General features: G+C 37.1%; 1 long non-coding RNA gene and 1 other non-coding gene across 3 annotated transcripts; one reads left to right on the forward strand and one right to left on the reverse strand.

Annotated features, from left to right (window-relative positions):
* Positions 1-21479: 21479 nt before the first annotated feature.
* LOC128284513 (small nucleolar RNA R71) lies at positions 21480-21585 on the forward strand. The gene has a single exon (XR_008274938.1). It is a non-coding gene; the product is annotated as a small nucleolar RNA R71 (small nucleolar RNA).
* Positions 21586-22986: 1401 nt separating this feature from the next.
* On the reverse strand, positions 22987-39728 carry LOC128284211 (uncharacterized). Of its 2 annotated transcripts, none has more exons than XR_008274581.1 (2): positions 39358-39728; positions 22987-23570 (listed from the first exon to the last, which is right to left on the reverse strand). It is a non-coding gene; the product is annotated as an uncharacterized LOC128284211 (long non-coding RNA). The 2 variants fall into 2 exon arrangements; XR_008274582.1 differs by lacking the exon at positions 22987-23570 and adding an exon at positions 36281-38343.
* Positions 39729-72089: the final 32361 nt, after the last annotated feature.

The following is a 72089-nucleotide window of genomic DNA, read 5'->3' on the forward strand; positions in this document are numbered from 1 at the left end:
AATAACACATTTACAAATCATTTCGACCATCATGGTATAAATACATATTTATACAACATAAGCATGGCCATAATCACAAGGTCATCACAAAATCATTCTCATAGGCATGACTTACTTATTTACTTTGTTACAAAGATGCATCAAAAACCGAAATCATTTCTTATGAGTTTTGCATACATACCTCCACCGATCCTTACCATTTCATACATACACGTAATGTTGTTGCATCTTCGATGTCACACACACTAAGTTCATTCTAATCGCATGATTTCGTGATAGGTTTTAAATATTTATAATTAATCGTTCTTGAAACTAACTATTATCGCGATGTAGGCAAGTGTACCTATCGAACAGTAGTATAGTTTTAGCAAGACAGGATTGTCGAACCCAAAGGAACTAAAAGTACTAGTAATGACTGTCTTTTTATTATCTAACCTAAGAATAATAAGGTTTTCTTTTAACTAACTAATTATCTAAACTAAGAACTCACAGAGAATAGAATTGGGGAATTACTTTTGGGAAAATCGATTGAATTAAGACAATACCTAAGGAAAAATCCATCTAGACTTCACTTGTTATTCTGGCTCTGAATCAAATGATTTATTCATTTAACTTATTCCGTAGAGATCCCTAAGTTATGTTATTATCCCTATTCAAGACTAAGAACATCTAATCCCTAGGTTGAATAATTGAGACCTTTTTCTAATTAACACTCTAGGGATGCATTAACTCAATCTATAGATCCCTTTATTAGGTTTCACCCTAATCCGGCAACATCTTGTCACCCTATCTCTAGGCGCGCAATCAACTCCGCTTAATTATGATAAATGTACTCTTAGACAGGGTATATTCCTCCTCTGAATAAGAGCTTATCTTGTAGCAGTATCCTGGGATATCAAAACAAGAATTAAGAACACATAATTAAGAGCAAGTTAAATATTTATCATACAATTTAGAAAATAATAACAAAATTCGTCTTATGTTTCACTCCCCATAGGTATTTAGGGGATTTAGTTCATAACTAGAAAGGAAAACATCTCAGAAGAATAATGAATACAAAACATAAAGAAAACCCAAAACTGTAACACCCCAAACCCGGCCCAGACGTTATGGTCGAATCTGGCGTGCCACATTGGAGTTGAAAACCCACGTTCCATTTTAGTGTTTTAAAAACCATATATTTTATTGAGTTAACAAGGTGTATGGAAGCTGGGCACCAGGTAGGTATCCGAGACAGAGGAGGTGAGCCATGAAGGCTACTTAAGTACCAAGCTCTTTGATTGGATCCAATCCTAGACATGCCCACAACCATAACCACACTTTGTTATATCGAGTTTTAAATTTGTTTAAGTGGACGTCCTCGATAAATCGATTAATTATAGTGTTGAGATATTTTGAAAACAAGTATCGCTTTGCAAACACGTCCTAAGTCTAGCCCATTAGAATAATTATCAACCAGGTTTAAAGTTATTAAAAGTAAACTAATCCCGAAAAGAAATAAAACAAAAGTTAAAATTGGCCTTATTACAACCCACAAATAAATAATAATTAAAGGAAATTAAATGAAAACCAACACTTATTTAAAAGCCCAAAGACGATCACCGTGGCCACTCTGAATCCCCTCCGGCCCAAGTCCCCACATCAAAGCTCACCTGCAAGGTTAAGGAAAGGGGGTGAGTTTGGAAACTCAGTGTGCAACAAGCCCCCTTCAGAGCCCAAAACAATAGCAGCCTGTTGGGTCTAAGCCCAAAACCAATCTCAAACATGTACTGGACCATAGCCCTTTTCATATTTCATAATTCATAACATCGGGTCAAGCCTTTTCATATTTCATATTCTCGGGCGAAGCCTTTATCAGAAACGGTATGGCCCGTAGGCCCATTTCAATATCACATGTAATGTCAAATGAAAGAATGCAACCCATTTGGGGAGACTACTCAACCCACCATCCGATACTCGCCACCCGTACCAACCAACACACCATGTGGGGATTAACTCAACCCACCCCGCCATAACTCTCCACTGGCAGCATAGCTGCTTTATCATATAACTGGAGGCCTAGCCTCTTTTAATAACTGGGGCAAAGCCCTTTTGATAACTAGGGCATAAGCCCTTTTGATAACTAGGGCAAAAGCCCTTTTAATAACTGGGGCAAAAGCCCTTTTAATAACTGGGGCATAAGCCCTTTTGATAACTAGGGCATAAGCCCTTTTGCTAACTGGGGCATAAGCCCTTTAATAACTGGGGCATAAGCCCTTTAATAACTGGGGCATAAGCCCTTTTGCACTTCCTCCATCCATATAAAAACCCAACCCAATGCATTTATGAACATCTCATGTGCATATCATACATATCATGTGCATATCATACATGTCATGTGCATATCATACATATCATGTTTATCAAAATCCCATGCATTAAGTTCATATATAAACCCTAGGGGTATAATGGTCACTTTTACCTAGGGGCAAAACGGTCATTTTCATGTTATAAGGGTAATCTTGTAATTCTACCAAAAATTAGGGTTTCCATGTTCATTAACGATTACTAACAATTCATGGGTGCAAATAGTGATTCTGGCCCATTTTTAGCGAAATCGAGTTATTGGGCCAAAAACCCCTAATGGGCCCTACTTAGCCGATTTTGTCATCTAGGCCCATTTAGCCTATATCCATAACAGTATTAACAGTCTTAATATGCAATTTAACATATTTTAGTTTTCTACCAATTTTTACCCAAATGGGCCCGAAAGCCTGTTGGGCCCTATTGCAACCCCTCGAGGCCCAACTTACCATGAATGCCAAAAATCACGTTCTTACCGTTTCCAATGTTCCTGATCATCATCTTAACGAATCTAACTAACTAATGAGTGTTCGCTTGCTCACGAGTCTTCAAAATGCCAGAATTCTGGCATTTCGGCTTTTCGACATTTATCGCTTTAAGCTATGAAAAAGGGTTCGTTACACACCTGTTTTGCGATATTCCTTGACGAGATCTCCTATGCGATTTCTCCTATAATCAACCACTTATAAATTAGACCATGTTAATATTAAACCAAATCGAAAACTTCCTATTATCATCACTTACACATTCGGCCACCATCCATAATGGCCTTAGGAATCTTACCTTTGTCTCAATTGATGACTAAGTCTAGCCACTCCGGTGATCCAAGCTACTCCAAGTCGACACTACACCTTGCTCCTCCTCCAATAAACAAACCAAAAAAAATATTAAAAGAATACCTCATAAAGTCTATACCCATATTCGGCCATCTCCCTAAATTTTGGGTTTCGGCTTTTGGCCAAAGTTACACTAGGAATTGTTTAGAGTTTGAACACTTACCACAGTCTTTCTCCTCTTGAGTCCGGATGCCTAAAAGGTAAAGGAATCGAACACCAACTATTGAAAAGGAAAGAAAAGGTTGCTGGTCACAAAGAATCGGCACCCCCTATCTTCACTGGTTTTGGCTTTTTGCGATATTTTGGCAGAAGTAGAGATTAAGGAAAGAAATAATAAATGAGTGGAGGAAAGTAATGGGCTAGTTTTTGAAAAAGAAAAGGGAGAAAAGATGAGAGGGAAGATGGTAGATTCGGCTAAGGAAGAAAATAAGAAGAGAAAACTAATACAGAAGAGAAAACGCAGCACTAAGACCCTAATGCCGAAATTACTAACCTAATACCCTCCCGCCAATTCCCTCTAACCCCTTCCAATCGGCTAAGCTCTATCATTCTCTCAAATCCTAAAATCTCTACCCTTATCCCTCCTTAATCCATACGTTTGACTTGATCCAACTCTCCTCTTCGTAATCCACTTAGGTTCCAACACTTACCCTTCCTGCACATAAAAATAAATACTCTTATTTGCCAACACAGGGAATCGATCCCAGGTCTTCCCTTAAGCTCCACACACCACCTTTTTAGGAGCTTAGTGGCGTCACCCTTGCCACTTTACCAAAGCTCTTTTTATGATACATTTTACGCACAACTTAATATAAGGGCACCTAGCCCGAACCCCTAACTCCTAAGTCCAAAATTTAAAAATTCTACTGGGTTTTGGCCAACTCATGGGCCTTCCATAAGCCCATTTACATATCCAAATTATGAATTCCATAATCACATACCAAATTTTAGAAATCTACTTAAAATATCAAGAATCGCGAAAAACCTGAAAATCAGGATGTTACAAAAACTCCTGAAGGGAAATTGAGGGGAGATTTTCAGTTTTGATGATGAATCCAGCTTCTGAGATGGATTAATCGACTTTCTTCGAGTAATTCCTTCCTTCCTCCCTGTGCCCCCTTATTCTCCTCTTCTAGGGTGTATTTATAGGCTTTGGAATTCCTAGACACCCTCAAAATTGGCCTTTTCCCGATTGGACTCAACTTGGGCTCGGTAAGGACACGCCCGTATGACACGCTCGTGTGCGATTACTTCAGGCCGTGTTTGAACCTGTTAGAATGGTATGAGTGTGTGTTATACCCTTGTAAGTCGTGCTTCGATTCTGCTAAATTGACACGGCCATGTGGTCTACCCGTGTGAGGTAGTCCAGGCCGTGTTTATTTCGTATTTTGGCTCATTTTCTCTTTTTTTTGCCCATTTCTCGTTCCTTTTGCTCTTCTATGCTCACCTAAGTATAAAACATGAAATTAAGGCATTAAGAGCATCAAATTCACTAATTCTAAAGAAAATTCATCCATAAAATGCGTTAAGCATGGGGTAAAATTATGTATAAATTACGGTTTATCAAATACCCCCACACTTAAGCATTTGCTTGTCCTCAAGCAAAATCCTCAACTCATAATCAAAATAAATTCTTCTCAACTTACAATTTCTATTGATAATTTCTCAAAATAATCTACAGGTAATCATACATTGAGAATTCAACTAAAAGAACATCAAAGTTTCAAACATTCCAAGTTGAGCATTTTACCCTGAAAACATAGGTGTCTCCCCTTATCTAAATAATTTTCTTTGATTCAGAATATCACAGAGTTTCACATCCTTACTGAAGATTTACTCAAATCACTCGAGGTGTTTAAGGACAATGAATGAAGCACTCAATAGTCAGTAATGAAAAGTCATTACCATAGGCTTGCATGAAAATCAAATCTCCACCACTATAAATTGAGTTGAAACATCAATCAAAAGGCCTTTAGAGGGTTATAATGAGGCTTGGTTAGGGGGTGTGGTCACAAGCTGAAAGAAAAAGGATAGAATTGAGATCGAATTGAAAAATTGCCTAACTAGAAAAATGACTAGTCATTAATTGCGTACAACAGAGCTTCTTCTCAGAATATGGAATTTAGCTTTTTTAGCTCAAAAGATCACTACTACTAATATGTATACATTTTTTTTTGAATAAGTTAAATAAATAAAAAATAGAATAAAAATAGCTAAGAAACTATTCCAACTCAGATCTAGACAAAAATAAGGATCAATTTAATTGAGGGGATTTCAACAATAATAGGTTAAGGGTTAATATTAAGGGTAATACAAAAAATGGGTTGTTAGGCTCAAGGGGGTTCACTAAGGGTCAATCGTGGAGGTAGGCTTTTCATGGCGTGAGTGGGTTAATCCTAAGTGCCTCTATCATCTTGACATATCAAATCAAATAGTGTGGTATTGACATGCATAATCAGGCAAGTTCTAGAATAATAGTTCAATATTGAAGTACTCAAAGCAATAATAAAAGTGAGCATGAAAGAATTAATAGATTCTCAAAAGGCTCAAAAATCTCACAAAAATTATGGCTTTTTGATGATTAAACTTGTGAATTCCAATTCAAGGTAATACTTAGACTTGGGGAAACAACCTAAAATTTTAAATTCTTAAAAATCAACTTATCATGCTTGATTCTCTAACGTCTTAAAGTTTAAACAATAAATGCATAAATTCCTATGTTTTAATTCAAGATATATCAATCAATAATCATAAATCAATCAAAATTTATCCTAAATATGATTTGAGAGCTTTTCAAGAGAACAAGGTAATCATTCAGGGATTTTTCTGACAATGAAATGAATACCCCCCACACTTAAGATGTACATTGTCCTCAATGTACAAAGATAGATATATAGAAAAGAATGTCAAAATAAGATAAGGAGAGAAGTGAAACTTCCTGAGTGATGAATGAATTTCCTTAAACTGGAGTTTCAGAGAATAATCAGCGTGAGGATGGAGGAGGATACTCTGGCGGTGGTAGAGGCTCGTTAGACCATAAGCCCTACACCAAAAGAATATTATATCTAGTGGTAGCTATAGTCTTGGTCGAGCAGGACATGGCAGTCATGGAGAACCTTTCCCGGTGAAGTTTTTAGTTCCTATGTGATGATGAGCTTAGGAGCTCTTTATAACTATAAAAAAATTAGGAACTTTTTAGGGGATATTAGGAAGAATATTAACTCATAAAGAAATAACCAAAATTTATAATTATAAAATAAAATTCTAAAATCTAATAAAAATAAAAAGTAGTTTTAATAAAAATTAAAAAAACATAAAATAATAAATAAATGTTTTGAAACATCTTCATCGTTGGATGGTTCGCGAGGTGGGACTAGAGATGAGATATGGAGGTGCTGACAAATCTGTTGTAGAGTAGCATCAATGTTATCAAACCGTTGAAAACACTACTGCTTGAATCGAGTGAGGTGCTCAGATATGTCAGTATATGAAGCCGCCGCATGAACTGGACGAGAGGGTGGTGGAGACTGAGACGGTGGGTCCTCAGGCTGTGAGGGGAAATCATCAGTAATATCCTCGGGGGCCTCGTCCTCAGTAGATTGGGCGAGACGATATTGAAGAGGTTGGGATCCTAGACGCTTCACAATCATCCTCATACTAAGCATGCTCGAGATACCTTGTGGGGACATCTGGCCAATAAGAGTAAGGGAGGATGAATGGGCTACTGTATTGAGGAGCCCGAAGTGCCATGCCAGTCGAGTTACGTAGGGGCCAATGGAGATGACCCCCCTCCGATACCGTTTCATTTGGTGGCGAATGGTGAGGGCAATAAAGTAAGCGAGGTCAAGTACATGCCCATTTGCCATGCTCCATAGAAAGTAGGCGTCGTGAGTGTTAACGACGCCAGTTCTCTCTTGACGTCCTATCAAAGTGTGTGCCAAGATAGCGTGTAGGTACCTCAAGGAGGGAGAGAGACCTGATGTCTTGGAGCGGCTCGGGTCGTAGGTGGCTGAACCGGGGATTAAAGCGTACCAGTATTTCAAGAGAGAGTAGTGGATGTGGCAACAGAGAGTGTCGAGGTTGTTCTCATCCATGAACTCCTCTATGTATAGGCCCAAAACTATACCGAACTCGGGCACACTCAACTAGCAGACTAAACCGCCGAGACGGAACTGAACTATTCCAGGATCATCAAAGTTGGTCATGACGTATTGAACATGGAATGTCGAGCAAAGTTCAAGTGTGAGCTCAAGGTACGTCGGCTCTATAATCGCAAAGAAGAGGTCCCATGGATCGGATGTCAGGAGTGCTCGTACATCGTCAGCCAACTGGACTTGTTCAAGAGCTGTCCAGTCAATGCAGCAGCCCACACCTAAAGGTCGGGCTTAGAGTATTTGGAATAGTTCTTCTTGGGGCCCACTGGGTAACCTCAGGAAAGGGTGGCGAACTTCCGCGGTAGGATCCGAGGAAGATGACGCTCCTTTCCTTTTCTTTGAGGCAAGGATAGCGGCCTTTTTACCACATAAAGATGACATGGTACCCGCAATTAGAATCATCAAGTGTAGCGACTAGGGTTAGGGTTTTTGAGTAGGGAAGATAGTGAACAGTAAGGCCTATTTATAGATTTTGAGGCACACAGCCAAGGAACACACCCGTGTTCCCCAAATTTTTCCCGTGTGATTCGTGAATTTTGAATTTAGGCGCATCTGGCGTTTAGTCTATGCTTGTGTTCCTTGGGCATGTGGGTGCACACGGCCGTGTCGCATGGCTGTGTCTAGCATTGTTCGCTTCTCCCACGCCCGTGTTTGTAGGTTCACTCCCATGTTAATTTAATAGGTTTGACCACGGGTACTAGACATGGCCGTGTCGCACGCCCGTGTTGTTTTGTCAGGTTCGCCCACAACCATGTCGCACAGCCATGGCAATTTATCGTAGCCCGTGTTTGGGAAAAATCTTTGCCCTATTTTCACACAGTCCTAAGCATGCCCGTATACTTGGCCGTGTCGCTGTGGAAAACCTGTATTCAAAAGCTCTGTTAGTAAGTTAGCTGTTGAAGACTAAAATTTAAAGAAATTAATAATGTTAGTGCTCGGGTTACCTCCCGAGAAGCGCTTATTTATAGTCTAAGCTTGACTTACCTCTCCATTGAATGGTCATGGTGGTTCGAGGAGTTTATACTCCTCATTCTTGCTATCCATCTTATCAAAATAAGGTTTTATACGGGTGTTGTTTACCTTAAAAGTGCCGAACTTAGGATGACTTACCTCGACTGTACCGAATGGGAAAATGCTAAGTACCATAAGAGGGACGTCTTCATTCGGTGTGGTAGTGAAAATGTGAGGATTTGGGGCATCTAATAAAACTTTATCTCTAACTTTAAGTTGATTTGGAAAGATATTGAGCTCGTTCTGTCGTAGTTTCGGTTTATCAGTCGTTCTCGGTTTATGCATCCGCCGTTCATCTAGCTCCTCGATTTGTAGCCTTCGTTCTTCATGAATAGGTCCTCTAATATTGCATGAGAATGGCTTATGTACTTCTTTTGGACTCATTTCCTGCAAAGTAGGTTGCACCATATTGTCAGTTTTGATAGAATGGTTTAGATGATCACCTTCAATTTCCGATATGTTGCCAGAATTGCAAGCTTGAAGGGTGATTGTTCCGTCTCCTACACGAAGTGTGAGCTCACCTGTGCCAACATCAATAATCGTTTTAGCAGTTTCTAAAAAGGGCCTTCTTAAAATCAAAGGAGTGTTGCTATCCTCCTCTGTGTCTAGAACAATAAAGTCAATGGGAAATATAAATTTATCGATTTTAACTAGCATATCCTCAATAATTACCCTAGGAAATCTTATAGTTTTTTCTGCTAATTGAATGCTCATCCTAGTTTGTTTGGGTTTCCTGAGACCTAATTGTTTGAACATTTTGTAAGGCATGACATTAATACTAACCCCTAAATCAGCTAATGCATTATTAACATCTAAACTACCAATTAAGCAAAGAATTGTAAAACTCCCTGGATCTTTTAGTTTTCTGGGTAGTTTATTCCGTAGAATAGATGCGTTTAGCTCCACATGCGACGCCTCGTCCAACTTCCGCTTATTTGCTAAAAGCTCCTTTAAAAACTTCATTACATTTGGCATCTGTGATAGAGCTCCAATAAATGGTAAGTTAATGTGTAATTTTTTTAAGAGTTGGGGTATGTCACACGAGGTTTATATTCGACATTCACTGATTTGTTTTTTATTATGACCTACCTCACCTGGACCTCTGCTCACCATAGTTTCTTGTCTCGGTTTTGGCTTAGGCTCAATGAATCCTTCTTCATCGTGAACATTAATTGCGTTGAGCTGTTCCCTTGGGTTGGGTTCAGTATCACTTGGCAAGCTACCTTATGGTTATTCAGAGATTAGTTTGGACAGCTAGCCTATCTGAGTTTCAAGCCCGTGGATCGATGCTTTTTGATTTTTAAGTGTTGTCTCGGTGTTCTGGAAATGGGTTTCTGACACCGAGATAAATTTAGATAGCATCTCTTCAAGGTTCGATTTCTTTTCCTGTTGATAGGGTGGTTGTTGAAAACCTGGAAGGTGTTGTAGTATTTGATTTCCTTGACTGCCCCACGAGAAATTGGGATGGTTCCTCCAACCTGCATTATAAGTGTTACTGTATGGGTTATTTTGGGATCTAGAGTTATTGTTACCCATATAGTGGACTTGTTCCTCCTCGATGCTAGAGTTGAAGGGTTGATACTCTGTGCATGCTGTGACAGCCTTAAAACGACCCTAGTCGGAATGTGGTTTCGGGACCACAAAACCGAGGCATAAAAATAATTTAATATTTATTTTATTACCTATAATATGTGTTAACTCATGTGTGACATTTTTGATGTTTTGATTTAGAGTTATAAATGTGAATTTCACTAGAAAGGACCTAGTAGAAAACTTTGGAAGTATGATGGGGGAATGTGTAATGACTAATTAAAACATGCATGCAAAACAATGGCCTTGCATGTCAAATATCCCTCTTTTTATAAGAGGTGGCTGGCCATGACAATGAGGGATGGGAAAAACATGTCATAGACATGTTTTGTTGGTGCATTAGGGAGAAAAGAAATAAACAAATAAGCATGGGTAATAAAGAATGAAAAAAAATGTGTGTGAGTAAACCCCCCCTATTGCCGTGTATTGAAGAAAAGAAAAGAAAAAAAAATTGATCATCCTTTCATTCTCTCTTGACCGAAAATCCTAAGGAAGAAGAGGGAATTTTTGCTTCATGTTTGGTTTGGAAGAGGATTAGGAAGGGGTTTGGCTATACTTGCATCAAGATTAAGGTATGTTTGATGTTGTGCCATGAGATTCATGCATGTTTTTGGTTGCTAACTTGATGTTCTTGTTAGCCCATGGTTCAAACCTTTGTTATATCATGGGGATGGTATTTGGCCAAGGTGGATTTTGTGTTAATGCCATTGCATGTTAAATATGAAGCTTACTAATGATATATGAGATGGTGGATTGATGGCTCTTGGACTTTCTTTTTAGTATTTTTGGGTAAGACATCAAGTTCTTTGCTTAATCATGACCAAAATTATGGTGTTGTGATGTATTCGGTCATGGTATATCCATAAGTATGATTCATGCATGTTGCATGGTAGGTAAGATTTGAGCTTTGGATATGTGTTTATATTTGGATATAAACAACTTGAGATTCGGCCCTTGCACCTACATGAATATATGTTTGCACATGATGAATTGGTATGACATCTATATACTATTTCAAGGTGTATATTTGCTTGTGATGATGTTTCGTTATGTAGTAAATGAGAGATGTATATTGAGCTACAATATGTAATCGTTAGTTAGTAAAATGTATGCTGTTTTTTTTTTGTGTGTGGTATTAAGTGTAAAATTGGCCTCAACATAGACATGCATATTCGGCCAAATGAAGTAGATTGGTGTGCATGTATTCGGTTAGAGGCAACCGTATTGAAGCCTTATCTTGGCTTAGATAATTGACTAAATGGGTAATAAGTGAGAATGGTTGCCGAATACACATACATACATATGCATGTGTAATTGAATTATGAATGTTTAGAAAGATGGTTAAACTAGTTGATTTATTGATTAAGCTCAAGGAGTTAAAGAAGGAGAATCAAGCAAGGGAAAAACGAAGGTCATCGAGTAGCCGACTTGGACTGCTTTTACCCAACACAAGGTAAGTCATTAAGCACATATGTTTGATATTGCTTAAATGATTGTAAAATCTATGCAATTGTGTTTAATGGGATGATAAATATATATAAATGAAAATGTATGTGTATGGAGTGATGACATTTGTTGAATGTAAAAGAAATAGTGAAATGTGTAGAAAGTTTGCTTTGACCTTGAGTGTCTGGCAATACGTGTGTACGGTGACGAGATTGGCACTAAGTGTGCATGCTGGAAATATATGGCACTAAGTGTGCATGCTGGAAATATCTGACCTTGGGTGTGCGAGCTCGAAGGGTATGGCACTATGTGTGCGGGCTTAAATCGCATGGCACTAAGTGTGCGAAATCGAGTATTAAGCACTGTGTGTGCGTACTCTATATATATATATATATATATATATATATATATATCTCGATCGAACAATTATATGGAGGGTGTGTCTCCATCGAGTTGAGTATGGACAGCGGATCGGGTAAGTACCTTGAGCTCATGACGAATAGGAAATACGTTCATGCTCGGGGTTGAGCTTGGTAAGCTTTAGATCTATGTGATGATTGCAATTGTATGATTGTGGTGTGAATGAGTTGGTGTGTAAAGTGCCTCAAATATCTTATTGTATAGAATATGAATTGTGGATGTATGACTTGGTATGAGATTGAACCGAAACGTCCAAGGAATTATGGTATAGTTTCGATATGGATGAGTACCTAGCCTCGTTTATTGTTTCATGTTGTGATAACTTTATCAATGGATGGTTGTTGAATGCTTATGACTTACTGAGTTATAAACTCACTCGGTGTTTTCTTGTCACCCATTTTAGGTCTCTTGGACTCGTATTGTTGCGTGCTCGGAACCGTCGTTGAAGTCATCACACCGGCTGGAAATCTTTTGGTATTGTCTTCGTAGTTGAGCTAGGAGAACATTTGGCATGTATAGGCTATTTTGTTTTTGTTGAATTGTGGGTTGTAAACTTTAAGCCATGCGAAAATGGCCTATGTGGTCGGTTGAGTGTGATTCTAAAACCTATAGTTACGAGCCTTAGTAGCCTAAATTTTGATGAGGTGGCCATAGTTTGTATTATGTATGATGTAATAGTTGGCCATAGAAGGTTTATGAAATAGTCATTGTTTGCTTTGGTAACAGATGCTGCCAGCAGCAGTGAGGTGAGATGGAAAAATCACTAAAAATAGTAGAAGTAGAATTAAATAGTGAATAAATTATGAAATTTAACCTTGATGAATCTATTTTCATATGGACGAAACGAAACGACCATATGAGCAGTATACTGAGAGATATTAAAGTTCTCGTGAGACAGGGCCAGAACGGTTTCTGGATCCCCTGTCTCGACTTTGAAAATTTACCATAAATTATCCAGAAGGAATTAGAAGTCGTACCTTATATGTGCAGATTCCCTTTTGAGTCTAGTTTCATTAGAAATAAACGACATGAGCATTGAAGCTCTGTACGAGAAGATATCCAGGTTGTAATGCGCGAATGTCAGTGTAGTTGACCCCTGTAGCATGGGTGATTTTAACTAATAAACTGTACTAATTGACTCTACCAAAAATTCTAGAAAAAAATGTGTAGATGGTATTATGAGTCTAGTTTCAGGGAAAATTTACGGAACTGATTTTTGAATTCTGTAACTTGAGATATGATTTTTAAGGTGACAGTGACGCAGTTAGCTAGCCTGCCTGGAATGTAAATCAAATATTTCAAAGAGAGAAATAAGGAAGTGGCCCAGTAACACCACGTGTTCAAATCCGGTGACGGTCACGGGTTTGGGGTGTTACATTTAATTGGTATCGAGCTATGGTTTAGTCGGTTCTAGGACTACCATAGAGCGTGTGAGTCTAGCTATACATGCCAAATTGTTAGTGCTTAATAATGTGATGACTTCTGACGGTTGAAATTTTTGTTTTGATTAACGATGGAACCCGAGATAGAGAGACCCTTGGTGGATGACGTTGAAAGTGTAGCGGCTGCTCCGCGCAAGGGACACCGCTTTGTTGAGCCTCACCATCCGCGAATAATCAAAATGAAGGCGAAACAAGCCTTCTTCACTATGATGAATGAGTGGGTCGCGCAATATGCCCGAACCAACCCGGTGCTCAACCATTCCCGAATTTAAATACTCCACCCCAAGAGCCCGTAATGCCTTGATTCTTCGATCCCGTGAGGCTGAGTAAACCACCAGAGACCTGATTAGGAAGCGGGGCTGAGGAGTTCAAGGCCATAGTTACTTGATGATGCCGAAAAGGCCGAGTTCGCTCGATAACACCATTCGAGTGTTAGATGAACTGTCATGCACACCGATGAATGTCTTAAGTGTGCTATATCCTTGTTATGAGACTCACTTACTATTGGTGGAGGACTTTAATTTCCATAGTCCCAAACGAACGAGTTACTTGGGATTTCTTTCAATCGAATTTCGAAAGAAATACATTAGTCGTGGTTCATCGATCGAAGCGCAAGGAATTCTTGGAACTCAAGCAAGGCCATATGACAAGATCTCGAATCTGAACATGAGTTCGTAAGACTCGATCGGTATGCCCGGGAGTGTGTGGCTGATGAGGTTGCTATGTGCAAAAGATTTGAAGAAGGATTGAATGAAGAGTTAAAGTTACTAGTGGGAATTTTGGAGATAAAGGAGTTCGTGACACTAGTCGAACGAGCTCGCAAGGCGAAAGAACTTGGGAAGGAGAAGAAGAAGGCTGAATTTGAAGCAAGAGATTACCGTAAAAGATCAACGAGTAAAGCTCCGTTCTCGGTACAGAAAGAGGTTCGTGGAGGACACCGAGAAGTCGAGGCGATGTGGAATTTCCATTAGAGCCCGACCATCGACGGACTCGAGCTACTTGGTAGCTAGTATGGGCAATAATCGTCAAGAGAGACCTGAATGCCCCAATGTGGAAGACAAAGACACCTAGGTGAATGTTGGGGTAAATCATTAATAGGGCTGTTATGGATGCGGTTCAAGGACCACTTCATTAGAGATTGCACGAGCTAGATGAGAAGAATAAGATGCAAGGTGCAAGACCTAGTGGAACAATGGCTAGAGGTAGGCCCCGAGAATTTCGGAGGTAGGGGTGGCAATCGAGAGGAGCCTCGATCACGGCTGTTCGATCCGAGGCCCGTGCTCTGCTAGAGCATATGCCATCCGCATGAGAGAGGAGGCATCCTCCCCGACGTTATCACCGGTACTTTCACTCTTTTCGATACTAATGTGATTGCTTTGATTGACCCTGGTTCTACTCATTCTTATATATGCGAAACCTTAGCATCCAATAAGACTTTGCCTATTGAGTCTACTGAGTTTGTAATTCGGGTGTCAAACCCCTTGGGTCATTACGTGCTTGTCAACAAAGTGTGTAAGAAAAGTCCCCTAGTATTTCGAGGTTCTTGTTTTCCGGCGGACTTGATGCTTTTGCCGTTCGACGAATTCGACGTTATTCTTGGTTTGGATTGGTTGACCATGCACGATGCGGTTGTAAATTGCAAAAGCAAGACTATTGATTTGAGGTGTACGAATAACGAGATAATTCGGGTTGAGTCTACGGACTTAAAAGGGTTGCCACCGTAAATATCGGCAATGTTGGCCCTAAATACGTAAGAAAGGGTGCGAAGCATACCTTGCGTATGTACTAGACGACAAGGAGTTAGAAAAGAAACCCGAATCTGTGCGGTGGTTTGCGAATACCCGGATATTTTCCTCAAGAATTGCCGGTTTACCACTGTTCGGAATTAGAGTTTGGCATCGAATTGGTACCGGTACCACTCCAATTTCGATAGCTCCGTATCGTATGGCACCAATGAATTAAAGGAGTTGAAAGCTCGGTTGCAAGAATTGGTGGATAGAGGTTTTGCTCGTCAGAGTTTTTCACCTTAGGGTGCGCCGGTGTTGTTTGTGAAAAGAAGGATGGAACCATGAGGTTGTGCATCGACTATCGTCGACTTAATAAAGCGACGATAAAGAACAAATATCCGCTACCACGTATCGACGATTTGTTCGATCAAGCGAAGGACCTCGGTGTTCTCGAAAATAGATTTGAGATCGGGCTATTATCGATTCATGAATTCGAGATTCGGACGTACCCAAGACGCCTTGAGCGAGATATGGTCACTACGAGTTCCTAGTGATGCCGTTTGGGCTTACTAATGCCCTCGCGGTATTTATGGATTTGATGAATCGGATCTTCAGACCATATTTGGATCTGTTCGTCGTCGTGTTCATTGATGACATCTTGGTCTATTCAGGAAATGAGACCGAACATGCTGAACACTTGAGGTTAGTGTTGCAAATTTTACAGGATAAGCAATTATATGCTAAGTTCAGCAAGTGTGAGTTCTGGTTAAGAGGTTAGCTTCTTGGGGCATGTGGTATCTGCATCGGTATTCGAGTCGACCGAACAAAATTTCAGCCATACTTAACGGAAGCCTCCGAGAAATACTACCGAGGTTCGGAGCTTTTTGGGGCTTGCCGGTTATTACCGACGATTTGTAAAAGGTTTCTCAACGATAGCCACGCCAATGATGAAGCTACTCCAAAAGGATGTTAAGTTCGAATGGACGGAGAAATGTCGAAAAGTTTCGATCAACTAAAACTTATTTGATGAAGCCCCAATTCTAGTGCAACCCGAATCTGGCAAAGAGTTTGTCATCTATAGTGACGCCTCCCTACTTGGGTTAGGTTGCGTATTGATGCAAGAAGGTCGAGTTGTGGCCTATCGTCGAGGCAATTAAAGCCACATGAGAAAAATTATCCGACCCATGATCTCGAATTGGTCGCCATCGTATTCGCCTTAAAGATATGGCGACATTACTTAGTTGGTGAGAAGTGCTATGTGTATTCGGATCACAAAAGTCTCAAATATTTGATGACTCAAAGAGACTTAAATCTGCGACAAAGACGTTGGCTCGAGTTGTTAAAAGATTATGAGCTCGTCATTGACTATCACCCGGGAAAGGCTAATGTGGTTGCGGACGCCTTAAGCCGAAAATCGCCGCGCTTTCTGACGATGAATGTACACTGTCTATTCTACCCGACAATGTGTTAGTAGCTGAATTAAAGGCCAAACCATTGTTGACTCATCAAATTCATGAAGCTCAGAAAGTTGACGATGAGTTGGTCGCAAAACGGGCTGAGTGTATTCCGAACAAGGAATCGGAGTTTCAAATAGATGATGACGATTGTTTGAGGTTCAGAATTCGTCTGTGTGTTCCAAAGAATTCGGAACTTATTTCGATAATTCTGAACGAAGCCCATTGTAGCCGAATGGCAATCCACCCGGGGAGTACGAAGATGTACAACGATTTGAAACGTCGATTTTGGTGGCATGGTATGAAACGAGACATCTCGACTTTGTTTGAGATGTTTAATATGTCAACAAGTGAAAGCGGAACATCAAGTGCCTTCGGATTACTTGACCGATTACGATACCCGAGTGGAAATGGGATCGAGTCACAATAGACTTTGTATCCGGACTGCCATTGTCAGCAAGTAAGAAGGATGCGATTTGGGTCGTTGTAGATAGATTGACTAAGTCGGCTCACTTTGTCCCCGTCGTCGCACGGATTTTTCAATGGACAAACTAGCCGAATTGTACGTTTCTCAGATTGTGAGATTACACGGGGTGCCTATTTCCATCGTGTCGGATAGAGATCCGAGATTTACCTCGCGATTTTGGAAGAAGTTGCAAGAAGCTTTGGGTACCAAGTTGCATTTCAGCACCGCCTTTCACCCCCAAACCGATGGTCAATCCGAGCGGATAATTCAAATACCTGAGGATATGTTGAGATGTTGCATCCTCGAGTTTAGTGGTTCATGGGAACAGTATTTGCCTTTGATTGAATTCGCTTACAACAATAGTTTTCAATCAAGTATTAAGATGGCACCTTACGAGGCTTTGTACGGTCGTAAATGCCGTACACCATTGTTTTGGACTGAGCTCGGTGAAAGCAAAATTTTCGGGGTGGATTTGATTAGAGATGCTGAACAGAAAGTGAAAGTAATCCGTGAGAGTCTGAAGATAGCCTCTGATCGTCAGAAGTCGTACGCGGATCTGAAACGTAAAGACATTGAGTATCAGGTGGGAGATAAAGTGTTTCTCAAGGTTTCGCCTTGGAAAAAGATACTCAGATTCGGCCGTAAGGGCAAGTTGAGCCCGAGGTTTATTGGGCCATATGAGATATCCGAGCGAGTCGGTCCAGTTGCGTATCGTTTGATTTTACCCCCTGAACTTGAAAAGATTCACGACGTCTTTCATGTTTCAATGCTTCGGCGCTATAGATCTGATCCATCGCATGTAATTAGTCCATCAGAGGTTGAAATTCAACCCGATATGAGTTATGAAGAAGAACCGATTCGTATCCTAGCTCGTGAAGTGAAGGAGTTGCGAAACAAAAGGGTTCCGTTAGTAAAAGTGTTATGGCTCAAACACGGGATGGAAGAAGCTACTTGGGAACCCGAGAACTCTATGAAAGAGCGATACCCAAATCTATTTACGGTAAGATTTTCGGGGCGAAAATTTCTTAAGTGGGGAGAGTTGTGACAGCCTTAAAACGACGCTAGTCGGAATGTGGTTTCGGGACCACAAAACCGAGGCATAAAAATAATTTAATATTTATTTTATTACCTATAATATGTGTTAACTCATGTGTGACATTTTTGATGTTTTGATTTAGAGTTATAAATGTGAATTTCACTAGAAAGGACCTAGTAGAAAACTTTGGAAGTATGATGGGGGAATGTGTAATGACTAATTAAAACATGCATGCAAAACAATGGCCTTGCATGTCAAATATCCCTCTTTTTATAAGAGGTGGCTGGCCATGACAATGAGGGATGGGAAAAACATGTCATAGACATGTTTTGTTGGTGCATTAGGGAGAAAAGAAATAAACAAATAAGCATGGGTAATAAAGAATGAAAAAAAATGTGTGTGAGTAAACCCCCCCTATTGCCGTGTATTGAAGAAAAGAAAAGAAAAAAAAAATTGATCATCCTTTCATTCTCTCTTGACCGAAAATCCTAAGGAAGAAGAGGGAATTTTTGCTTCATGTTTGGTTTGGAAGAGGATTAGGAAGGGTTTGGCTATACTTGCATCAAGATTAAGGTATGTTTGATGTTGTGCCATGAGATTCATGCATGTTTTGGTTGCTAACTTGATGTTCTTGTTAGCCCATGGTTCAAACCTTTGTTATATCATGGGGATGGTATTTGGCCAAGGTGGATTTTGTGTTAATGCCATTGCATGTTAAATATGAAGCTTACTAATGATATATGAGATGGTGGATTGATGGCTCTTGGACTTTCTTTTTAGTATTTTTGGGTAAGACATCAAGTTCTTTGCTTAATCATGACCAAAATTATGGTGTTGTGATGTATTCGGTCATGGTATATCCATAAGTATGATTCATGCATGTTGCATGGTAGGTAAGATTTGAGCTTTGGATATGTGTTTATATTTGGATATAAACAACTTGAGATTCGGCCCTTGCACCTACATGAATATATGTTTGCACATGATGAATTGGTATGACATCTATATACTATTTCAAGGTGTATATTTGCTTGTGATGATGTTTCGGTTATGTAGTAAATGAGAGATGTATATTGAGCTACAATATGTAATGCGTTAGTTAGTAAAATGTATGCTGTTTTTTTTGTGTGTGGTATTATGTAAAATTGGCCTCAACATAGACATGCATATTCGCCAAATGAAGTAGATTGGTGTGCATGTATTCGGTTAGAGGCAACCGTATTGAAGCCTTATCTTGGCTTAGATAATTGACTAAATGGGTAATAAGTGAGAATGGTTGCCGAATACACATACATACATATGCATGTGTAATTGAATTATGAATGTTTAGAAAGATGGTTAAACTAGTTGATTTATTGATTAAGCTCAAGGAGTTAAAGAAGGAGAATCAAGCAAGGGAAAAACGAAGGTCATCGAGTAGCCGACTTGGACTGTTTTACCCAACACAAGGTAAGTCATTAAGCACATATGTTTGATATTGCTTAAATGATTGTAAAATCTATGCAATTGTGTTTAATGGGATGATAAATATATATAAATGAAAATGTATGTGTATGGAGTGATGACATTTGTTGAATGTAAAAGAAATAGTGAAATGTGTAGAAAGTTTGCTTTGACCGAGAGTGTCTTGAACAATACGTGTGTACGGTGACTAGATTGGCACTAAGTGTGCATGCTGGAAATATATGGCACTAAGTGTGCATGCTGGAAATATACGGCACTAGGTGTGAGAGCTCGAAGGGTATGGCACTATGTGTGCGGGCTTAAATCGCATGGCACTAAGTGTGCGAAATCGAGTATTAAGCACTGTGTGTGCGTACTCTATATATATATATATATATATATCTCCGATCGAACAATTATATGGAGGGTGTGTCTCCATCGAGTTGAGTATGGACAGCGGATCGGGTAAGTACCTTGAGCTCATGACGAATAGGAAATACGTTCATGCTCGGGGTTGAGCTTGGTAAGCTTTAGATCTATGTGATGATTGCAATTGTATGATTGTGGTGTGAATGAGTTGGTGTGTAAAGTGCCTCAAATATCTTATTGTATAGAATATGAATTGTGGATGTATGACTTGGTATGAGATTGAACCGAAACGTCCAAGGAATTATGGTATAGTTTCGATATGGATGAGTACCTAGCCTCGTTTATTGTTTCATGTTGTGATAACTTTATCAATGGATGGTTGTTGAATGCTTATGACTTACTGAGTTATAAACTCACTCGGTGTTTTCTTGTCACCCATTTTAGGTCTCTTGGACTCGTATTGTTGCGTGCTCGGAACCGTCGTTGAAGTCATCACACCGGCTGGAAATCTTTTGGTATTGTCTTCGTAGTTGAGCTAGGAGAACATTTGGCATGTATAGGCTATTTTGTTTTTGTTGAATTGTGGGTTGTAAACTTTAAGCCATGCGAAAATGGCCTATGTGGTCGGTTGAGTGTGATTCTAAAACCTATAGTTACTGAGCCTTAGTAGCCTAAATTTTGATGAGGTGGCCATAGTTTGTATTATGTATGATGTAATAGTTGGCCATAGAAGGTTTATGAAATAGTCATTGTTTGCTTTGGTAACAGATGCTGCCAGCAGCAGTGAGGTGAGATGGAAAAATCACTAAAAATAGTAGAAGTAGAATTAAATAGTGAATAAATTATGAAATTGAACCTTGATGAATCTATTTTCATATGGACGAAACGAAATGACCATATGAGCAGTATACTGAGAGATATTAAAGTTCTCGTGAGACAGGGCCAGAACGGTTTCTGGATCCCCTGTCTCGACTTTGAAAATTTACCATAAATTATCCAGAAGGAATTAGAAGTCGTGCCTTATATGTCCAGATTCCCTTTTGAGTTTAGTTTCATTAGGAACAAACGGTATGAGCATTGAAGCTCTGTACAAGAAGATATCCAGGTCGTAATGCGCGAAGGTCAGTGTAGTTGACCCCTGTAGCATGGGTGACTTTAACTAATAAACTGTACTAATTGACTCTACCAAAAATTCTAGAAAAAAATTTTTAGATGGTATTATGAGTCTAGTTTCAGGGAAAATTTACAGAACTGATTTTCGAATTCTGTAACTCGAGATATGATTTTTAAGGTGACAGTGACGCAGTTAGCTAGCCTGCCTGGAACAGAAATCAAATATTTCAAAGAGAGAAATAAGGGAAGTAAGCCCGGTAACACCACGTGTTCAAATCCGGTGATGGTCACGGGTTTGGGGTGTTACACATGCCCCTCCTCCATTCATCTCGCACCTCATTACTGGATGTACCTGAGTAGAACCAAGTAAACCATCAATCTTTTTATTTAGAAGTTCTACCTAGTTTGACAGCATGGTAATCGACTCGACGTTATAAGCGCCCACTGTTTTAGTTGGCTTAGTCCTCATGACTTGCCACTGATATTTATTCAATGACATCTCTTCAATAAATTCGTAAGCCTCTTCAGGTGTTTTGTTATTAATGGTTCCTTCGGCTACTGCATCAATCATTTGTCTTGTCGAGGGGTTCGCACCATTGTAGAATGTTTGAACTTGCAACCATAAAGGTAATCCATGGTGAGGACACCTTTGTAGTAAGTCATTGTATCTCTCCCATGCGTTGTAAAGAGTTTCTAAGTCCATCTGCACAAACGAAGAGATATCATTACGTAATTTGGCTGCTTTAGCCGGCGGGAAATATTTTAATAAAAATTTTTTGGTCATTTGTTCCCAAGTAGTATTTGACCCTCGTGGTAACAAGTTCAACCACTGTTTAGCTTTGTTTCTCAATGAAAAAGGGAATAACTGAAGATGGATGGCATCATCAGAAACACCATTAATTTTAAATGTATCGCAAAATTCCAGGAAATTTTCCAAGTGAGTGTTTGGATCCTCATCCTACAAACCATCAAACTGAACAAATTACTGTATCATTTGAATAGTGTTAGGTTTTAGTTGAAAGTTATTCGTAGCAATAGCAGGCCTAACTATACTTAACTCAGTTCCTGTTAAAGTAGGTTTAGCATAATCATACATACTACGAGGAACAGGATTCGGATTTGCTAGTTCAGTGGGTGTCGCAGGAGGTAGCTGATTATCTTGATTTTCAGCCATCTCCTCTGTCGTAGTTGAGATATCGTCCTCTTTCTCTTCGTTTGTGTATCTTAGGCTTCGCCTTATTTCTCTCTGATTTCTACGAGCTGTGCGATCGATTTCTTCGTCAAACAGTAGTAGTCTTGACGGGTTTCTTCTAGTCATAAACTGTAAAAACCTGCCAAGAGAAAGAAAAAGTAAATTAGTAAATAATAATAATAATAAAATTAAATTAATCTTGAAAGAAAAATAAATGGCTAAAGTAATAAAAATTGAGTGTTCCTAATATTTTAGTTCCCCGGCAACGGCGCCAAAAACTTGATCGCGTGATTTCGTGATAGGATTTAAATATTTATAATTAATCGTTCTTGAAACTAACTATTATCGCAATGTAGGCAAGTGTACCTATCGAACAGTAGCATAGTTTTAGCAAGACCGGATTGTCGAACCCAAAGGAACTAAAAGTACTAGTAATGACTGTCTTTTTATTATCTAGCCTAAGAATAAGGAGGTTTTGTCTTAACTAACTAATTATCTAAACTAAAAACTCACAGAGAATAGAATTGGGGAATTACTTTTGGGAAAATCGATTGAATTAAGATAATACCTAAGGAAAAATCCACCTAGACTTCACTTGTTATTCTGACTCCGAATCGGACGATTTATTCATTTAACTTGTTCCGTAGAGATCCCTAAGTTATGTTAATATCCCTACTCAAGACTAATAACGTCTAATCCCTAGGTTGAATAATTGAGACCTTTCTCTAATTAACACCCTAGGGTTGCATTAACTCGATCTATGGATCCCCTTATTAGGTTTCACCCTAATTCGGCAAAATCTTGTCACCCTATCTCTAGGCACGCAATCAACTATGCTTAATTATGATAAATGTACTTTTATACAGGGTCTATTCCTCCTCTAAATAAGAGCTTATCTTGAATCAGTATCCTGGGATATCAAAACAAGAATTAAGAACACATAATTAAGAACAAGTTAAATATTTATCATACAATTCAGAAAATAATAACAAGATTCGTCTTATGTTTCATTCCCCTTAGGTATTTAGGGGATCTAGTTCAAAACTAAAAAGGAAAACATCTCAGAAAAATAATGAATACAAAACATAAAGAAAACCCAAAACTCCTGAAGGGAAATTGAGGGGAGATCTTCAGTCTTGATGATGAATCTGGCTTCTGAGATAGATCAATCGACTTCCTTCGAGTAATTCCTTCCTTCCTCCTTGTGCTCCCCTTATTCTTCTCTTCTCGGGTGTATTTATAGGCTTTGGAATTCCTAGACGCCCTCAAAATTGGCCTTTTTTGAATTTGACTCAACTTGGGCTCGGTAAGGACACGCCCGTGTGCGATTACTTCAGGCCGTGTTTGAGCCTGTTAGAATGGCACGGGCATGTGTTATACCCGTGTGAGTCGTGCTTTGATTCTACCAAATTGACACGGCCGTGTGGTCTGCCCATATGAGGAAGTCCAGGCTATGTTGATTTTGTACGTTGGCCCATTTTCTCTGTGTTTGGCCCGTTTCTCATTCCTTTCGCTCTTCTATGCTCACCTAAGTATAAAACATGAAATTAAGGCATTAGGAGCATCGAATTCACTAATTCTAAGGAAAATTCATCCATAAAATGCGTTAAGCATAGGGTAAAAATATGTATAAATTACGGTTTATCACATACTCAATATCTCACACACCAAGTGTTATTCTCAACATTTCGTACACTAAGTGTCACATATATATATAGCCGAAGCTATCTCAAATCGCACACCAAGTGTCACATTTAGCCGAAGCTATTTCAAACCGCACACTAAGTGTCATTCTTAGCCGATATGTCGTTCAACATAACAAGAGTCACGTATATACAATTTATACGATTTCAAAGCATTAAAAACATAAATTTAATAATACTTATTACATACGAACTTACCTCGTTAGTTGTAACAACGAATTAGGTCGACTAATCTGATACTTTGTTTTCCCCGTTCTAGATCTGAATCTCATTTTTTTCTCAATCTATATAATAACAAAATTTATTTATTTAATCAAAATTTCATTCAATTTAACACAGTTTACACCTTTTGAAAAATTTACACTTTTTGAAAAAATTACATTTTTCCCTATTATTTCACTTTTTTGCAATTTAGTCCCTAGATTCGTAAAACAAAACACATTCAAATTTATCGCAACCCAAGTCTAGCCGAATATTTATCATGCTTATAACAGCCCTCAATTTTCATTTATTCGTAGTTTTAACCATAAAATTTCATAATTTCACAAATTAGTCGTAATTTACATTTTTACTCAAAATCACTTCGTAAAATATGTAAAACTATCTTCTAACTTCCATATTTCATCATCAATCATTAAAAAGCATGAATATTCATCAATGGCATCTCACAAAATCATGAAAAATTTTGAAATTAAAGGCACGGGCTAGCTAGTACTCAAAGCAACAATCACAAAAACGTAAAAATCATCAAAAATTAAGTCAAAACACTTACCAAATTAATCATGCAAGTGCCAAACCCCTAAGCACCAAAAATGGATTTCTTCTTTCTCAATATTCGGCCAAATTCAAATAAAATGGACAAAATCCATTTTTAATTTTATTTAATACATCATTTATTAACCATTTACCAAATACCATATTTAGCCTTAATATTAAAACATTAAAACACATAATGGTTGTCCATCTGTGACAGCCCAAAATTGACCCTAGTCGGGATGTGGTTTCGGGACCACAAAATCGAGGCATAAAAATAATTTAAAATTTATTTTGATGCCTATGATATGTGTTAATTTGTGTGTGACATTTTTGATGTTTCGATTTAGTGTTATAAATGTGAATTTCACTAGAAAGGACTTAGTAGTGAACTTTGAAAGTATGAAGGGAAATGTGTGATGACTAATTAAAGCATGCATGCAAAACAATGGACTTGCATGTCAAATTCCCTTTTATAGGTGGTGGCGGCCATGACAAAGAATATGGGCTAAACATGTCATGAAACATGTTTTGTTGGGCATTAGGGAGAAATAATAAACAAATAAGCATGGGTAAGAAAAGAATGAAAAAAAATGTGTGTGTGAGTGTGGTATCTCCCCATTGCCGTGAGTTGTAAAGGAAGAAAGAAAAAATTTGTTCATCCTTTCTTTGAGCCAAAACTAAGGGGAAGAAGAGATTTTGCTTCATTTTATTTGTTTAGAAGAGATCTAGAAGGAGATTTGGCTAAACTTGCACCAAGATTAAGGTATGTATGAGGTTGTGTCATGAGATTCATGCATGTTTTAGTTGCCAACTTGATGTTCATGTTAGCCATGGTTCAAATCCTTGTTATGCCATGGAAGTGGTATTTGGTCAAAGTTGATATTGTGATAAAGCCATTGCATGCTAAGTGTGAAGCTTGATAATGATGCATGCAATGATGGATTGTCTACTCTTGAAATTTCTTTGTAGCCATCTTGAGTAAGACTTTGAGTTTTCTTTTGTTTAACCATGATTGAAGTTGAAAGGGCATGATTGTGATGTATTCGCCATGATGCATTCATGAGCATGGTTCATGCTTCTTGCATGTTAGTTAAAAATTTGTGTTTTGGATGGCTATGGACACCTTGAATTTCGACCTTGCACCTATATGTGTATATATGATTGCACATGATATTTTGATTATGAAGAAGTGATGAATATGTTTGTTTAAAGAAGAAAATGTTGAAGAATGTTTGTGAAATTTCAAGTACATTCGGCCTAGTATACCTATGATGTGGAAATCTTGGAATTTATTGTTGATTTGGTGCAAGTATGACTAAGTATAATCGGCCATATGAGTGCTTGATGATGTATTATAAGTATGGAGCCACAATATGTAAAGCATTAACTAGTAAAATGCATGCTGTTTTTGTGTGGTGTTAAGTGTATAATTGGCCTCAAATTGGACATGTATGTTCGGCCTTAAGTAGCCGATTGATGGCCTTAGCTTTTCCTTGATGCTTGAATGGATTGTATTGAATTGCTTGATGTAGTATAAAATGTGCATGACCATTGTGTACTCAAGCTAAAGGGTGGCCATATGACCACTTAAACTCCTTGTCATATTCGCCATAAGCTAGCATAATGAGGTATTAATAAATTAAATTTGTTTGAATTAGCTCAAGAGCTTAGAGGGCCACAATTGGACAAGGGGAAGGAAAAAGTGATCGAATAGCCGTAAAAGCCGTTCGACAACATCCGAGGTAAGTCCTCAAGAAGTGACCCTACTTGAATTATGTGAAATGAAATATGGATGTGTATTGATTATTGATGTATGTGTGCATGAGCAATTGAATGATATCCGGGCTAAGTCCCGAAGACGTTATTGCTGAAATTATATCCGGTTAAGACCAAGGCAATTGTGCTAAGCGGCTACATCCGGCTAAGACCAAGGCATTCGTATGAGTCGTTCTATCCGGCTAAGACCAAGGCATTCGTGCACGTGGTTATATCCGGTTGTATTCCGAAGAAGCTTGGGCTGGAGGTGAGTGTTGGTTGCTGTAATGAATTCAATTAGTACGCTCGAAAGGCCCAAAGAATAAGGTATGTTTATATGTGCATTGGAAAGTCGACATGTTTGAGCAACATTCGCTCAATAGACTAACGAAATTCAGCTATTGAATTGGTTGATACCTTGTGAAAGTATATAATGATGAAGTGAGAAGTAAGAATGATTTTGTGAATGTGTATTAATGAAATGATGCATTTGGCTATGTGAATGTATTGCTTTAATTAAAGCTGATTTTATTCCTTGAGACTTACTAAGCATAAAAATGCTTACCCCGTTGCTTTGGCTCTCTGTCTTATAGATTTTACTCGATAGCAATCGGATTCGGGATCATTAAAGTCGAAGTCATCCACACTATCAAAGCCCTTTTTGGTACTCCTTTAGTTGAGTTTTGGATATGGCATGTATAGGACTACTCTCGGTTGTTTTAAGTACTTGTGATGTATATGTGCGCCATGCGAAAATGGTTCGTAAAAGTGGAGTATGGAATTTGACCATATGTGGTTTGTAATTATATTTGGTTTCATGATGTGATTATGGTTTGGAATGAGAGAGTTGGTCACATGATCAGCCATTGGAATGGCTAAATATGATCATATGTTGGACCTAAGTATGACTAGACTATAGTTGGTCCATGGGAACTACAATATAGGTAAAGCCTACCTTAAAAACAGATGCTGCCAGCTGCAGTGACGTGGATGTGGAAAATCACCAAAATTTGTAGGAATGGTTTTAATTAGTGAATAAATTATGAAATCGAACCTTGATGAGTCTATTTTCATATGAAAGTAACGAAACGATCATATGAACAGTATACCGAGAGATATTAAAGTTCTCGTGAGACAGGGCTAGAACGGTTTCTGGGTCCCCTGTCGTGAATTTGAAAATTTACCATAAATTATCCAGAATGAATTAGAAGTCATGAATTATATGTGCAGATTCCTTTTTGAGTCTAGTTTCATTAGAAACAAACGGTATCAGTATTTAAACCCTGTACAGAGAGATATTCAAGTTGTAACGTGCAAAGGTCAGTGTAGTCGACCCCTGTAACATGGGTGACTTTAACTAATAAACTGTACCAATTGGCCTGACCAAAAATTCTAGAAATAAATCCATGGATGGATATATGAGTCTAAATTCAGGGAAAATTTACGGAATCAGTTTCCGAGTTGTGAAACTTGAGATATGCTTTTTAAGGCGACAGCGATGCAGTTTTCCAGCTTGCCTGAAATGTCAAATTGGTCGGTGCCATAAGTGGTTTTGGCTTGTTAACCCTCGTGTCCCACACCGCAACGGTCTCGGGTTCGGGTGTTACAATTTTATTGGTATCAGAGCTACGGTTTAGTCGATTCTAGGACTACCGTGATGTGTTTGGGGTCTAGCTATACATGCCATTAAATGATGAATCGATAGTGTGGTGACTTCTGACAATTTGACTTTGTGTTTGTTTATAGCAATGGATCCCGATCCCAACCGAGTGATAGCTGATGATGTCGAGAGTGTGGCGCCTGCTCCCGTGCAAGGGACAGCCATGGACTCTCAACCTATGGCCAGCAATCCAAATGATGAGGGTAGGCAAGCCTTTTATAGTGTGATGAATGAATGGTTTAACCAATACATTCGAACTAACACTACTGTTCCACAACCTCCATTCCCGACAAATGCAACCCCAAGACCTACAATACCTCCGAGAATCGACCAAATAAGGTCAAGTAAGCCCCAATCGATAGGATTCAAAACATGGGGCCACTGAATTTAAAGCTACGGATGATGATGATGCCGAGCGAGCTGAATTTTGGTTGGACAACACTATCCGGTGCTCGATGAGCTATCTTGTACACCGATGAGTGCTTAAAGTGTACCATCTCCTTGCTACGTGAGTCCGCCTACTATTGGTGGAGTACTCGACTTCGTGGTGCCTAGAGAGCAAGTGACTTGGGAATTCTTTCAAACCGAGTTCAAAAAGTATATCACCGAGATTCATCGACCAAAAGCGAAGGGAATTTCTTGATCTTAAGCAAGGTTCTATGTCGATTCTGATCTACGAACGAAAATTTGTGAGGCTTAGCCAGATGCGCGAGAATGCATTTCGTCCGGCTATTATGTGTAAACGCCGAGGATGGGCTGAATGATGATATAAGGATGTTCGTTGGCATTCTCGAGATACGAGAGTTCGTAGTACTTGTTGAGCGAGCTTGTAAAGTCAAGAGCTTAGAAAGGAGAAACAAAAAGCGATATGGGAACCGGAGAATTTCGAAGAGGTCCTCGGAAAGTCTCTTCAACAAGCATCGAAGAGATTTCGAGATGATGTGAGCCGGTCTAAAGGCGCTACGGGCTTTTCTAGACGAGGACGCGATCGACCCCCTGTGACCACACGAGTCACTTCGATCGCCAGTGGTGGAAATGATCGTCGAGAGAGGGCAGAGTGTCTGCATTGTGGCAAATGGCATTCGGGAGTGTTGGTTCCGTGATCGCTCCTGCTATAAGTGCGGATCGGCCGACCACTTTATGAAGGATTGCCCGAGGATGCTTGAACAAAATGTAAGTCAAAGTGGAAACCCGGTGCTACCATCGCCGAGGTAGGCCACCTAGAAATGTGGGCAATGTTAGTGGCGGTCGAGAGGATCTAGAGATGCTACCATCGATCCGAGGCTCGGGCTCTGCTAGGACTTATGCCATACGCCGCACGCGAGGATGCTGCCTCTCCGGATGTCATTACCGGTACTTTCACTCTTTTCAATACTAATGTGATTGCTTTGATTGACCCCGGTTCTACTCATTCTTATATATGTGAAACCTTAGCATCCAAGAAGACTTTGCCTATTGAGTCTCTCGAGTTTGTAATTCGGTGTCAAACCCTTGGGTCATTACGTGCTTGTCAACAAAGTGTGCAAGAAAAGTCCCCTAGTGTTCCGAGGTTCTTGTTTTCCGCGGACTTGATGCTTTTTCCGCTCGATGAATTCGACATTATTCTTGGTTTGGATTGGTTGACCATGCACGATGCGGTTGTAAATTGCAAAAGCAAGACTATCGATTTGAGGTGCGTGAATAATGAGATAATTCGGGTTGAGTCTACGGACTTAAAGGGTTGCCACCGTAATATCGCAATGTTGGCCCGGAAATATATAAGAAAAGGGTGCGCGTACCTTGCGTATGTGCTCGATGACAAGGAATCGGAAAAGAAACCCGAATCTGTGCCGTGGTTTGTGAATACCCGATGTTTTCCTCGAAGAATTGCGGGTTTACCACCTGTTCGGAAATAGAATTTGGCATCGAATTGGTACCGGTACCACTCCAATTTCGATAGCTCCGTATCGTATGGCACCAACGGAATTAAAGGAGTTGAAAGCTCGATTGCAAGAATTGGTGGATAAAGGTTTTGCTCGCCGAGTTGTTCGCCTTTGGGTGCGCCGGTGTTGTTTGTGAAAAGAAGGATGGAACCATGAGGTCGTGCATCGACTATCGTCGACTTAATAAAGCGACGATAAAGAACAAATACCGCTACCACGTATCGATGACTTGTTCGATCAACTGAAGGAGCCTCGGTGTTCTCGAAAATAGATTTGAGATCGGGCTATTATCAATTACGAATCCGAGATTCGGACGTACCCAAGACCGCCTTGAGCGAGATATGGTCACTATGAGTTCCTAGTGATGCCGCTTGGGCTTACTAATGCCCTGCAGATTTATGGATTTAATGAATCGGATGTTCGCACCATATTTGGATCGATTCGTAGTCGTGTTCATTGATGACATCTTGGTCTATTCAAGAAATGAGACCGAACATGCTGAACACCGAGGTTAGTGCCGCAAATTTTACGGGATAAGCAATTATATGCTAAGTTCAAGAAGTGTGAGTTCGGTTAAGAGAGGTTAGCTTCTTGGGTTATGTGGTATCTCGCATCGGTATTCGAGTCGACCAATAAAATTTCAGCCATACTTAATTGGAAGCCTCAGAAATATTAATGAGGTTCGAGCTTTTGGGGCTTGCTTGTTATTACCGACGATTTGTAAAGGTTTCTCAACGATAGCCACGCCGATGACGGTTACTCCAAAAGGATGTTAAGTTCGAATGGACGGAGAAATGTCGAAAAGTTTCGATCAACTAAAACTTATTTGATGAAGCCCCAATTCTAGTGCAACCCGAATCCGCAAAAGAGTTTGTCATCTATAGTGACGCCTCCCTACTTGGGTTAGGTTGTGTATTGATGCAAGAAGGTCGAGTTGTGGCCTGTGCGTCGAGGCAATTAAAGCCACACGAGAAAAATTATCCGACCCATGATCTCGAATTAGTCGCCACCGTGTTCGCCTTTAAAGATTTGGCGACATTACTTATTTGGTGAGAAGTGCCATGTGTACTCGGATCACAAAAGTCTCAAATATTTGATGACCCAAAGAGACTTAAATCTGCGACAAAGACGTTGGCTCGAATCTGTTAAAGGATTATGAGTGGTCATTGACTATCACCGGAAAGGCGAATGTGGTTGCGGATGCCTTGAGTCAGAATCGTTATTCACTCTACGAGCGATGAATGTGCACTTGTCTGCTCGATCCGACAAGGTGTTAGTGGCTGAATTGAAAGCCAAACCATTATTGACACATCAAATTCGAGAAGCTCGAAAAGTCGACGACGAGTTGGCTACAAACGGGCCGAGTGTGTTCAACAAGGACTCGGAGTTTCAAATAGATGATGACGATTGTTTGAGGTTCGAATTCGTCTATGTGTTCCAAAGAATTGAACTCATTTCGATAATTCGAACGAAGCCCATTGTAGCCGAATGGCAATCCACCCGGGAGTACGAAGATGTACAACGATTTGAAACGCCGGTTTGGTGGCATGGTATGAAACGAGACATCTCCGACTTTGTTTCGAGATGTTTAATATGTCAACAAGTGAAAGCGGAACATCAAGTGCCTTGAGATTACTTCACCGATTACGATACCCGAGTGGAAATGGGATCGAGTCACAATGGACTTTGTATCCGGACCGCCATTGTCGCAAGTAAGAAGGATGCGATTTGGGTCGTTGTAGATAGATTGACTAAGTCGGCTCACTTTGTCCCCGTGACGCACGGATTTTTCAATGGACAAACTAGCCAATTGTACGTTTTCAGATTGTGAGATTGCACGGGTGCCTATTTCCATCGTGTCGGATAGAGATCCGAGATTTACCTCGCGATTTTGGAAAAAGTTGCAAGAAGCTTTGGGTACCAAGTTGCATTTCAAAGACCGCTTTTCACCCCAAACCGATGGTCAATCCGAGCGGATAATTCGGATACTTGAGGATATGTTAAGATGTTGCGTCCTCGAGTTTAGTGGTTCATGGGAACGGTATTTGCCGTTGATTGAATTCGCTTACAACAACAACTTTTCAATCAAGTATTAAGATGGCACCCTACGAGGCTTTGTACGGTCGTAAATGCCGTACACCATTGTTTTGGACCGAGCTCGGTGAAGGTAAGATTTTCGGTGGATTTAATTAGAGATGCTTGAATGAAAGTGAAAGTAATCCGTGAAAGTCGAAGATAGCCTCCGATCGTCGAAGTCGTGCGCGGATCTAAAGCGTAAGGATATCGAGTATCGTGGGTGATAAAGTGTTTCTCAAGGTATCGCCTTGGAAAAAGATACTCGATTCGTACCGTAAGGGCAAGTTGAGCCCGAGGTTCATTGGGCCATATGAGATATCCGAGCGAAGTCGGTCCAGTGGCATATCATCTGATTTTGCCCCCTGAACTCGAAAAGATTCACGATGTCTTTCATGTTTCGATGCTTCGACGCTATAGATCTGATCCATCGCACGTGATTAGTCCATCAGAGGTTGAAATTCAAGCCAATATGAGTTATGAGGAAGAACCGATTCGTATCCTATCACGTGAAGTGAAAGAGTTGCGAAACAAGCGGGTTCCGCTAGTGAAAGTGTTATGGCTCAAACACGGGATAGAAGAAGCTACTTGGGAAACCGAGAACTCTATGAAAGAGCGATACCCAACCCTATTTATCGGTAAGATTTTCGAGGACGAAAATTTCTTAAGTGGGGAGAGTTGTGACACCCAAAATTGACCCTAGTCGGGATGTGGTTTCGGGACCATTAAAACCGAGGCATAAAAATAATTTAAAATTTATTTTGATGCCTATGATATGTGTTAATTTGTGTGTGACATTTTGATGTTTCGATTTAGTGTTATAAATGTGAATTTCACTAGAAAGGACTTAGTAGTGAACTTTGAAAGTATGAAGGGAAATGTGTGATGACTAATTAAAGCATGCATGCAAAACAATGGACTTGCATGTCAAATTCCCTTTTATAGGTGGTGGCGGCCATGACAAAGAATATGGGCTAAACATGTCATGAAACATGTTTTGTTGGGCATTAGGGAGAAATAATAAACAAATAAGCATGGGTAAGAAAAGAATGAAAAAAAATGTGTGTGTGAGTGTGGTATCTCCCCATTGCCGTGAGTTGTAAAGGAAGAAAGAAAAAATTTGTTCATCCTTTCTTTGAGCCAAAACTAAGGGGGAAGAAGAGATTTTTGCTTCATTTTATTTGTTTAGAAGAGATCTAGAAGGAGATTTGGCTAAACTTGCACCAAGATTAAGGTATGTATGAGGTTGTGTCATGAGATTCATGCATGTTTTAGTTGCCAACTTGATGTTCATGTTAGCCATGGTTCAAATCCTTGTTATGCCATGGAAGTGGTATTTGGTCAAAGTTGATATTGTGATAAAGCCATTGCATGCTAAGTGTGAAGCTTGATAATGATGCATGCAATGATGGATTGTCTACTCTTGAAATTTCTTTGTAGCCATCTTGAGTAAGACTTTGAGTTTTCTTTTGTTTAACCATGATTGAAGTTGAAAGGGCATGATTGTGATGTATTCGGCCATGATGCATTCATGAGCATGGTTCATGCTTCTTGCATGTTAGTTAAAAAATTTGTGTTTTGGATGGCTATGGACACCTTGAATTTCAGCCTTGCACCTATATGTGTATATATGATTGCACATGATATTTTGATTATGAAGAAGTGATGAATATGTTTGTTTAAAGAAGAAAATGTTGAAGAATGTGTGAAATTTCAAGTACATTCGCCTAGTATACCTATGATGTGGAAATCTTGGAATTTATTGTTGATTTGGTGCAAGTATGACTAAGTATAATCGGCCATATGAGTGCTTGATGATGTATTATAAGTATGGAGCCACAATATGTAAAGCATTAACTAGTAAAATGCATGCTGTTTTTGTGTGGTGTTAAGTGTATAATTGGCCTCAAATTGGACATGTATGTTCGGCCTTAAGTAGCCGATTGATGGCCTTAGCTTTTCCTTGATGCTTGAATGGATTGTATTGAATTGCTTGATGTAGTATAAAATGTGCATGACCATTGTGTACTCAAGCTAAAGGGTGGCCATATGACCATTTAAACTCCTTGTCATATTCGCCATAAGCTAGCATAATGAGGTATTAATAAATTAAATTTGTTTGAATTAGCTCAAGAGCTTAGAGGGCCACAATTGGACAAGGGAAGGAAAAAGTGATCGAATAGCCGTAAAAGCCGCTCGACAACATCCGAGGTAAGTCCTCAAGAAGTGACCCTACTTGAATTATGTGAAATGAAATATGGATGTGTATTGATTATTGATTTATGTGTGTATGAGTATTTGAATGATACCCGGCTAAGTCCCGGCGATTATGCTAGTGATTATATTTGTGTTTGAGCCTTAGTAACGAAAATGAAATATGAATGTCTAATGATTATTGATGTATGTGTGCATGAGCAATTGAATGATATCCGGCTAAGTCCCAAGACGTTATTGTGGAAATTATATCCGGTTAAGACCAAGGCAATTGTGCTAAGCGGCTACATCCGGCTAAGACCAAGGCATTCGTGCGAGTCGTTCTATCCGGGCTAAGACCCGAAGGCATTCGTGCACGTGGTTATATCCGGTTGTATTCCGAAGAAGCTTGGGCTGGAGGTGAGTGTTGGTTGCTGTAATGAATTCAATTAGTACGCTCGAAAGGCCCAAAGAATAAGGTATGTTTATATGTGCATTGGAAAGTCGACATGTTTGAGCAACATTCGCTCAATAGACTAACGAAATTCAGCTATTGAATTGGTTGATACCTTGTGAAAGTATATAATGATGAAGTGAGAAGTAAGAATGATTTTGTGAATGTGTATTAATGAAATGATGCATTTGGCTATGTGAATGTATTGCTTTAATTAAAGCTGATTTTATTCCTTGAGACTTACTAAGCATAAAAATGCTTACCCGCTGCTTTGGCTCTCTGTCTTATAGATTTTGCTCGATAGCAATCGGATTCGGGATCATTAAAGTCAAGTCATCCACACTATCAAAGCCCTTTTGGTACTCCTTTAGTTGAGTTTTGGATATGGCATGTATAGGACTACTCTCGGTTGTTTTAAGTACTTGTGATGTATATGTAAAAGGCCATGCGAAAATGGTTCGTAAAAGTGGAGTATGGAATTTGACCATATGTGGTTTGTAATTATATTTGGTTTCATGATGTGATTATGGTTTGGAATGAGAGAGTTGGTCACATGATCAGCCATTGGAATGGCTAAATATGATCATATGTTGGACCTAAGTATGACTAGACTATAGTTGGTCCATGGGAACTACAATATAGGTAAAGCCTACCTTAAAAACAGATGCTGCCAGCTGCAGTGACGTGGATGTGGAAAATCACCAAAATTTGTAGGAATGGTTTTAATTAGTGAATAAATTATGAAATCGAACCTTGACGAGTCTATTTTCATATGAAAGTAACGAAACGATCATATGAACAGTATACCGAGAGATATTAAAGTTCTCGTGAGACAGGGCTAGAACGGTTTCTGGGTCCCCTGTCGTAACTTTGAAAATTTACCATAAATTATCCAGAATGAATTAGAAGTCATGCATTATATGTGCAGATTCCTTTTTGAGTCTAGTTTCATTAGAAACAAACGGCATTAGTATTTAAACCCTGTACAGAGAGATATTCAAGTTGTAACGTGCAAAGGTCAGTGTAGTCGACCCCTGTAACATGGGTGACTTTAACTAATAAACTGTACCAATTGGCCTGACCAAAAATTCTAGAAATAAATCCATGGATGGATATATGAGTCTAAATTCAGGTAAAATTTACGGAATCAGTTTCCGAGTTGTGAAACTCGAGATATGCTTTTTAAGGCGACAGCGATGCAGTTTTCCAGCTTGCCTGGAAATGTCAAATTGGTCGGTGCCATAAGTGGTTTTGGCTTGTTAACCCCTCGTGTCCGACACTGGCAACGGTCTCGGGTTCGGGGTGTTACACCATCATTGTCCACTCATGTTGCTAATGGACTATTTACCATTCAAGGCCACTATATTATAAATCCAAGGCTATATAACTCCTTTAACTAATAGAATGCAACTTTTACATTTTACGCGATTTAGTCCTTTTTGTCGAATTAAGCATTTAAACAGTAAATTTTTTTACGAAACTTTCACGTAATTAATCTATCATCTATAAAACTTATTAAAATAATAAAATAAATATTTTGAATTTAGATTTTTGGTCCCAAAACCACTGTTCCAATTTGACCCCAAAACGGGTTGTTACATTAAGAATGATATAGTAGAAAACTGAAGTTATACACAGCATTATTAGATCCACCTATGTTTATGCAAACCCAATCTGTAACATCATTCATTCTAATAAATACCATTCTACGCAATCGTAATATTTGTTAATGTCCAACTTCAAAGCCAATATCATTTGCTCTCCATCCGTTTTTGTTTAAATGTATGCAAGACTTCATAGGACAAAAGCACATTGTCAGTGATTAACCTCCTAAGAACGAATGCACGTTGTGCCTTATCAATACAGAGATCGAGAATCTTTCGAAGTCAATTTACAATTGTCTTAGCAATTATTTTATACAACACTTTAAAAATACTTGAAGGTCGAAAGTTAGTGATATTTGTAGGGCACACCACCTTCGGAATGAGCATTATATAAGTGTTGTTCAGCCTCACCAAAGATTTACCATTGTTGAGGATTTCTAGACAGAACACACCCACATTCTTGCTGATAATATGTCAGAATTTCTGGTAGAACAACGTTGGGAAACCATTTGCTCCCGAAGCCTTCGTCTGACCCATCACCTTCATGGCTGCCACTAATTCCTCTTCCCATATTTGTCCGTCAACATATTATTCATATCATCAATCATGTATCTCTCCACTCTGGACAAAATATGATCAACATTACCTACTCCGTGTAGAAAAAAGACCCAAGAAATACTCTTTCGCAATACGATCCATCTCATTAAAGTCCAAGGCCAAACTACCATCCTTCTACTATAAACCACATATTTTCTTAGTACGTCATCTCTGAGAAGCAAAGTTATGAAAAAAAGGAAGTAATCCTATCTCCCAACTTCAACTAGTGTGCCATCGCCCGTTATTCCCAATACCTCTCCTCCTTCTACATATTAATAAGCAAGTGAACATCATTAATTCTATTAGCATTGCCTTGGATCTTTCTTGGCCCTCTAAGTACTCGAGTCTTCTCAAAAAGTTCTTCTCGACTGTTGACCTTTTCTATTTAATAAACCCCGCCCAGTGTTGCAGTCCATCGTTAAGTTTAAAAAGTTTATTCGAAATGTCTCATGTACTTGAATCCTACAAATGCTTGATTTTCGCCTCACAAGAATCTTCCAAGAACCACCAGGATTCAAAGTGAAACTGTTCAATTTTCTTTCTGTATCCCTTTGATCCGTTTGTAATAGCAAAGGGAAATAGTCAAAGAAAAAATGAGATAGATGTCGTACGGAGAAATTCAGGAAAATATGCATCCAATACGAAGAGGTGACTCCATGATCAAGATGTTCCCGAATGTTCATCTCAGGCAAATTTCTCCTCTCCCATGTGAACACATATTGCTTTTTGAAAGAATACAAGTTGTCATTAAAATCACCACAAACTAATCAAGGCAAAACATGCGAAGTCCCAAAGGTTTTCAATAAGTTCCATTTGTTAGATTTCTCTTAAGGATTAGGATCCCCATAAAAACCAGTAAAGTACTCCAAACCCTTATACATATCGACATCAATCTGATTTACTGAGAAACTTAGTAGTTGAACCAACTCATCATCATTCCATCTTAAATATAATCCACCTTGCAAACCATTTGTTGTAACATCAATACCATTCTAATATCCACACCGTTTCTGAACCATTTCCATTCGTCGAGAAGCTTTTCCTCCATAAAGAAGACGAGTTGGCGATGATAGACTTTCAACATGTGATGAAGTCTGCAAATTGCTCGTGGGTTCCCCTAACTAAGGACATTCCAACATGGAATCTTCATGTTGTCCGGTTGACTTGCCTACAAGCATCCGCCAATATTTGTTGAATTGGAGCTTCAACACGCTCATCATTGATCTCTAGCAAATCTATACCCACAAAAATAATGGAGCCCATAGTATCAAAATAAGGCCTCTTCTTCCAATCTAGAGTCACAAGTAGGGAATCTTCATCATCATGATCCATATTCAACATATCTGCCCCAATCGTGTTGCCTTTTTTGAAAAGGTCAATTCTGTTAACGAACCTTATAAATTGATCCCGAGAATGATATTGATATTATGCCATGATGTCATCCTCTATCTCCCTCATAAAGTATAACCCAAAACCAACTCATTCCCTCCATCCCGTAGCCAAATGTTGTTTGTCGTAGCAACCTAGAGCAATTCCAACCCTTCCCCCTAGTTAAGACGTAGAGGACAGAAAGGGTCTCTATGTCTTAAACAACCACATAGAAAACAGAATAGAGTCAGTTGTTCATATTTGAAGGTAACATAGAAAATTAGCAATGGGGAAAGCATTATTCGCTTACGTTGCTTCAAAGGTTTATGAATATCAATGAGCACCCTAATTCGTAAGAAACTATTCAACCCTCTGGGAAGTTGTTTTGAATCGTACTCTAAAAAAGTACCAATAAAGTTTCCAAATTGTTGAGCCACTAATTCTAAAAAGAACCCTAGATGCAAGTCATGCACTTAGAACCAAAATGTAGAAAACACCAATGGAACAGTCACAGGACCATCTTCCTCTCGCAGCCAATGAAAAACTAGTTATATGGCCATTAAAAGTCCACAGGGCATCGCTAATCACACAATCCACATCAACCTTATGGAAAAATTTGTAAAGAAACCACTTTGCCCCCAATTCTGAAATTTCCACTCCCCCCAAGGGTGCCACCAGGGATTTAAATAGCGGCCCGCAATCGGAATAGCGGCCGTTATATTGCGGTAGCGGCACCGTCCGAAACCGCTATTGTCGAAAATGGTGGTGTGAAACCGTTTCACACCGATAGCGGCAGATCGCGGCCGTAATTTAACGGGTAACGGTAGATTGCGGTAATAACGGGCCGCTATTCCCGTTATTTCCCGTTATAATAAAAAAAATTCATCTATCAACATTCAAGTATTCAACAGAAACATAAACAGTCAACACTCAACACAATAAAACAAAAAGCCAAAAGGGAATATATTCCCCTGCAAAATCAGAGTTTTCAAAAACAAAAAAGTAAAAAGAAAGTTGAAATGTTGAATACTTGAATCTGAAAAGCAAACAACACTACAACAGTACGACACAGCAGCATATTTCTCAATCTCATATTTCGGCAAACAAGAACAAGTGAACAACACAGCACGACAGGGACAGCAATAGATGAAAGTGCCAAGGACTTGGATCTGAAAAGCAAACCCTGCCCTAATTGCACATTCAAAGATTGATAGTTTTTAAGTAAGTTACCTGAAATTTTGTCTTGGTTCTTGCTTTGCTTGGCTTCTTGCTTGCATGTCTTGAATCTGCACTTCTGCAGTGCATATGTTCTTTAGATAGAGACTTTAGGGATGAACCGATGAAGGGATTAGGGAGAATTGAGAAGGCACACAACACAACAGCCAACAACATATTCCAAGAATTTCAGAGGAGAGGATGATAGAGTTTCTAAAACTCTTCAATTTTTCTTCTAAATTTTGTGTGTTTAGTCACTAAACTGTTTAGGGATTTAACTTTGATTTGAAGAAATAAGAAGTGAAGAAGTAAAAGAACTGAAGAAAAGAGGTGTTTTGTCTTTTGGGGGTTATAAATTGGGTGTTTGTCGTTCCTTTTTTTAATTAAAATTGAAAAATATTTAATAATGGTAAAACTATTCTTACTTATTTGAATAAAATTAAAAAAAAGAAAGTAAAACAAAGTTAACTTATGTATAAAAAATTAATTCTGATCTTATTGTATTAAAAAGTATTAGTCAATTATTAATTTTAAATTTAAAGTAAAAACATTATTTTCAATTTGTTTACTTGTTTTAATATTAAAACTAATTTCTTCTTTCACTCCAAAAATAATAATTTCTTCAGCATTTTATATTTTAATTTTTAAATATATTTTTAATTTATTACAAATAAAAAATTATTAAAAGGTACATTCAAATCGAATCAAATACATAGATAGCAAAAGCTAAAAATGGTGGCAGCTACTATTGTCACTGTTATATATCTATTTTGTTATAATGTAAAAACAACTCCCTTAATAATCATGTAATAAAAAATAATATTATAATAAATCTAAATCTAAAAAAAAAGAGACAAAATTTTTAAGTAAGAAAGAAAAATTAAACTTCAAATATAGAAAGACTGAAAGAGTATAGATGATAACCAAAAATTTTTTTGTGAATCAATATTATATAAAACATGACATATTTTACATTGCAATTTTATCAACTATAACTTGGGTTGAGGATAAAAAAAATGTTTGCTTCCTTTCTTTTAAAACGACATAAGAAAAATGAAAGGAAGAAGAAATGCAATTAAGAAAAGAAAGAAAACATGAGACAGTGAAAGTAAAAGGTTGGTGGTTGGTGCCTTGGTGGTATGGATGCCATATCCGATAGGTTAGTCCGAATAATGGTGCCATTGTCTCCAAGCGAAACTTGCATTAAACAATAATTCCAAATATTATTCTGGAACCAAAAACTTTGGAACCAAGTAATAATGGGTTATGGTGTATTGTTGTTTTAAAAAATAAATAAATTATGTATGGATTATGCAATAAATTTAAATTTTCCATGTTAATGATGTTTACTATTTTTTTGTATTATATTGTTGATAATATAAGTAATGAGTTGCTTATATTTCCAAATATAATTTTATGTTTCTTATATATATAAAAATAAAGCATGCCACCACGTGAAGAGTTTCCGACTAAGGGATTGGAGGGTGCACCAAGTAATGATATAGGTTGGCACTTTGGAACTCCGATTGCCAAATGCGAAAGGAAATATCGTATGTAAACTTTGTGGTAAAGTTGTGAAAGGAGGAATAACACGATTTAAAGAGCACATTGCTCATAAAACCGGCAATGTTGCACCATGCCCTAATGTTACTGGTATGTGATACTTTATTGTTATTTTTAAATGTTATTGTAAATTTATCAATAAAGTTATATATAATTGATAATAATATAAATTATAAAGTGTGAATTATTTTTATTTCATTAACAGGTGTCATTAGAGAAAGTAGACAAAGAAAACAATACAAAGAAAATAGACAAAAAGAGGAGAAAAGATGATTTCTTATCTCAATTAAGAGAAGAGGAAGATGAACATGAGGAATTCATTGATGAGATTTCTGCTATAAGGCAAGCAACTCGAGAAAGTATCCAATCACAACACGAGTGTCATAGAAGGGAAGAATTCAGACGAAGTACTGGTGGTTGGGATAACATTTATGAAAAAGGGCGATCTTCTCAAGAATCATCCATCCCAACTGAGTCTGAGTTTACCTTAAGGGGAACTATACCTGAATTGGTTAGAAGCAAAAGTTCAAAGCAACCAAAGGTCAGTGACTCTTTTTTAAAGAGTTTTCGAAAGAAGATAGGTGAAGCAGTTTCTAAATTTTTAATATATGAAAGACTTCCTTTTCAATTAGCAAGCTCTCCATGGTTGTATAACTTAATTCAAGTGTCAACAGAAGTTGGACAAGGTGTAAAGCTCCCAACACCTTATGAGGTTTCAGATGTGTATTTGGAGTCAGACTATCAACGAGTTCATAATTGGGTAAACGGACTAAAGACTCATTGGAAAGAATTGGGTGCAACTCTAATGTGTGATGGTTGGACCAACAGTTTGAATCAAATGCATATCATTAATTTCCTTGTTTATTGTAGTAAAGGAACCATTTTTTGGAAATCGGTAGATGTCTCAAGTGTTCGTAGTAGAGATGCTGAATTCTACTACAGTTTGCTAGATTCAGTTGTAGAAGAAATTGGAGAAAATTACATTGTCCAAATAGTGACTAATAATGAGGCAGCAATGAAAGCTGCTGGAAAAAAATTAATGTTGAAAAGAGAACATCTATATTGGACCTCATGTGCAGCTCACTGTTTAGATTTATGCCTTGAAGATATTGGGAAAAGGCCCAGTGTAGCAAAAGTGTTAGATGAGGCAAAGAAAGTGACTTGCTTTATATACAATCACACTTGGACTGTTGATTTGATGAAGAAGTATACACAAGGGAAACAAATACTTCGACCCGCTCTTACTCGATTTGTAACTCATTTCATTCAACTTGAAGAGATAACAAGACAAAAGCAAGGTCTGAGAGAAATGTTTAGTTCAAAGGTTAGTATTTTATAATTAGTTAATATAATTACTTAAATATAGCAAGTAGCAATCTTTAATGATTTTTTTAGTTCCAAACAATTTAAATTATATTATTTTAAAATTTTTCTTATGAATATATAGGAATATAAAGAATCAAAATGGGGACAGCAAAAGTCAGGGCCTGCTTATGAAGCTAAAAAAATTATTTTGGGAAAAGATTTTTGGAAGAAAGCCAATGACCTCATAAAAGTTTATGAGCCCCTAGTAAAAGTATTGAGACTTGTGGATAGCGATGAAAAACCAACAATGGGCTTTATTTATGAGGCTGTTAATAGAGCTAAACGAGCAATTCAACAAGATTGTCGATATTTTACTGAGTACGAAAAGATTATTGACAAAAGATGGAATTTTATGCATTCCGACTTGCATTCAGCTGGTAAGATAAAATATTTTATATAATTAAGAAATATTTTTATATTTTATTATTTTAAGCTTTAGATTATTATTATTTGATGATATTCTTATAAATTATTCTTAGGTTATTTTCTTAATCCTCAATTTCAATTTGGTGTGGAGCATTCTCACAATGTACTAATAGAAACATTAGAAGGTACACGATCAGTAATTGAAAGATTAGAACCTTCTCTTGATACTCAAGTCAGAATGGTTAATCAGGTTAGATTCAATTCAAGTACTATTATTTGTAAATTAGTTACATAATTTGAAATAGAATTTTTTTTTACTCTATCTTTTATTTATGCAGTTGTTACTATTTAGAGATAAACATGAGACATTCGGTACTCCACAAGCGCAAAGAGCTTGGAAGCAAATGAATCCGGGTAAACAATTAATTAAATTATTTAATTTAATTTATATTATTTAATTATATTGTACATTTTGAAGTTATTTTGAAATTTAAATAATATTATGCAGCTGAGTGGTGGATAATATATGGCACATGTGTTCCAGAATTACAAAAATTAGCAATTAAAGTGCTTAGTCAAACAACTTCAGCATCAAATTGCGAACGAAATTGGAGCACATTTAGCTATATTCACACCAAGGCAAGAAATAGGTTGAAGTATAAAAAACTTGAGAAACTAGTGTTTACCTATTACAATATGAGGCTTCAGATAAGGCATCAAAAAAGAATGAGCACTGATGATATAAACACTAGTTTTAATCCTATCAGCCTTGTAACATCCCGAACCCGAGACCGTCGCCGGAGTCGAACACGAGGTGTTAACAGACTTCAAACCACTTATTGAGAATTTCCCAGACAAGCTGCCAATCTGTGTACTAGTCGCTTCAAAAATCATATCTTGAGTTTTACAACTCGAAAATCAGTTTCGTAATTTTTCCCTGAAACTGGACTCATATGTCCATCTACAGATTTTTTTCTAGAATTTTTGGTTGAGCCAATTAGTACAGTTTATTAGTTAAAGTCTCCCCTGTTGCAGGGATCGACTACACTGACCTTTGTACGTTACGAATTGGATATCTCCCTGTACAGGGCTTCAATACTGATGCCGTTTGTTTCTATAGAAACTAGACTCAGAGAGGAATCTACACATATATGGCATGACTCCTAATTATCTCTTGTTAATTTACAATAATTTTCCAAAGTCGGAACAGGGGATCCAGAAACCGTTCTGGCCCTGTTTCACGAGAACTTTAATATCTCTTAAAATACAGCTCATATGGTCATTTTGTTTCATCCATATGAAAATAGACCCATCAAGCTTCGAGTATGTAATTTTTTTAGCTATTAATTCCACTTCTACTATTTTTAGTGATTTTTCGATCTCATATCACTGCTGCTGTCCGCAACAGTTACTGCAGTAGACTATGCCAATTTCATGAATCCTTCCTTAGCCTTACTACTCATCCATCATACGTGACACAAATTATGGCCACCTTATCAAAATTAAGGTTTCTAAGACTCATGGCTATAGATTCTAGCATCCCACTCAAACGACCACATAGGCCATTTTCACATGGCTTAAAGTTTACAACCCAAAATTTAACAAAACAAAATAGCTCATACATGCCAAATGTTCTCCTAAGTCGACTAAGAAGACAATACCAAAGATTGCTCGCCGGTGTGATGACTTCGTTGTGATTCTGAACACCCAAAAGGAGACGAGCCCAAGGAACCTAAAATGGGTGACAAGAAAACACCGAGTGAGTTTATAACTCAATAAGTCATAAGCATTCCACAACCATCCATTAATACAATTATCATAAAATGAAATAATGAAACAAGGCCAAATGTTCCAGCCATACCGAACTATACCATAGTTCCTTAGATCTTTCGGATCAATCTCATACCAAGTCAAACATTTACATTTCATATACTGTTCAATAGGATATTTGAAGCAATTTCCATACATCATTTCATTTCCGCAACAATCATGCAATCAAATGAACTTTCATCTATTCCACGATACCTTATTTACGGGAATGCAATTGAAATCATCACATAGATTTAAATCTTACCAACTCCACCCCGAGCATGAACATAGCATCTATTAGTCATGAACTCAAGGTACTTACTCTTTCCGCTGTCCATACTCATCTCGATAAAGTCACGCCTCCATATAAATGTTCAATCGGAGATATGCGTAGAGTTCACACACATAGTGCTTAATACTCAATCACGCACACTTAGTGCCATATGATTCAAGCCCGCACACATAGTGCCATATAGTCCAAACTCCCACACTTAGTGCCGTACATTACAAGCTCGCACACTCAGTGCCAATCTCGTCACCGTACACATCTATTTCTCGCACACTTAGTGCCGAAGCAAACTTCCTACACATTTCACTATCTCTTTTACGTTCAACATTATCATCTTTTCATACACATACATTTGTATATATTTCATCTCATTAAACACAATTGCATAGATATTACAATCATTTAAGTAATATCAAATATATGCTTAATGACTTACCTTGTGTTGGGTAAAATAGTCCAAGTCGGCTACTCGATGACCTTCGCCTTTCCCTTGCTTGATTCTCCTTCTTTAACTCCTTGAGCTTAATCAATAAATCAACTAGTTTAACCATCTCGCTAAACATTCATAATTCAATTACACATGCATATGTATGTTTGTATATTCGCAACCATCCTCACTTATTACCCATTTAGTCAACAATCTAAGCCAAGATAAGGCTTCAATATGGTTGCCTCTAACCGAATACATGCTCACCAATTTCCCTTCATGTGGCGAATATGCATGTCCATGTTGAGGCCATTTATGCACTTATTACCACACAAAACAGCATACATTTTACTAACTAATACCTTTCCATATTGTAACTCAATACACATCTATCATTTCCTTCATAACCAAAGCATCATCATAAGTAAGTATATACCTTAAGATAGTATATACGTCATACCAATACATCATGCTCAAACATATATACATATATGTATGCTAGAGCCGAATCTCAAGTTGATTGTAACTAAACATGAACATGATTTCGAAACACAAATCTTACTCTCCATGCAAAGAGCATAAATCACACTTGGGGATGCACCATGGCCGAATACATCACAACACCATAATTTTGGTTATGATTACACAAAGAACTTAGTATATCATTCAAAAATGCTCAAAGAAAATCTAAGAGTCCTCAATTCACCATCACATGTATCATCATCAAGCTTCATATTTAACATGCAATGGCATTAACTCAAAATCCACCTTGGCCAAATACCATCCCCATGATATAACAAAGATTTGAACCATGGGCTAATAAGAACATCAAGTTAACAACCAAAAATATGCATGAATCTCATGGCACAACATCAAACATACCTTAATCTTGATGCAAATATAGCCAAACCTCTTCCTAATCCTCTTCCAACCCAAGCATGAAGCAAAATTCCTCCCTTCCCCTCTAGTATTTTCGGTCAAGAGAGAATGAAATGGATGAGCAAATTTTTTTTCTTTTCTTTTCTTCCATGTACGGCAATGGGGGTTTCACTCACACACACACATTTTTTTTTTCTTTACTACCCATGCTTATTTGTTTATTGTTTCCCCCTAATGCACCAACAAAACATGTTTCATGACATGTTTAGCCCATACTCCCTTGTCATGGCCAGCCATCACTTGTAAAAAGGGGATATTTGACATGCAAGGCCATTGTTTTGCATGCATGCTTTAATTAGTCATCATACATTTCCCCATCATACTTTCAAAGTTTTCTACTAGGTCCTTTCTAGTAAAATTCACATTTATAACTCTAAATTAAAGCATCAAAATGTCACACATGAGTTAACACATATTATAGGCATCAAAATAAATATCAAATTATTTTTATGCCTCGGTTTTGTGGTTCCGAAACCACATTCTGACTAGGGTCGTTTTAAGGTTGTCACAACTCTCCCCCACTTAAGAAATTTTCGTCCTCGAAAATCTTACCGGTAAATAGGTTTGGGTATCGCTCCTTCATAGAGTTCTCGGGTTCCCAAGTAGCTTCTTCCATCCCGTGTTTGAGCCATAACACTTTTACTAATGGAACCCTTTTGTTTCGCAACTCCTTCACTTCACGAGCTAGGATACGAATCGGTTCTTCTTCATAACTCATATCGGCTTGAATTTTTAACCTCTGATGGACTAATTACGTGCGACGGATCAGACCTATAGCGTCGAAGCATCGAAACATGAAAGACGTCGTGAATCTTTTCAAGTTCAGGGGGCAAAATCAAACGATACGCAACCGGACCGACTCGTTCGGATATCTCATATGGCCCGATGAACCTCGGGCTCAATTTGCCTTTACGGCCAAATCTGAGTATCTTTTTCCAAGGCGAAACTTTAAGAAACACTTTATCTCCCACTTGATACTCAATGTCTTTTCGTTTTAGATCCGCGTAAGACTTCTTGACGATCGGAGGCTATCTTGATTTTCACGGATTACTTTTACTTTCTGCTCAAAGATCTTTAATCAAATCCACTCCAAAATTTTGTTCTCACCGAGCTCGGTCCAAAACAATGGTGTACGGCATTTACGCTGTACAAGGCCTCGTAAGGCGCCATCTTAATACTTGATTGAAAACTATTGTTGTAAACGAATTCAATCAAAGGTAAGTACTGCTTCCATGAACCATCGAACTCGAGGATGCAACATCTCAACATATCCTCAAGTATCTCGAATTATCCGCTTGGATTGACCATCGGTTTGGGGGTGAAAGGCGGTCTTGAAATGCAACTTGGTACCTAAAGCTTCTTTCAATCTCTTCCAAAATCGCGAGGTGAACCTCGGATCTCTATCCGACACCACAGAAATCGGTACCCGTGTAATCTCACAACTGAGAAACATACAATTCAGCTAGTTTATCCAATGAAAAATCCGTGACGACGGGATAAAGTGAGCCGACTTAGTCGGTCTATCAACAACAACCCAAATCACATCCTTCTTGCTCACGACAATGACATCCGGACACAAAGTCCATTGTGACTCGATCCCATTTCCACTCGGGTATCGTAATTGGTGAAGTAATCTCAAGGCACTTGATGTTCCGCTTTCACTTGTTGACATATTAAACATCTCAAACAAAGTCGGAGATGTCTCGCTTCATACCATGCCACCAAAACTGCGTTTCAAATCGTTGTACATCTTCGTACTCCCGGGTGGATTGCCGATCGGCTACAATGGGCTTCGTTCGAAATCATTGAAATAAGTTCAATTCTTTGGAACACACAGACGACTTCAACCTCAAACAATCGTCATCACCAATATGAAACTCCGATTCCTTGTTCGAACACACTCACCCGCTTTGCAACCAACTCATCATCAACTTTCGAGCTTCACGAATTTGATGAGTCAACAATGGTTTGGCCTTTAATTCGACTACTAACACATTGTCGGGTAGAATAGACAAGTGTACATTCATTGCTCGTAAAGCAAACAAAGGTGATTTCCGCTTAAGGCGTCCGCAACCACATTAGCCTTTCCCGGGTGATAATCAATGACAAGCTCGTAATCTTTTAACAACTCGAGCCAACGTCTTTGTCGCAGATTTAAGTCCCTTTGAGTCATCAAATATTTGAGACTTTTGTGATCTGAATACACATGGCACTTCTCACCAAATAAGTAATGTCGCCATATCTTTAAGGCGAATACGATCGCAGCCAATTCGAGATCATGGGTCGAATAATTTTTCTCATGTGGCTTTAATTGTCTCGACGCGTAGGCCACAACTCGACCTTCTTGCATTAATACGCAACCTAACCCAAGTAGGGAGGCGCCACTATAAATGACAAACTCTTTGCCGATTCGGCCGCACTAAAACCGGAGCTTCCGTTAAATGAGTTTTCAATTGATCGAAACTTTTCGACACTTTTCCGTCCATTCAAACTTGACATCCTTCAAGCGGTTTAGTCATGGGTGTGGCTATCATCGAGAATCCTTTTACAAACCGTCGGTAATGTAACCCAAGTCCCAAAAAGCTCGAACCTCAAGAATATTTCTCGAGGCTTCTAGTTAAGTATAGTTGAAATTTTACTCGGTCGACTCGAATACCGATGCAGATACCACATGACCCAAGAAGCTAACCTCTCTAACCGTAACTCACACTTGCTGAACTTAGCATATAACCGCTTATCCCGTAAAATTTGCAATAATCTCAAGTGCTCCGCATGTTCGGTCTCATCTCTTGAATAGACCAAGATGTCGTCAATGAACACCACTACGAACCCATCCAAATATGATCTGAAGATCCGATTCATCAAATCCATAAATACCGCAGGGGCATTAGTGAGCCCAAACGGCATCACTAAGAATTCAGTAGTGACCATATCTTGTTCTAAAGGCGCTTTGGGTATATCCGAATCTCGGATTCATGAATCGATAATAGCCCGATCTCAAATCTATTTTTGAAAACACCGAGGCTCCTTCAGTTGATCGAACAAATCATCGATCACGCTGTAACGGTATTTGTTCTTTATTGTCACTTTATTAAGTTGACGATAGTCGATGCACAACCTCATGGTTCCGTCCTTTTTTCACAAACAACACCGGTGCACCCTAAGGTGAAAAACTCGGCGAGCAAAGCCTCTATCCACCAACTCTTGCAACCGAGCTTTCAACTCATTTAATTCCGTTGGTGCCATACGATACGGAGCTATCGAAATCGGTGTGGTCCTGTACAAGCTCAATACCAAACTCTATCTCCGAACAGTGGCAAACTCGGTAATTCTTCTGAAAAACATCCGAGTATTCACAAACCACCCACAGATTCGGTTTTATTTCTAACTCCTTATCATCAAGTACATACGCAAGGTATGCTTCGCACCCTTTTCTTACATATTTCGGGCCAACATTGATGATATTACAATGGCAACCCTTCAAGTCCGTAGACTCAACTCGGATCATCTCGTTATTTGCGCATCTCAATTCAATAGTCTTGCTTTTGCAATTCACAACCGCATCATGCACGGTCAACCAATCCAACCCAAGAATAACATCAAATTCATCGAACGGCAAAAGCATCAAGTCCGCGGAAAACAGAACCTCGAATGACTAGGGGCATTTCTTACACACTTTGTCGACCAAAGACGTAACGACCCAAGGGATTTGACACCCGAATTACGAACTCAGTAGACTCAACAGGTAGAGTCTTACTGGATGCTAAGGTTTCACATACATATGAATGAGTAGAGCCAGGGTCAATCAATGCAATCACACTAGTATCAAAGAGAGTGAAAGTACCAAAGATAACGTCGGGGAGGATGCCTCCTCTCGTCGCGGATAGCATATGCTCTAGCAGGAGCACGAGTCTCGGATCGAACAACCGTATCAGAGACCCCTCTCTGATTACCACCCCTACCTCCTGAAATCCTCGGGGGTCTACCTCTAGCCGTCGTCCCACTAGATCTTGCACCTTGCATCTTATTCTTCTCATCTAGCTCTGCAATCTCTAATGAAGTGGTCCCTCGAACCGCATCCATAACAGCCCTATTAATGACTTACCCCAACATTCACCTATGTGTCGTCTTCCACATTGGGGCATTCGGCTTTTCTTGACGATTATTGCCCACACTAGCTACCGAGGTAGCTCGTGAGTCCATCGATGGTCGTGCTCTAATGGAAATCCCCGCATCGCCTCGACTTATTTGTGTCCTCTCGAACTTCTTTACACCGAAAATGGAGCCTTGCCCGTCAATCTTTTACGATAATCTCTAGCTTCAAATTCAGCCTTCCTCTTCTCCCTTCCGAGCTCTTCCGCCTTGCGTGCTCGTTCAACTAGTGTTACAAATTCTTTTATCTCCAAAATACCCACCAAAGAGCTTTAACTCTTCATTCAATCCTCTTCAAATCTTTTGCACATAGCAACCTCATCAGCCACACACTCCCGAGCATACCGACTAAGTCTTACGAACTCATGTTCAGATTCGACATCATCATACGACCTTGCTTGAGCTCCAAGAATTCCTTACGCTTTTGATCGATGAACCGTTGACTAATGTATTTCTTTCAAATTTCGTTTGGAAGAAATCCCAAGTAACTTGTTCCTTTGGGACTATGGAAATTAAGGTCCTCCACCAATAGTAGGTGAGTCTCGCAACAAGGATATAGCACACTTAAGACATTCATCGGTGTGCATGATAGTTCATCAAACACTCTAATGGTGTTATCAAGCGAACTCACCCTTTCAAAGATCGCCAAGAACTATGGCCTTAAACTCCTCGGCCCCACGCTTCCTAATCAAGTCCACGGTGGTTTACTCAACCTCACGGGATCAACAATCGATGGCATTACGGGCTCTTGGGGTGGATTATTTAAATTTGGGAATGGTTGGACAGCCGATTGGTTCGGGCATATTATGCGACCCACTCATTCATCATGGTGAAGAAGGCTTGTTTCGCCTTCATCTTGATTATTCGCGGATGACCGAGGCTCAACAGCGGTGTCCCTTGCGCAGAGCAGCCGCTACACTTTCAACGTCATCCGCCAAGGGTCTCTACCCCGGTTCCATTTGCTAATCAAAACAAAAATTTCAACCGTCAAGTCATCACATTTTAAGCACTAACACATTGGCATGTATAGCTAGACTCACACGCTACGGTAGTCCTAGAACCGACTAAACCATAGCTCTGATACCAATAAAATTGTAACACCCGAACCCGAGACCGTCACGGAGTCGAACACGAGGTGTTAACAGACTTCAAACCACTTATTGAGAATTTCCCGCACAAGCTGCCAATCTGTGTACTAGTCGCTTCAAAATCATATCTTGAGTTTTACAACTTGAAAATCAGTTTCGTAATTTTTCCTAAAACTGGACTCATATGTCCATCTACAGATTTTTTCTAGAATTTTGGTTGAGCCAATTAGTACATTTTATTAGTTAAAGTCTCCCTGTTGCAGGGATCGACTACACTGACCTTTGTGCGTTACGAATTGGATATCTCCTGTACAGGGCTTCAATACTGATGCCGTTTGTTTCTATAGAAACTAGACTCAGAGAGGAATCTACACATATATGGCATGACTCCTAATTATCTCTAGTTAATTTACAATGATTTTCCAAAGTCGGAACAGGGGATCCAGAAACCGTTCTGGCCCTGTTTCACGAGAACTTTAATATCTCTTAAAATACAGCTCATATGGTCATTTTGTTTCATCCATATGAAAATAGACCCATCAAGCTTCGAGTACGTAATTTTTTTAGCTATTAATTCCACTTCTACTATTTTTAGTGATTTTTCGATCTCATATCACTACTGCTGTCCGCAACAGTTACTGCAGTAGACTATGCCAATTTCATGAATCCTTCCTTAGCCTTACTACTCATCCATCATACGTGACACAAATTATGGCCACCTTATCAAAATTAAGGTTTCTAAGACTCATGGCTATAGATTCTAGCATCCCAATCAAACGACCACATAGGCCATTTTCACATGGCTTAAAGTTTACAACCCAAAATTTAACAAAACAAAATAGCTCATACATGCCAAATGTTCTCCTAAGTCGACTAAGAAGACAATACCAAAGATTGCTCGCGGTGTGATGACTTCGTTGACGATTCTGAACACCCAAAAGGAGACGAGCCCAAGGAACCTAAAATGGGTGACAAGAAAACACCGAGTGAGTTTATAACTCAATAAGTCATAAGCATTCCACAACCATCCATTAATACAATTATCATAAAATGAAATAATGAAACAAGGCCAAATGTTCCACCATACCGAACTATACCATAGTTCCTTAGATCTTCGGATCAATCTCATACCAAGTCAAACATTTACATTTCATATACTGTTCAATAGGATATTTGAAGCAATTTCCATACATCATTTCATTTCCGCAACAATCATGCAATCAAATGAACTTTCATCTATTCCACGATACCTTATTTACGGAATGCAATTGAAATCATCACATAGATTTAAATCTTACCAACTCCACCCGAGCATGAACATAGCATCTATTAGTCATGAACTCAAGGTACTTACTCTTTCCGCTGTCCATACTCATCTCGATAAAGTCACGCCTCCATATAAATGTTCAATCGGAGATATGCGTAGAGTTCACACACATAGTGCTTAATACTCAATCACGCACACTTAGTGCCATATGATTCAAGCCCGCACACATAGTGCCATATAGTCCAAACTCCCACACTTAGTGCCGTACATTACAAGCTCGCACACTCAAGGCCAATCTCACACCGTACACATCTATTTCTCGCACACTTAGTGCCAAGCAAACTTCCTACACATTTCACTATCTCTTTTACGCTCAACATTATCATCTTTTCATACACATACATTTGTATATATTTCATCTCATTAAACACAATTGCATAGATATTACAATCATTTAAGCAATATCAAATATATGCTTAATGACTTACCTTGTGTTGGGTAAAATAGTCCAAGTCGGCTACTCGATGACCTTCGCCTTTCCCTTGCTTGATTCTCCTTCTTTAACTCCTTGAGCTTAATCAATAAATCAACTAGTTTAACCATCTCGCTAAACATTCATAATTCAATTACACATGCATATGTATGTTTGTATATTCGCAACCATCCTCACTTATTACCCATTTAGTCAACAATCTAAGCCAAGATAAGGCTTCAATATGGTTGCCTCTAACCGAATACATGCTCACCAATTTCCCTTCATGTGGCGAATATGCATGTCCATGTTGAGGCCATTTATGCACTTATTACCACACAAAAACAGCATACATTTTACTAACTAATACCTTTCCATATTGTAACTCAATACACATCTATCATTTCCTTCATAACCAAAACATCATCATAAGTAAGTATATACCTTAAGATAGTATATACGTCATACCAATACATCATGCTCAAACATATATACATATATGTATGCTAGAGCCGAATCTCAAGTTGATTGTAACTAAACATGAACATGATTTGAAACACAAATCTTACTCTCCATGCAAAGAGCATAAATCACACTTGGGGATGCACCATGGCGAATACATCACAACACCATAATTTTGGTCATGATTACACAAAGAACTTAGTATATCATTCAAAATGCTCAAAGAAAATCTAAGAGTCCTCAATTCACCATCACATGTATCATCATCAAGCTTCATATTTAACATGCAATGGCATTAACTCAAAATCCACCTTGGCCAAATACCATCCCCATGATATAACAAAGATTTGAACCATGGGCTAATAAGAACATCAAGTTAACAACCAAAAATATGCATGAATCTCATGGCACAACATCAAACATACCTTAATCTTGATGCAAATATAGCCAAACCTCTTCCTAATCCTCTTCCAACCCAAGCATGAAGCAAAATTCCTCCTTCCCTCTAGTATTTTCGGTCAAGAGAGAATGAAATGGATGAGCAAATTTTTTCTTTTCTTTTCTTCCATGTACTGCAATGGGGGTTTCACTCACACACACACATTTTTTTTTTCTTTACTACCCATGCTTATTTGTTTATTGTTTCCCTTAATGCACCAACAAAACATGTTTCATGACATGTTTAGCCCATACTCCTTGTCATGGCCAGCCATCACTTGTAAAAAGGGGATATTTGACATGCAAGGCCATTGTTTTGCATGCATGCTTTAATTAGTCATCATACATTTCCCCATCATACTTTCAAAGTTTTCTACTAGGTCCTTTCTAGTAAAATTCACATTTATAACTCTAAATTAAAGCATCAAAATGTCACACATGAGTTAACACATATTATAGGCATCAAAATAAATATCAAATTATTTTTATGCCTCGGTTTTGTGGTTCCGAAACCACATTCTGACTAGGGTCGTTTTAAGGCTGTCACAAGCCTTGATTATATCTTTGAAGATGTTGATCCACTATCAGAATGGCTTCATGAGAAAGAGAATCCATTATTAGATGGTGAAAATGCCGGTGTGTTACCTGTGGATACCTCTGATGATGAAATGGATGTTAATCAATCTCAACAACAAAATTTGTCTCATTCAAGTTCTAGTTCAATGCCAAGTTAGAGTGGCGATGGACCTGACGGTGGTGGTTTAAGTCCAGTTGATGAGGATGATGGATATAATGGTGATAGAGGTGAAATTAGGTCTTCTAGTCAGTATGGAGGAGAATATGGGGTTGGTACCACTAGTAGACATTTTCGTGATAGATCAGAGTTTGATGGAAATATGTTTCCTGAACCTAGGAGAGATAGAAGTGAACTTAGAGCTCCATCAAAAGGAAAAGGCAAAAAGCATACTTCTATAGGCTCTTCATCTGGTAGGAGATCGGGTTCTAGTAACCTTAGGTATAGTGATTCATCTACTAGTACTCAAGGTTTTTATCCACCAGAACAACCCTCATATTTTCAACCTTCACATGGTTATCCACAACCATATGGTTATTATCCACCATTTCCTAATTATGGTGTGCCATACCAGCCTCAAATGCATCCTCCACCACCAATGTATCACCCACTTCCACCTCTCATGTATCCTCCTCCCCAAATATATCCTCCACATCAATTATATGAAAACCAATGTGAAAATGTTACTTTTTTTGGATATATTTTTGGACAAAGGCCAAGAGAATCAAGTCAAGAACGCTCTCAAAGTGAAGGTGATGGATCTGATCTTCCTCGTCATTCTACTAATTGGTGAAAACTAAATCGTACCACTACCATTATTTGTAAGGTATGTTTTTTTAAAAGAAAACTTTTGTTAATGTTCTTAATTTTGATGATATTAAAACATTTAAAACATATCTTTTGATAAATGAATGGAGCGTATTTTATGAAAAGATAATTAAGAATCGAAGCATGTTAAACAATATATAAAAGTAGAATGAGAGTGAGAATAAGTGGTAGGAAATAGGAATAATTAATGAGAATCTATACATTTATCTATTCTTTTTTTCCTTTTGCAAGATAGAACGTTTATATCTTCACCATTTTCAAAGTCACAAGAAATATTACAAACATCTCTCGGTATGAATTTTCAATTATTTTATCTATAAAACTTTCAAACTTATTAAATATGATAAATGCTTAATATTTCTTTTTTTTACTTTGTTATTAGTTAATATAACATTATTAGAAAATTCGTAAATAAATATAAGAATAAGTAATGATTATAAAAGTTCATTCTCATATCATATTAATAAAAGTTCATAAGTGTTAGAAAACACTCTAAAAATCATTAAAAGTGACTTTTTATAATTATAATTATAAATTATTATGATTTACAATAAGTTGTGCGAATTTTAAAAATTCACGATCGCGATACCATGAAAGGACCGCAATAGCATCCGTTATGTCCGCAACCGCGATAAACGCAACGCGACCGAAAACGCGGCCGCAACCGCAATTTAAATCCCTGGGTGCCACATATTGGCCATAGTATTTCGCATAGCCTTAAAATTGACCATATTGGCAGTTAGGAAATAGCCCACCAAACAGAATTCATAAATTGATCGGTGTGAACCTTCATCACCAAATAAAAGCCATGCTTATTCTTTGCCATTTGTAATACACAAATCGACAAGTCCTTTCTCCATAAACTTCAAAGAATTCAACTACACTAAGAAAAACAGCTCCAGTAGCAATCAAGTTTGACAAAGCAAAAAGACAATATATAACAGCCTATTTTTCAGTGGTGCTAGAAAAAGTGGTTTCAAAACCACAATTCTAATGTGTGAGTCTCATAAATATTAATTATTTAATATTCCTAGGTCATTAGTATTTTTTTAAAATTTGGTTTAGAAATTTTAACGCTTAGATAGTTAATTAAATAAAAAAAAGACTAAATTGTAAAAAGTGAAAAAGTAAATTGCTATTAGAATTTTAGGTCTAATATAGCAAATAAACCATTTCAATAGTAAATGGACAGTAGGTGATGGGAAATGAATTAAAAATGTGAGGTAATGGTGTTTTTGTAATTAAGTTAAAATCAAAACAAAAGAAAACAAAAGAAATGGTAATCTTTTTTTTTTTTTGGCTAAGAATCAAATGCCATAATTGGGAGAACAAGAAGCTTTGGTTTTTTATTTTCCCCTTGCATGTAAATGTGTTTACCATTCATTTTTCATGAATTTTATATTTTTGAAATCGTTACAACTAGATCTAGCTAACACGTACCTCTATTTTTGAAATTATTAAATATTTTAATATGTGCCATTGATGAATTTGGTGTGTTCTTGAATTTTATTAATGAATTGCCATGCTTAGGTGTTAAATAGAAATATTCTGTTAAGAAATTTTGTATGATTTTAAGCTTAGGGATTTAAATGAAAATAAGTTAAATTAAGCAAGGTTTTTTTTTGAAATTTCAACATGTGTGAATTGTTTAATATAGCGGAAAATTAAGTTCAATGGGTTTAAATTTTAATTGGGAGAAATAGGCTTGTTTTGATCTTAAGGACCAAATTAATTAAAATGTAAATATTTGGGGTCTAATGTGCAAAATTATAAATAGGAAGTTATATGTATTAAATTGAATAGTATACGAAATTGAGGCTAATAATTGAAATAAATTATATCATAGATCAAGAATAAGTAGATAATTGAGGAAAAGGGAAAGTAGCAGAATAGTCCCTAAATCTTTGTCGTTATTTGTAGTTTAGCCTTAGTAAGTTTGTTCGTTTATTTTGATATAAATTGCAATACAAATTAAATAAGGTATTGAATGTTGAATGTTGAAATGAATGTTTTACTATTCATTTAATATGAATTGAGGTAATAAATTGTTTGGATCTGCGTTTTACAAAAGTAACTCCTAAGTCAGATGAATGTAGGATAGAGTACGATTGACATGCCAATAGGTTATATTGCATGCTGTTCAGGATTGGTTTGAGATGAGATGATGATTCCTGTTTATTTCCTGTTCACTGAATATACCGAAGTCCAGCATTTGTTGTGAACTATCATGTTATATTTACAGTTTCTGGCGTGTTATCGAGGGTGGATGTAAAGCCTTTGGGCTTGGCACTTGGTGTTGAGGTGTGTTGTAGGAGGGATGTTAGCCTACGGGCTAAGCGTTTGGTGTTGAGGCTTGTTATCGGTTGGATTAGCTCGTTTGAGCGTTTGGCGTGTTTTAGATAGATAAATGTGTACTCATATTTGTGTATCGTTCATCGGGCAATGTTTCTTGTGTTAAGTGTCTTGTTATTGAATTGTTGAAGGATTAATCATGAATCTCCCGATAGCATTGTGGCTTGATAGTGAATGATCTCGTACTTGTTTATGTATAAACTCACCTGTTGTGGATTGTGATTGACAGGAGACTCTGACTTCTAATATTATTATTAAAATTGTTATATTTAATTTGGTAAGCTTTATTGTTTTAACCGTTGAACTTACTAAGATCTAGTGAAGGTTACTCATGTTCTTTTTTGTTCCTTATAGATAACATTTTGTGGAGTCGGGTGATCAGATCAACTTGAAGATCACATATCCAGATACATTTTGGTAGATTTTAATATGTTTATTTTGGGTTATGTAGAATGTAATAGGTGCTTTTGTATATGTTTAGATACTTATTACAAATGTTATGTTTTAAGATTGGTATAAGCTTACTTGTGTATGTGCCTTTAATCTCGGTGTGAATATGTTCATATAAAGTTGTTTTGGTCATGTGATATAAACCTTATTTAAGTGTTTGAATCATAGTATGAACGAATGTGAATGATTAAGAAGAAATGATATGCTTGGCATGAGTTTTATATATGAACTTATGAATTTGAATGCAAATTTGTTGATATGTCAAGTGAATTGAGATTGATAATTGAATTGTGGTGTCAATGAGGATACATTGGTTAGGCACTTAAGTTGATTGTTTTGCCATGTTTTAGGCTTGTTTAAATGTGTTTTTAAAGTATAGAAATGGTTTATTTTGAATAGGCTTGGAACTTAAGTGTTAAATGAAAGTTTTCCTTGTTTTGAAAGCTTTTTAAGGTGCACATAGCTTGGGCTATTCACGACCATGTGTCTTATTAATTTTTAGGTGCAAGATTATTCACACGGTCACAGTTGGTCACATGGTCTGGCCACACGAGCATGTGGGGAAGCCACACAGCCCGAATTATTCAACACGTGTGTGTAACCCCTGTTTCTAAAATTTTCAATTTTTTGGACAATTTTTTGTTTTGATTCAAATTAGTCCCAAAATTACTCCCAAACTATTTTTAAGGCCCTGTAAGCTTGATTTAAGGCCTGTAAATGTATTTTTACCCTGATTTTTATAAGCTATCGAAAGCTATCATTTATTTTGTATTTTTTGTTTCTGTTTGATGAAAAATGTCTTGATCTGTACTGTAACACTCCAAAACCCCAATCCGATAACGGAGACAAGTTAAAGGTATTAACAGAAAAAAAACTAAGAAAATCAAGGGCATGCCACAACGATAGATGGAAAACATGTTACTGAGACGGACAGAAACATGTCATAAAGACAAACCCATGAAGTAGAAAATTATTATATTGTGTCTTTAATTTTATATATCAAAGATGTGGTCAATGAAATTGATCCACCAACAACTTTGAATGTTCAATCTTAATTTTTCACACTAGTTTTTGTTCTCTTGAAAAAAAGAAAAATATTAAAAATAAAATGGGCTGAAAATTTTAAGAATGGGCAATTACAATCAGCCCAAAACTCAATAATTCAGTCTTCTCTATTTTTTTTTCCTTCCTTTTATTTTACTTTCTCGTCTTCTTTATTTTTTTTGTTTAATTATACTATCAATCTCTATGCTCTTTAAACATTATAAAATTTAGTTTCACCAATTTTAATCTCAATAACTCAATTCATTTATTATTTTAATTTAATAATTAAAATTCAATTAATAGCACTACCAAAAGACTTTATTAAATTGCATTATGTACTATTTTTAAATAAAGAAATTATGCATGTCACCAAGTGTGAAAGGTGAAATAAGAAAATAATGAATTTAAGGTGTAAGGTTTCTTTCTAATTTTGAATTGTGAAGTTCTTTAACTCTATTTAAAGATATAGAGTGAAAGTAATTTTCTTTTACTTACATGGTTTTTACATATGACTTTATGAACCACATCTTTTAAAATGCTAGATAATTTAAATTAATCAAAATTTTTATAGAGTTATTATTTGCAATTCAATTATTAAATTCAAATAGTAAAATTGAAAATATAAGGATTAAGAATAAATTTAATTTTATTTCTTATTTCTTATTTCTTATTTCTACTTTTTTTCATTTTCCTCTTTTCTCTACCTTTCACCGTCACAACTTCCTCAAAAGAAATAAGAAATAAAAATTGGAGGCAGCATATTTACAGGTAAAGGTATTCTTGAAGTTTTTATACTAAAAGTTAAATTATATTTTATTTTTTATTATTTAAAAATGAGTAAATTAATTCTAATAAATTATATCAAAAGTAAGCTGGTTTTTTTGTTAAAATTTTATTAATTTTACCATAAAATTTGATCCTTATATTTCAAAGATAAGGTACATGTGTCACTATCTAATTATTCCATTAACCAACTAGTTTTTAGCTGTATAAATAGATGAAATTTTAATCACATTGCTTTTTGATTTAATATATAGAGACTAATTTACTCATTTTTAAATTGAAAAAACAAAATGTAATCTAATTCCTAATACAAATTCATGCATCATACTTTTACCCACATCTTCGCTACCTCATGTATTTTATTTTATTTTTTGTTTAAAAAGTACAAGCAAAGCATAGCATTGAAGTGTTCTATAATCCCACATTATAAAGTCAATGGTCAGCTTCCATCTTAGCACCATCTGCAGAACTAGATGAGATAGGAAAATTACAGAAATGACAAAAAGTAATTATGTTCCACTCTTTGAAACAAAGCAAGCTAAAGGACGACTCCTTTTCAGGTGTATTGCAGCCTCAATCTTTCTCGGCATCTGCTTCATTATTATCTATAGAGTAATGTTTTTCCCAGTCGGAGGAAAAGCAGAGAGATGGACTTGGATTGGACTGTTTCTTTTTGAGCTATGGTTCTGTTTTTATTGGTTTCTCACCACCTTTAGTAGATGGAACTTTTTCTACCATTTGAACTCTGTCTACCGTTTGCCTTACATACACAGGCTCTCTCAAAGGTATACATACATACCTTAATTATGTTGTTTACAAAAACTATTCATGCTAGCTCGTTTCTTTTTTCATGATTAACCATTTAATCTTTTGAAATGATATAACTCCATTCAGTAATATGATTTAAAATACGCAAGTTGGATTAATATCAATTATACGATTTTTCTTATGTAACCTTGTTGCAAATGCACGATAGTCTAACTTCCAATTATATAAGGTTGTAAGACCCTCCTTTGATATGAAAATGAGAAATGATAATCCATTCTCGGTTATGACTGACATGCTTTATAAATGAAATCCTCTATTCTGTTAATATTTGAATATAATCTTTGATTTGGAAATCATGCCCTAATAAATTTGGTAGAAATATTAGATTACAGTTAGCAAGCCAATTAAGGTATATTACACATTTCTATATGGGTTCGATTAGGAGTTGGAGCTCTGCTATGTTATTCCATGGTTAGACACTTTTGTATGGACCATTGGACTCAGCCTTTGATGAGATCTCTAATGTGTTCTAGTTGGAGGCACTTCTAGTGCTATACTTTTGGTGTGTTTGGTGGGAAAACACTTATAGTGCAATATCTTATTTGGTATGTTTTGTGGATTGTAACACTCCTCGCCCATATCTGACACCGAGATAGGGTTCGAGGTGCTACCGAACTTAACTCAAACGTACGCATATAAAACCAGACCATAAAATTTCTTTTAACTTGAAACTTCTCGTTCACATGCATTATGTCCCTTTAACAGGCTCACAAGACCCAAAACATATATTAGAAACGGTTCAGGACTAAACCGAGAACTTAAGAAAAACTTGGAAAATTTATGCTGTAAGGCTGTACATGCCCGTGTGGGTATAGACCCTGTGGTCACACACGCCCATGTGGCTTGGGACACTCCCATGCCCTTAGTCCGTGTGCAACACTGACTTTAAAACACGGTCATGGCACAAGCTTGTGTGGCCTGCCTGTGTACAGCACTGACTTTAAAACACGGCCATGGTACACGCCCGTGTGGCTGCCCGTGTTGTAATATCCCGAATTAGGGCCTAATCGGAATAGTGGTTTCGTGACCACAAATCCGAGATAGAAATAATTATTTTATAATTATTTTGATGATTATGATATGATTGCATGATTGTGTGAAAATTTCGTGATGAAATTCTATGCCTAAAGTGCTTAAATTGAAAGTAGGGACTAAATCGAATAAGTTGCAAAACTTGCATTCTAGAAGTTTTTAGTATGAAATTGCTTTGAAATATTTATTAGGAGGTCTTAAATAGCAATTTTACCAATTTTAAGTTCATGGGAAAAATTAGGACATGGAAGGAATTTTTGAAAGTTTAGTGAGGAGGGGCATTTTGGTCATTTTGATATTAAATGAAATAAAATGGAAAAATAACACAAAATAGTCATCTTCCCCATTTAGTTGCTGCCGAAACTTCACTCTCACCATAGCTAGGGTTTCTTCAACTTTCAAGCTTCATAGTAAGTGATTCTAAGCCCCGTTTTTAATGATTTTTACGTTTTTGAGATCCCGGTAGCTCGATTAAGCTTATGCTAACAATAATTCAACCTAGGGTTCATTTTGGAAAAATACCCATAGGTGAAATTTGTGTATTTTGATGTTTTATGATAGAATATGGGGTTTTAAATTATGTTAGACAACTTTTGCTACTCGGTTTTGAGCAAAAACGAGTAAAAGGGCTTAATCGGTAAAAATACCTAAAAGTCATAAGTACATGTTAGAGTGAGAATTTGATGTTGCCATAGAAGAGAAAAGTGATCAGCATGTTGTAAAACATAAGAATAAGGAATAAAGTTTAATCCCGAGCCTAGGGGCAAAAATGTAAATATGCAAAAGTTTAGAGGCAAAATTGAAATTTTGCCAAAATTTGAGTTAAGGATTAATTTGATAATGTGAGTATTAAATGAGCTAAATGTGTTATTTTAGATCAAGAAAGACGTGGAATCGACCTCAATCGAGGAAAAGAAAAGATTGTGGACTAAATTGCAAAATCCTTGTATTTTGGTACCAAGATAAGTTCATGCGTAAATAATGTAGCATAATTGTTATTTTTAAGTTATTGATGTTAATTATATGATATGCTGATTTTTTTTATCGTGAAATATTATGCTTTGTGGTTAATGTTGAGTAATATGCAAATTATGTTTACTACTTAATAAATATGAATTGCTACCAAGTATCGGTTCCGATATTCCATGGAAGACAACAAATGTGAGATCGAGGAAAAGCCCGTTTGAACCTTAGGAATAGATTAGGATACAAGTGACATGTCACTAGGATGGTTGAGCATCCGAACTCGTTGAGTTGAGTCCGAGTTCACTTATGGATGCGAATGTCCGAACTCGTTGAGTTGAGTCCGAGTTCACTTATGGATGCGAACGCCTCGAGCTCGTTGAGTTGAGTCCGAGTTCGCTTATGGGCGGTTACATGATTGCTTGATTGAATATGTGGCACTTATGTGCAATTTATCCGTATCCGAATTATATTCGATGTGTTCAACGGTAAAGTTCTACTCAATGGAGGAATATTCAAGATGTAAAGAGACGATTGGTGAGTGATATGAAATGGATATTTTGGACAGGTATGTATTTAACCCTCGGGTTGAGTATTGATACAACCACTATAAGGTAATAATATGATGAAAAATGATCAGAAATGTGATATGTGTTTTAGTGATGTATGCTAATGTTGATTGGTATAACTGTTTGTTATGTTACTTAATATTTACATATGAACTTACTAAGCATTTATGCTTACTCCTCCGCCTTACTCATTGTAGTTTTGGACAAGCCACTCAGAGTCGGGATAGGTCAAGGCTCACCACACTATCCTAAGACTTTTGGTAAATGGCTTGTAAATTTAAGTATGGCATGTATAGCAATATACCTATTTTGTGTAAATGATCTTATCGTATGGTTGTGGGATGGTTGAGGAAATGCTTGATAATGATAAATTATGTTTGATGTTAAGGAAAACTATTAAGATAGTTAGTGCATAAAAACTCATAAAAAAGATGAAATTTGCCATAAACAGAATACTACAGCAACACTGATGCGAGTTTGAAAATTTACTAAAAATCATAGCAATTGAATTTGGTGATGGAATACATATCAAATTGAAGATTATTATGTCTAGTTTCACATGGAACAAATGAAACAGGTAAAGGAATTATATGTTAGAAGATATTTGAATTTTAGTGAAACAGGGTCATAGCAGTTTTTGAATCCCCTATTCCAACTTTAGAAATTCATCATAAATTATAAAGATATAATTAGGTGGTATATTTTATATCCTCAGAATCCTTATTGAGTATAGTTTTAGTAGAAACAAATTTCATAGTCATATGAATTTTGTACAGAGAGGAATGTGGTTCGTAGTAAACAGAGGTCAGACCAGCCAAGTCCTGAAACAGGAGTAACTTTAACTAATAAACTGTACTAATTGGCCTAACCAAAAATTCTAGAAACAAATTAGTAGATAGGTATATGAGTCTAAATTCAGGGAAAATTTACGGATCTTAATTTTAAGTTTCGTAACTCGAGATATGATTTTTCTTGTGACTGTGACGCAAGTAGCTTAAAAGCTGTGAATGTAGAAACAATAATCCAAAGTTCTAAAAATGTTAAACTAAGCTTAGTAACACCTCATACTCGACTCCGGCGATGGTCTCGGGCGTGGGGGCGTTACACGTGTACAACACTGACTTTAAAATTTTAAGTACAGGCGACGCACGGCCATAACACATACCCATGGAAGTGAGCCGTGTGTCACACACGGCCTAGACACACGTCCGTGTGTTCAACCATGTGGACCCTAATAGGCTATTTTCCAAGCCTTTGGTCACCTTTTTACCACTTATACTTAATGGTTACCAAATACAAAGCAAAACATGATTATACCGTTATAAATGATCTTGGCAAAACTTATTTCACGGAAACCTCATATCATTGGTTTCATACATGCTAGATTATTTTCCCATCTTGTATTTATGGGTTTCCATGTCACTGTAACACATTCAAAATCGGCTCGTTCTTGTGATTCATTACCAATTATAAACAAGCCATCACATATGAATATAAACATGCATAGAATTGTAGGTCATAGCCTACTTCAAAATAAGACAATTCCCATGGCCAAATACAAAAAAATAGGTACATCTTTACATGCCTTCATTTGGCAAATCAAATGACACATATAACAAAATACTCAAAGGTCCTACATATGCCATTGAACAAAGTAAAAATGTATTTATACCAAAGCTGGTCTATTTGATAGTGTGCTGACTCTCCAACTGTCTTCCAATCCTTACGAGTCCTTGAGCTCTGAAAAGCAGGGAAAAGAGAGGAGTAAGCATTTACATGCTTAGTAAGCTCGAATAACCAGAAAGTAAACTTACCAAGTAATTAGCATACATCCATAATAGATAAGGAAACCAACAAGTATGAAATGGTTCCCTATCACATGCACTCAACCAATGAGTTAGTCACATAACAAAGCACCATGTAATTTATCTTAGATCAGCTCATCATTCAACATTTTATTTTGTACATGTATTTCATTTTAATCTGGTTGAGTGTCTAGGAAATCTCGATGGAATATCCATTAACCGTCAATTCATAAGGATGATCATTTCAGGTGTGCACTCCCACGAACCTCATATCTTATGGCAGGATTACCAGTCCAGGCTAAATCCCCCATATCATAAACTCATAAGGTGATGTCAGGATTACCAGTCTAGGCTAAATCCCTTATTGTGACAAACACCTTTAAATGAGCTCGGATCTGAATTACCAGTCCAGGCTAAATCCAGACCCTAATTGGATTACCTGTCTGGGCTAAATCCATAATGCACATGTATTCTTCGGGAGGCTCGATCATCCAAAGGAACACCCTCTGGGCTAGATCCTTTTTATATTTGAGATCAACGGATTACCCGTCTTGGCTAAATCCTTTTTGCAACACATGCAAGATATCATTACACATGTAAAACATGGTTTATCCATCGAATTCCCTTTTTAACCTCACCCGGGACATTTATCAACATGTCATTAATAAAGATGCATTTCATGTATTTCATGCCATCAATAAATGCAATTATCATGCATTCATAAATCATGCAATTTTTACATATTATGAGTTTACTTTGAGTTATCCAAACTTACCTGGTATTCGTTTTGGAGCTGTGTTTTGGTTATTCGGAAACTTTTCGTTTTCCTCAATCAACCATCGAAATTTGTTCCTCGGGGTCTATTACAACAAAATTAAATCATTAGCACTCCATATTATACATTTCAAGTATAATTTCCACCCTGGTCCAAATGACCATTTTGCCCTTAACCTTTCACATTTTTACGATTTAGTCCCTAGGCTCGTATAATGAAACACATGTATTTTCTATCTTACCCAAGCCCAGCCAAACATTTTTCTCTCTTATGGCAGCCTACATTTTCCATTATTTTCACATTTCTACCACACATTTTACAACTTTTGCAAAATGGTCCCTTTAAGGGTTTTTCATGAAAATCACCTAGGAAAAGATGTTTAACACACATCCAACTTTCATATTCCTCCATAATCCATCAAAATACAAGTAACTCATGCATGGGTAAATTTTTAAACATGAACCCTAGCATGAAATATGGGTAGAAATGAAAAGAACAAGCTATAGGGATTTCAAAAATACAAAGAACATTAAAAACAGGGCTTGGGAGCACTTACTATTGAGCTTGAAATGTTGAAAAACCCTAGCTATGGAGAACCTTGAAGTTTCAGCAACATGGAGAAGAAAATGAGCTGATTTTGGTTCATTTTTCCCATTTTATTTCATTAAAATGCCAAATGACCAAAATGCCCTCAAGCCCTTTCTTTAAATTTTCATCCATGCAAGCCCATTTTTGTCCAAAAACTTAGAAATTGGGTAAATTTCTCTCCAAGACCTTCTAATTTATAAAATAAAGCAATTTCATACAAATTGCTTCTAGAATCCAAGTTTTGCAATTTATTCAATTTAGTCCCTAATTTCCAATTGGACACCTTACTCAAAGAATTTCTTCATGAAACTTTAACACATGCATATTCTCATATTCTAGGCCTCATAATAATCATAAACTAAATATTTTGATGTCGAATTTGTGGTCCCAAAACCACTATTCTGACTAGGCCTTATTTTGGGAGGTTACATGGATTCCCATGTGCCCGAGCCCTATTTTACTAAGGTTACTAAGAAATAAATTCATAAATCTATTCAGAAATAGTTTAATAAATAAATGTGATAACGTAACTAATGATAACTTGATGACTTTGAAACTACTTTACATTTTGTATCCTTTGACATGATTATTAGAATTAAATATAAAATTATCCTAACTAAAAAAGACTTTGTTGAATTGGGTTAAATTGAATTATAGATATATGTGAATATGCTAAATTCTAATCTGTGCATAATTGATACGAGTCACAATGACCAATTTCAGATTTATGGATTGATGAGCTTACGCTACCTCAAGGCTCAACAACAAGGTCAAATGTCAAGCAAATCAAACCAAGATTCAATCAAAGTTAGTATGTAAGGATGAATATTTTCGAGGAAATAAGGAATGATACATGCACAGAATGGGTGAAATGTATTAAAGTCAATTTTCAAGCTATCAATTTTCAAGCTTAAAAGATTAGTTAACTTGCAAGAAATTTTTAGATGGGATCCAAGCATTTCTGGATTAAGATGTCTTCATAGCGTTTGAAGATGTATCTCTTAGCTTCGAAACTCATTTTGAATTACTCGATTTTGAGTTCGATAACTCAATTTATGACCATTTTACTGAAGATTGTGCGATCAGAATTTCTGAACGAGATTATTATGGAAATTACGAGTTTCGTGTAACAGCTCATTTTCGATAAAATCGGAACAGTGGTTTTGAGACCACATATCCGAATCCGAAAAGAACAATTATTTTAACACTATTTTATGATTTACAGTATGATAATAATATTGTGTGAAAATTTCGTAAATAAATTTTATCGATTACATGTTTAATTTGATAAAGGACCAAATTGCACAAAGTGCTAAAGTTGAGTTCTAATAGCTAAAGGGATTAAATAGGTATAGAAATTTAAATTGGAGGTCCTTATATGGTAATTAGACCATTTAAAATGCTTAGTTGTTAAGGATGATGATTCATCCATGGAAAATAAAATAAAGAAAATGATGAAATTGGAAAAATGAAAAATAAAAGGTGACAAATTAATTAAATAAAAAATATCATCATTTTATGTCATCTTCTTCCCCAAAATACATGCAAACCCTAGGAAAGAGAAATCAAGCTTTCTTAGCTTAATTGGGTAAGTAATCTTGTCCCGTTTTTAGTAATTTTTATATTTTTGTGATCGGGATAACTTAATCTATCTATTTTGGGGGTTAAGTATGAAATTTTTCCATGGATGAATATGCTGAAATTTTTGAAATTTATGGTAGAATATGAAAGGTTGTTGATAGATAAACAACTTTTACAAAGTGAATTTCGATGAAAACATGATTTAGGGACTAAATTGAAAAGTTGTAAAATTCATGGAAAAATTTTGAATTTTATGAAATAAATGGTTGTAAATGTTACATGTAAAAATTGGATAGGCTTGAAACAAGGATTAAATTGCATGAAATTCATTTTCCGAGCCTAGGGATGAAATCGTCATTAATTAAAAGTTTAGGGGCAAAATGGTAATTTTTTCTAAGATATAAATTGGACTGAATTGAGTTTAAATTGTATTAAATTGATGTCAAATTTACTCGTATAGATCTGGATAGACCAAATTAGGAGTTAGAATGAGGAAAAGAGAAAAATGTCGAATTAGTAGATTTTACGTACACAAACATTTGTCGAGGTAAGTTCATGTAACTAAATTGTGTATATTTATATGCTTGAATTAAATGTTATGTATGTGAATTGTATAAATATTATATATGTATGACATCGAAGACATATCAGAAAAAACCCGATAAAAGATAATGCCTGATAAATGATAAATGATAAAAATGTTACTTTTATGCTTGAAATGAATGTGAAATATGTTTATTTGAGTATTGTGAATATTATAAATGTATGAAATAATTACATGCCTGATAATACTTGAAAAACTTTGAATCTCGTTTGAATAAATGAAAGTCAATGGATACGTGATTTCTCGTATTTGAATGTGGTCCAGCATATGTTGCAGGCAGGATTTTGCGCGGACAGGTAATCCTAATATAGCCCTCTCGAGCATCTTGATATATATTTCTTACGAGCATCCTGATCGGTAGTGATTTGGCATGTGTTGTGCACTACCGCAGCTCTTTGTGAGCGTCATGTTATGCGATCCGTTATGATCCTGCATATGTTGTAGACACAAACGCAGCTTTGTGTGAGCGTCCAGTTATGCGATCAGTTGTGATCCTGCATATGTTGCGACACAAACGTAGCTCTTTGTGTGCGTCCTGATGTGGCTCGCTTGAACTCTCTGTTACCTTATCCGGTGCTCCCTAATATTATCTCTTCGGCGATATATGATAAACTCTATGAGCTTCCTAGGTAAAACTCTTATGAGTTTTTTGATTAGCCTGGATAAGTGTCCTATTACATGGTTACATAGCTCATGGTTATGTGCCCTAACGGGTACCCTTGAATATGAATTAACAAACCCTAATTTGTACACCTTGAGTGTACTACCTGTGTATCCATTGATATTTCAGATAAATTCAACGGGAAAAATCCTAACATGAGAAGATATAAATAAGAAATGAGTTACATGTATCTGCCTGAAATACATGAAAATGATGATACATGATATATGGAAATATGAGATGATGATATATGTACATGAAATTTATTTGATGAATACTTTCATCCATAATTATAGATTTGTACACCTTAAGTGTACTACTCGTCTGACATTGATATTTCGAATGATTTAATGGGTAAAGTTCGACATGAAATAATCTGAACTCGAGATGAATTATTATGAAAATGTACTTAAAATACAAATATATGATTTATACATGTTATATGAATACGTGATATGGAAAGCATATATATCTGAAAAGCTGATTGTTGTTGAGCCCATATATGTTTCTTGATGTTATTGTGGAATGTATGTAACACCCCTTACCCGTTACCGTCGCCGGAACAGGATACAAGGTATTACCAGAACATAACATATACCAAGATAGAAATATGTCATCCCATTTGATAATGCATCGTATAACATATATCTTGAACAATATTAGCCAACTTTTATGGCTTGTACAAAGTAACTGGTCGAGTACTGTAACTAATATTTTAAACCTAGACAAATATGACACATAACAAAATAATATTTGCCTACTATACATGCCATAATTCAAAACATTTAGTTCAAATACCCAAAGTATGATAGTGCGGGTAGATCTTCACGATCCTTGACTCCTGAGCAAGCTGGAGAACACTATAAGACAAAAGAGAGAAAACGAAGTAAGCTTATAGCTTAGTAAGTAGTATGTAAATACTAATTTAAGAATCTAACATGTTTACACAACAATTCAAGTATGTCTACTTTAACTTCACTACTTATTCCATTTCGATTAAGCTGTCTCTGCTGTGTCATATTCACTAAATAAATCATAACTCGAGTTACAAAACTCGAAATTCATATCCGTAAAATTTCCATGAATCTAGACTCATAAAGCTTCTTGCTAAATGTTTTTTATAATTTTTGGTTCAGCAGATTAGTACAGTTTATTAGTTAAAGTTTCCCCTGTTACACAGCTCGACTGGCCTGACCTCTGTCCACTACGAATTGAATTTCTTTCAGTACATAACTCAAACAACCCTGAAGTCTGTTGTATTTAAAACTAGTCTCAATAAGGAATTTAGGCATGTAAACTATATTTCTTAGTTTGCTTTGTACAATTTTTAATGATTTTTCAAATTGGAAACAGGGGATCACGTATTCATCCTGAGCAAGTCAGTTACAATTGTAAATATCTCAAAATATAGAATTCCTTTGCTTTCCCTGCTTCTTTTATATGAAAGTAGACTCATTAAGCTTTAATTTCACATCTCATTCAACCTCTAATTATATTCCTCCTATTTTTGGTGATTTTTCAAAATCACGTCTCTGCTGCCATCTAAAAACAGTTTTAATACTAATTTCACTCTTTCACACATTCTTTATGCTAACCTCATTTTATCGTATATATGTATATGCCACAATTCATTTTCACCACATTTCATTCACTATAAGTGTAGGTCCAAACCACAATGTCACCACAAAACCATCCCGTTGAACAATTCGGATCAATCCTCGATATTTAACGGTTTCAAAGACACACCCCACCATCATACTTCATTTAGTTCGGCTCTCTTGTACACATGGGGAACACTTAGTACCACTCATGCGACCTAGCCGATTTGTCTCGTAGCTCTCTTGTCTACATGGTGTCCTTCACTTGGAATCACGCATGCGACCTAGCTACATTTATCTTTCACGTAGCTCTCTTGTCTACATGGTGTCCTTCACTTGGAATCACGCATGCACCTAGCTACATTTATCTTTCACGTAGCTCTCTTGTCTACATGGGATACATCTCGTATCACGCATGTGACCTAGCTACTACAGGGTGTCTCAGTAGCTTTCTTGTACACATGATGTGCACTCAGCATCATACATGTGACCTAGCTACGCCCTCTATTTCATTCGATCTCTCAATGTTCAACCGGATCTCTCTCTCAGATTTATTTCCATTCTTCCAATAGTCAATTTATATTTTAACATCAGCTAGTATATTTATATAATAGGCTGAAATATAAGAATGTACATGAAATTATTGTAATATTTACATACAACTTACCTTGGTGCAAAATATGGAAATTTTGCAATTTAGTCCAAAACTTTTTCTTTCCCCTGCTCGAGGTCGGTTCTGCGCCTTTCTTGATCTATAATAACACATTTAGCTCATTTAATACTCATACTATTTATTTCAATCCAAAAATCACATTGTAGAAAAATTACATTTTGCCCCTAACTTTTACAAAATTACAATTTTGCCCCTAGGCTCGGAATTTAATTTCAGCCCTTATTCTTATGTTTTATGATATGCTGAACATTTTCTCTTCTACAACAACATCAAATTCCCACTCTATCATATAGTTATGAACATTAGGTATTTTTACCGATTATGCTGCTTTTACTCGTTTTCACTTAAAACCGAGTAGCACAAATTATTTAACACAATTTAAAACCTCATATTCTATCATAA

This window comes from Gossypium arboreum, chromosome 11 (genome assembly GCF_025698485.1).
Source record: "Gossypium arboreum isolate Shixiya-1 chromosome 11, ASM2569848v2, whole genome shotgun sequence".
NCBI classification, from domain to species: Eukaryota; Viridiplantae; Streptophyta; class Magnoliopsida; order Malvales; family Malvaceae; genus Gossypium; species Gossypium arboreum.